The sequence below is a fragment of the Clupea harengus genome, chromosome 3 (genome assembly GCF_900700415.2).
Source record: "Clupea harengus chromosome 3, Ch_v2.0.2, whole genome shotgun sequence".
In the NCBI taxonomy this organism is placed as follows: Eukaryota; Metazoa; Chordata; class Actinopteri; order Clupeiformes; family Clupeidae; genus Clupea; species Clupea harengus.
The window spans coordinates 31,856,237-31,925,310 of record NC_045154.1 but is presented as its reverse complement, the minus strand read 5'-3'; the positions used below and the strand labels follow the sequence as shown (position 1 = coordinate 31,925,310).

Sequence of the window (69,074 nt, the reverse complement as noted above, 5' to 3'; positions counted from 1 at the left end):
GACAGCTTTCCTCCATGTGGTTTCCTCAGTCTCATAGGCTACTTCCGTCTAATTTGTCTAATCGCACGATGATCAGTGCTCAACAACTCCTGCATGGGCACTTAATACTAATGGCTGAGCCAGATCTTTGCGTTATGACCTCTCAAATGCGCTATGTTGGATGAGTACAGTTTGAAGGCTAAACTGCAGTTGAGGCGAGCGAAAAAACTTTAGAACTTTAGAATTGTTTTAATGCTATTTATAAGTTTTATAATCTATCAAATGTTATATAAGGTTCGGAAGACAGGCGAAATTATTCTTTGGAAATTCTATATCGTGTTATGAAGTATTTATCATCAACTCCAATTGTCAAATATTTGCAATCCCCTGTCGAAGATATTCTTCTATCTCCTGGAAAATCTCGCAGTGCATCCATTTTGTCTTCAGCCCACACAACTGCGTTAGACACCCTTAAAACAAGCACCCATGGACGTCTACATTTTTTCGTTGTCATTTAGTCACACTAACAATGACTAACAATGAAACGCCTCTTGGATAATCACCATTCGTTAATTGGGTGGTTATTAGTCACACCTGATCATCGTTAGGCAGGTTATGGCGGTTATATACTGTGCGACTTTGGGCTGTGCCAGACGAAAGATGACAAACGTGAAAGAATCGTGGCGATATATTTGGTCATGGCTACAAAAAACAATGTAAAAAAAAAAATACTAAAACCTGTACTCATATGTCCCAGTGCGAAAGAGGTTCAAAGATGGCCGTTGTCACGGTCTTGCGACCAAAGATAGCTTGGGACACAATTCGGACTGTGACAGCAAAATGGGCTCAACAACTGCACGCTTTGAGGGACAGACATCAATCCAAATAAAATGATTTTCACAATTACCAAAAGTGATATCACCTCTAAATATGGCCAGCACTTAAACAGCTGCTGGATGTCTCTTATGATATGCTTGTCTTCAGCAGGTCATTTATAACCTAACACTTCAACATGTGCTACCATACTTGCCATTTGAGATATCACTGAGTTGGTTCTCAAATGGAGCATGTTAAAAATAAAAACATACAATGGTTAATCTATAAATACAGTGTACGTGTACTTATCAAGTTTAACATTAAGGAACCAAACAAAAAAGTATAAATTATTTTCAGAACTTGGGTTGAATTTTTATTCCACTTTTTCAAATAATGAGGTGGTAAGGGTGATTGAAGGAAGTCATGAAAACAGGGCATACTGTACATAAAATAAAGATTGTCAAATACATAGCTTCCACCCCCACCCATTTCCTTACTGGCTGGTGTGGTCTGATATGGGGGCACGATGGTGCTACAATGATTTACCAGTATTTACCAGCAATAGACAACTTCAGGTCACATCCAGGAAACAAACATTTGTTGTTGGTGCAGTCAACATAAATCAATTCAAATCTACGTACACTGACACTGTCAAATTAAGAAGGATCCCTTTTCCAAATAAAGGGCGTGCAGACAGGTTACGTTTCAGAAGGGCACATCACCAGGTCATATATCAAGAGGCTACCAAGACCCCCCTAAGTATGCTAGACTTCATCCTACAGCAATCTTCACCTGACCTTGCAAAGATTTGCATTATATTACAAGTGTTTTTTTTTTTTTACTAGAAATTGAGTTCAGCTTCATAAGTTCAGTTACAATTCATAAATCACACATAATGTTTTGCAAAATGCTTAAACAGTTACCTTATATTGCTTTCTACAGCTAGTATTCTAAAATTCAACCTCACTTCATTTCACCCCAGTTCATACTAAGGCAGGGCTGTGTGGAGATTATTAGTTTTTACCAAATTTGCAAATGTTAAAGATGAACACTTGCCGTACTTGTGAGTAAAGAGCACAATTATGTACCTTCATTTCTGGCAGAAGGCTCTTGTTTAGACATAATAAAGTATTTCATTTTTAGTGTTACAAAGCTTACATACTTGTTGGGTATATATGTCACCAGTTGGAGCAGAGTTAAGGCTTCCAGTTGTGGCACAAAACCAACCCCAACCATCTGACAGACAGTTGTTTACACACTGAGTACCACTGAAGGACACGCTCTGGGTGTGATGTAGACTACGTCTCTTCCTGTCAGGTTCCCCTGAGCATGATGAGGATAAACAACAAATACAATTTCCATTTTTGTGTTCATTCTGAAGACAGTGGGCACTGATCCACCTGGGCCCATGGAGATCCGAGCAGATTACGAGTAGAGTAGTAATTCCATACATGAAACGCATTGTGTATTTTTGAATGAAAAGGACTCCACCAACAGACAGTGTGTGAAGAACAAAATAAAAATCCCATAGTGTAATCCCATTGATTCCATTGAGTCATTGTGAAAGACCTGCCAGGAGACACAACTGGACTGCTCTCCCCTAATGGGAGGATCCGGCAAAGCAGTGGCACTCAGTTGAGATGGCCACAGACGTCTGAGACGCTACTTGGGTTTTTATGACATTGCATGATGGCTCAGCGAAGCTCTCCATTTCTCTTTATGGAGTTGGTCTCGTGCTCGGACCAATGGCGAGTTCCCGAAACTCGACCCACGAATACCCCTCCCTGCTCTCTCCTTGTAAATAACCCCACCCGTCAAGATTGTTAGTCTTGTTTTTATTGCATATTTATCTAGTGGTCTTCCTTGTGACGATATCAATTACAAACGAATGGTACGAAAACAGTTGAATGCAGTTGAATGTGAACTTTACTATGTTTGTTTAGAGTTGGCAGGGAAAGAGAGAACATTCAAGTCTGCGGAAGGCCATCGATAACTAAGGCACTCATCTACTGTATTCCATAAAAAAAAATTGCTGAGGTGTTTTTTTCCTGCTCCCACAGTGTACTCCTTTAGGAGCATAGTCTGGGGGTCGCCTTTTTTTCTCTCCTCCCTTTCCTCATGTTATGCTGCAATTCTTCCCTCAACCTTGTCTTCCCGTCCTGTCTACCCCCTTGTTAGATGTATATATGTATGGACGGGTGGATTGCCATTTTCGCTAGTTTACTATGCGACAGGCTATGTTGCTGGTACTTGTGTACTTGTGCTGTAACAATAAAGGACTACTACTACTACTACTACTATACAGTAAGGTATGTTTCAGTGACTTGAGGCGTAGTGAGTGGGTGGGGTACAGAAAGGCCATTACCTGTTGGGCACTGACATGGAGCATTTTCCAAAGATGGACAAAGAGGGCTCCAAAATCATAGTCTGTTAAAAAAAATTGGAAGAGAACGGCTTATTAAAAGGTGTGATTTGGCATTTAAATTGATGGGGTACTATCTACAGGAATTATTACGGAAAGAGGGTGGACTTACCAAGATGCTGTTGAAGAATGGCGATTCGGATTGATACAGCACAGCACACAAAAAAAGCTTTTCCTCAAATACTTTATTTTAGAAAAAAATGACAGACAAAAGTAAGCAAATTACAAACTATGGGTGAAAGCTTTTAGACCCACACCTAGAGTAGGGAAGACTGGGGACAGTTGTTACAAGAAGACCGTTGCAACTTGCTTAATTTCTCAGATCGTGTCTAATATAATGCCACGAAACTCACAGCCAACGTGTGATGGCATCTTCATGCTCTATTCAAAATTTCAGCGTGTGTCTCAATCTCGGTCAAAACCTATAGCCAAAAGTCATTTTGTGGGGCACATTTGTAACTTTTAAGGTATGTGCAAGGTTTTGACTGCAAAATGTGAAAATGTGACACACTTAGTTTGTTAGCGACTATCTCACTGGCATTTTGAAAACAAACGTTGTGAACACTGTAAAGTGTAAATTATGTAAACAACTTACAGAAAAAACCCTATCCACTGCCATGTTGGCTTGAATAATGCAGGGCTGGTGCCGTAAGTTTTATTTGACCCCTTTAAAATAGCATGTTACATTTGTCTTCAGACACTGTCACAACTGTCCCTGACACATTACCACTGGCACTCAATGAATTTAGATGAAAATGAAAGAAAAGGTAAGGCACGTGTGCTTGAATTAATGAAATAAATATAAAGACAAAAGATGTATGTTGCATATATGTTAAAATGAAAGATGTCACTTCTGCCGATTTTTTGCAACAAGACAAAAAAAAAAAAGAAAGAAAAAGCAAAATGTGTTACGACTGTGTCGAGTCTCCCCTACCTAAAGAGGGTAGCACAGGCCAACATACTACCAACCAACAATATAGGTTTGACAGACCCCAGAGGCAGGGCATTAAACAGTGTGTGAGATAAGCAAGTTGACATTTATCGGAGTAGAGATCTGCCACACCAGCAGCCCGATGGACACATTAAGCATCAGACTCAAACATCTTCTTTCTGCCACCCATGCCAGCCTTGTCCTCAACGTTCTTACGCCAGTCACCAACTTCAGCAGACTGGAAAGATTTGAGAGTTTATTATTTTATTGCCGAATGAGGCATACGGCTTTTATTTTGGGACAAAGACTGTAAAGTCCAAAGGCTTTGAAATACTCACCTCCTCCTTGACCTCCTTCTTCACCTGCTTCAGGTTGGCTCTCAGGTCCATGTTCACCTTGTGCTTGGAGCCCAGCAGAGCCTGCAGCATGGCATCAGCAGACATGCGCACTTTCTTCAGAGGGGGCTTCTTAAACTTTCCTTTTAGGTCCACAATTTTGATGTTTAAGTCCCAAACCTCAGGTTCAACAGGCAGATAAACAGAGGGAGAGATGGGCAAAAGGAAGTACACAAAGAAAGCCGTAGTAATGGTACCATTGCTGTACCGTAACTTAAGGGTGATGTTAAGACAGGGCTCACCTCGTGGACAACTCGGTTTGCTGTATGCTCTAATACATATCTCTCCTCGTCGATCACATCTATTTTATCGAACAGCTCTTGGCACAACTCCTGAGGGGGTGAAAGAAAGAAAATGAGAAAACAATCTCATTCACAATTTCTTATGTCAAAGCACATTATCTATACCTATTTAGAATGCAATAAAACTTGTTCTGGTCTTTGAGGGGAAATTTCTTTTTCCTGTAAAAAATATTGTTGGTACATTGAAGCACTTTACATACTGTAGCTCTCAACGCATCCTCCGGTTTACGGGACCAACAACAGAATACACAACTTGAGCATGAATGCATTCTGAATACTACAAGTGTCAGTACCTGCAACTCATCTTTGCTGTGTGGGAGGACGAGAGGAGGGCAGCTGTTCTCCATATACTCGTCCCTCTCCTTCACTTTCAGAACATCTTCAGCCTCAATGAGGTCTTTTGCAACCTGGAGCATCATGCCCTGGAAGATAATTGGTGGATTGTTAATACATAATGGCCTATGTTGCATGTCGAACCCTGCATCATAACCTGATCTTTTATTTTTATTTTTTTCATCTTTACCAGATTTAGGGCACAAGCAATGTCACCCTACCTTCAGGTTGTGTTTCCGGCTCATAGACATCCTTTTTCTGAAAAGAAGTAGAAAATCATAACACTCACAACTTCTTCAGAGACAAGCGAAAGATTGCTGTTTATAATGCACAAAAATTAATGACATAAATCTGCATATACAAAAAAAAAAAAAACCTAGTGCTACATCTTCGCTACCAATGCTAAAATCCCATTCCGTATTGACACTTTAACAATACAGCCGATGGAAGAACACATTACCACCTACAGGCAAATACACACAATGCTTCTCTATATAAATGTACTACTAGACTTTCCCAGCAAATTAGAGTTAGCTAAAGTTAGCAAGCTGGCTGGTTCAAACAATAGCAAATGAATGAAGACAAATGTGTTTTTGTGTTGATATGAAAGGAGAGGACCCCTGCCACCACGTATTTTAGGCTGGCACAGCACATTGAAGAGATGGGGTGTACTATTTTGGTGGCAGAAGATTAGCAACAATTAGTTTACATTGCTCACAAAAGCTTTAAAATAATCATAAACTGTACTCACTCAGTCATTTTGGCTGATTTAGTTCTTCACTTCCTGCAAATAAAAAATAGATGGTTAATTTCCCAAGACAAATGGACTTGCTCTCAGACACCATTCCTGTTGTTTCTATTGGGCACGAGCACAGGTGCAGATGGCTTGATTGGACAGCTCATAAGAATCGGCCTCAGCCTACTAAATGGTGGATGTGACATAATTATACAGAAATGCTCTATAATGTGGTGCCTATGCAAGAAAATATTGTCAAGAAATAGCGAAGGATCAAGTCAGTACATCAGGATATACAGTGCTTTGTAAAATGCTAACGTTGATGATCCCTTAAGGTCCTAAAATTGATATATTTTGCTCTCCAACCTTTGTTGAACCCAAAGTTAATTCAGATGTTCTCATATAACACATCCATTACCACCTGCACTTACACTTACTAATTTAGGGAGCTTTCTGAGTCATTTAGAGGTCTGTCATGTGACTAGCATATGTATTGTGCAAACATTTGGCCTTGTAACTCTAAACTAGGGGCTGTTGAGGAGGGCGAGGGCAAGACAGAGAGCGCTTTGAGCCCTTCCTGAGTGATACTCTTGTGACAGGCCTGTCTCAGAGGGGCTGCTGCAACTCGACACTACTGACGGGATCAACCCAGAGCCAGCGCTGCCTTCTTGAACATCCTTCAGATGACCAAGACATTGGCCAACGTCTCTGAAATAACCTGCCGCTCTTTTTTTCTTACTGTCTGCACTCATCGTCTTTTTTTAGATGGCATTAGAGAGTGATGCCGTTTCACATTTCTTCCTTGATGACAACAGCATACCCCTGACAATACTCTCAAAAAACTTTAGAAAAATCCAGGTTTTCAGGAAGTTTGGAAATAAAGTGGTCTTTTTTTGAACATATATTAAACTCACTGATGTAGATATGGAAAATGTAAGGAATGCATAAGATTGTATCTCGAGAAATACGAAGACTGATTACTCCATTGTGCTAACAAAGAGGAATGAGCCACTATATATTTGGAACAGGCTGTGTATGCCACGCTGTCAGCTGCTCAGATTAAAGTCCCAGCGGATCTGGCTAATCCCTCCAGGCCTTGTGTGATTTGCCCACGTCAGTCAACCCAAAGGCGTAGGGATTCCCAAGACACAGAGCAGTTTCCATCGAATCATGGTCACAGCAACAAACTGCCGCAAATTAGACTCCACTTCTGGTAAAAAAGCTCAGTGCTGACAGGAAGGCAAACATTTGAGGATCCGTTTCAGACATACTACTTGTCATGGTGTAGCCTTTCAGAGTGTCACATCACCAGTCCATAGATCACTCTCTTCTCTTGGTCGGGAGCGGTCCCCCTCCACCCACATGAATCGATAATATCCACCATGGTTTTTAGGAAAGAACTCTTGCTAATGGCTTATATGGCTTTCAAAAGGTGACACTGCAGTAAATCATCACAGTAGAACAACAAAATCTTTGACAGGATAGGCTCTTATTAAAGACCATATTTGTATATTTTGAATATTTATAATTAAGAGTCTAAGCTGACCGAGCTGACAAATTAGTAATTTATAAGGTTTCAAATATATACCAGGAGATACACTGTTTCAGGAACATTCAGGAATGTCAGGACATCCTGGTTGGAATACACAGCTCAGCAACAGTTCAAAAGCTACGACAAAACACACAATGTAATGTTTTAAAAGAGTCAGAAGACCTTTGCCATTCACAATGTAATGTTTTAAAAGAGTCAGAAGACCTTTGCCATTCACAATGAAAGCATGCCAAATTAAAGTTGTCACCACTATCACAACCTCTCCATTCTCAGGCTCTATTCCTATTTCCAATAATAATAACAATCAACAATTAACTGAAACATCAGCAACCCAACACTGAATCCCCCTGAAATGAGAAAGAAAAAGGACGACATGCAAGGCAGTGCCTGACAGAACGCTTCTTACCTCAGAGAAGAAACAGGGCTGCTCTGTGGGAAGATGAGACAAACGAATGAGCACAGGCGGGCAGATGAAGTGTTAGGAAGGTATATATTGCATTCCCTGATCACTCTGTAAATCCTGCCTTCCTCTGTATGGTCATGGATTACCCCCCAAACCAATGGGCTGACAAGGTCATGAAATACAGTCCTGTCTCTCCTTGCCCACTCCTTTATATAAATAACCACGTCCTTCAAGATTGTTATTCTTACTTTGTTATCTTTTTATTTAGCAGCAGCCGCCGCCACTGTCTACTTGACAAAGAGCACGAAAAGTCATCAGACATTTACAGGAAGATGAAAGGCTGACTCGCATAGCTAACACTTGCTCATCTTAAACGCAAAAGATTTCACAAAACTATTTTTGGAGTTTATTGGAGTTATGGAATTCACACAATAATTCTTCCCCAACAAGTCTTTTCATCAACACTGACAAAAAAAACAAAAAAAAAACAGAACCTTACTTCAGACAAAACCAAGTTAATTTGTGTGAGTGTCCCAAGCACGTGGCCATCATATATAAAGAGGAATATGCATCTGAAAAATAAGAACTATGAGGTGAGCCAACTTAAGAGAGCACAGACGTTAAATGGAAAAGACGTTTTCTCAGATGCCAATCTCTCACTTTGATTCAGTAACTGTTAGCAGATGATGAGCAAACTTGAAATGAGCAATATTTATTATTATTATTATTATTATTATTATTATTATTATTATTATTATTATTATTATTATTATTATATATTAATGCCAGGTTCATGTCTGTTCATGAAAACACAATGGCACATATATTCCAGGAAACTTCTCTCAAAGATCTCAACACACCAACACCTGTACTTACATAACACTCATGCAGTGTCCACCCAACTCTCAGACGTGAGGCCAAGGGAAAGGTCAAGGTTCCTTAAGCAGAGAGAGAGAGAGAGAGAGAGAGAGAGAGAGAGAGAGAGAGAGAGAGAAGAGAGAGAGAGAGAGAGAGCAGGAGGAAGACTAGGAACAGATCTGAACTCTCTCTCCTTTCACTCCAGAGGGGAAAGCGTCAGGCTGCAGACTAAATTTACAAGGCGAGGTTGAACAAAGGTCAGGGACTGTGACCCAGTCTTAAGTATGCCAATCATGCCAATTATGTTAACCATACCCGTTCTTTCTGGTTGAAGAAAAAAACATTTGAGTACCTTTTTTTGTAAAAACTAAACCCTTTGAGTACAATTAGTATTGGCAGCACATTCTTTGATGATGTACCCCCAATTTTAATAGTTTTATAATGCCTTTGTCGCTGCTCATTGTCTTTCTGTGTGTATGTGTGTGTGTGTGTGTGTGTGTGTGTGTGTGTGTGTGTGTGTGTGTGAGAGAGAGAGTTTTGTGTGGCTGTATGTCGGTACAGTGAACTAAATGTAAATTAATGTGATGTAATTTCAGCCAGATGTCTCACGAAAAAAAATTGGATCACAGGGAGTTCAACTTAATTATTTTAAAATTGTCACCTATTGTGTCTGTCTCTCCAGAGTGTGTCTAATTAATTATTTATCTATTGTCACCCTTTTTTTAACAGCAACCCAGACGATCAAGGGAAGTATGTTAAAAGGTCTGTAGACATAAAAATAGAGAAAGGATTTTTATTTCAAAGCTATTTATTCATGTCATTAAAATGTAAATGAAATGCCATTCATTCCTAATGTGTTACAAATAAAAGCAGAGTTATGGCTATTCTGGCCGTCATCACTAAAATGAATCCCATACCAGGAGGTTAGGACAAATAACACACTCAATCATTAAGACATTGATGGTGCTGTATGACTTTCAGGAAATTCTCCTGAAGAAATGATTTAGGTTTAATCCTAAAGGGAAAACATGTTCTTTCAGAGATGGCAGAATGGGGTTATTTAAAAAAAAAAAAAAAAAGCTACGGCCTTATAGAAAATCTCTTTGAAAACAATCTAGTTGCAGGGAGAAACTTATGCCTCGCCTCCCTCAAACATCTTCTTCCTGCCATCCATGCCAGACTTGTCGTCAATGTTCTTACGCCAGTCACCAACCTCACGCAACTCCTTCTCCTGCAAGGACATTTTAATTGATTTAATTGATTTAAAAGAGCGACACATGCCCCTGCAGCAAATGAAAGAGTACAGGCAGACCAGGCTACTCACCTCCTCCTTGACCTCCTTCTTCACCTGCTTCAGGTTGGCTCTCAGGTCCAAGTTCACCTTGTGCTTGGAGCCCAGCAGAGCCTGAAGCATCTGATCAGCAGACATGCGCACTTTTCTCAAGACTGGCTTCTTGAACTTGCCCTTCAAATCCTGCACCTTGATCTTGAGGTCTTCAACCTGGAGAGAGAATGCAAAAGACAGCAAAATGACATTGGTGTTCACATCCTCAATATGTATCACAGCGAAAAAGATACAGTGTTTAACTAAATGTCTGACATGATGTTTTATGTGAACAATTATAGAAACTTACATCTCGTACACCTTTGTTAACTTTAACTTCCATGTCATATCTTTCCTCATCAATGCGCTCAATTTTATGGTGGATCTCTTTGCAAAGCTCCTAGAGAAACAGTATTACACAAACATTCATAACTTTAAACAATTCATAGCATAATACGGCAACTATATTGGACTCTACAGCACAATTTGGGTGAAATAAATCATTCAAAAAGAGCTAAATCCTATATTATGTGGTTGGTGTATTAGCTCTTCTGCATATTTCAAGTAGGTATCTGTACACAGACAAACAGGTGCTCATAAGTATGATGGGTGGACTACTACTTCTAGATACCTACATGATTAGTGATATTTATTCTGGTGTTTGGTTACTCTGTTTGAACACATTTAGCCTGTAATGCTCGTATGTTTGTACTGGACACTGATGCCAATTATTCTCATACACAAATGGCTATTGATAGCTTTTTCCCTCGGGATTAATAAAGTATCCATCTATCTATCTATCTATCTTTAATGCTTTACACCACACGGTACTAGCCCCCGGTTCTTATTATACAACTCTGGGAATTGATAACTATACTTATTGGATACCACTGAGCATTGATACCCTAAAATGATTGTATAGCATTGCTGTCATTTTTAAATACCAGTGTGCATTGATACCAGTCATGTTTATTTACCAGTGGGCAATGCTACTTGACATTCTTATAAACCATTGGGCATCGGTACCCGTCACATCTGTGTAAAATTGGGTATTGATAGATTTGATACCCAATATACTTCTATCCCAATATACAACATCCCCATTGGCCATTGGTACCTGCAAGGCTTGTGTGCCACTGGGAAGAGAGAGAGGAGTGCAGTTTTCTGACATGTACGCCCTCTTTTCCTCTATTTTGTCTGTGACCTCAGTCTCCAGCAGCCCCTTGGCAATGGAGAGCATCAAGCTCTAGGGGGGTCACACAAGGCACAGGGATCAAAGGGGCACGTACAGTATCTCACAGACGCAGTCAGAGACACAATCAGTGTCAAGGCTAAAGAATCATTGTAGTCATCAATATGAATCATTGTAGGATTTAAGAGTGTATTCTGCATTTACATTATGTTGACAATACTAACAGAAAAGGTATGTTTGTACCTTAAGACCGTATTTGCGACTCGATGACATCTTTTTGCTGAAGGGAAAATAATTAGCATAATGAATGTCAACACTGAATTGAATATGGCACCAGTATCAGTGTGTGTCATACTGGTACACTAACAGTAATACTACCAAACAGGGGGAAAGTATAAACTAATCCACAGAAGTGACCCCTAAATCAAGTACAAACAAATAGAATGACTTCAATCAAAAAGAGTATCAGCAAAAACTTACTCCGACATCTTGGCAGGATATTGGTCACAACCTGTAAAAATGGAAAGTCAGCATCACTTCTTTAAGAATAGATTTTTCCTCACTTGAATTACTGCAATTTAGTCAAGACCAGGAAAGCTAAATATCATGTACACAATGCTTGGAGACTGTGGTGATTAGTTCCTACACGAGTCCACAGATTGCTGTACAGGACAGCAATAAGATGTGAAAAACAATATTGTGCTGAATGAAACTAAATCCACCTCACACCTTCAAAGCTGGTACAAATACGGAAACACTTTGCAAGGTGGCCCTACAGAATGTCCGTAATTTCAGGTCCAGGAGGAAATATTATCCAAACACAAGATTAGCCATTTGGGCTTAAGTGGATGGATTTCTATATTTGGAGGGCTCCATCTAGCCCAGCTGTTGTGCTAGGCGTGGCCCTGTTATGGTAAGCTTGTCACTGGGCGATTATCAAAACAACCTGATACCACCAGTGTTGGGGCCTATGCAGCCTTCTGGAGCAATCTCTGAGATGTCTGAGACATGAGACCATGCTGCTAAATAAATGTATGCTTTGGCATTCCTTCATAAATAAAAAAAATTAAAACACATTTCAATTTATACCACAGGTTTATCACAAGTTTCTAAGGTTAATATGTTCAGTAGTTCACATGGATAGTGTAGGAGAGCTTTTCACATTCATACACAATTGAAAAGATGATCATAAATAAGTGCAGTGCATTCCATTTCAGATTAGATTTTTGTTGCATTTGTAGTGTTATTGTACCATCTTGAATTGAAAATCCCATTATGATTATTTTTGCAACTAAGGACTAAAAAAAAATGTACTACACAGTCAGAACCAGAAGACCAACAAACTAACCAAAAATAAGTAAAAATATCCTAGCAAAAAGGTTAGCCACATCTAAGTCTGAAAGAACAGTAACAATACAAATCCCTCTGGCATGGCAAAAAGTGTTAGTCAATATCACTGATATGATAATGCAGCGTAATCTATAATTATCTCCTCCCCCCCCCAAGACAAATGCCTTAGCGTAGCTGGCCTCCATACATGTCTTCCAACAACCAATACAGATTCATATAGATTAAGAGGTCCCCAGTACGTCCCATGCCAGAGTAATATTTATAATCAAGTGCTGTGTTGACAGCTAGATAAACACAGGTGTATCACTTTTCAGAAGTCAACTGATCGAAAAAGATTATGTTTCACGTCACCAGGCTCCTGTTCAAACACCGGGCACTAACATGTATTCAAGAGTAAACTGTAGGCCCTCATCATTTTGTCACCATATCCTAATAAAACAGACAAGGCTCAGAAGGCTCCTGCATCTGCATCAAAAGTAACAAAAGTAACAAATCTACATGCACAAAACCTGTACCTGTTTAAAACACACTTTGATTTTTCAAAATCAAAATAGAAGTTAATACTTCAATGGACCCCATATCGACAAACTCACGACGAACAGGATGTCACTCATTTTCAAAGCATAATTTCATGTCCATATAACCAGCAACGACAGCTTTTCAATCAGCATTAGATCTTAACGCAGCACGCAGACACATGCATGGTACCCAAAGCCGATAAAGACCAAAGCATTTTGAACAGTCAAGGTGTTAATCCTACTAGCCAACAAAGGCTTTCACAAAGGTCACAACGGCACAGCTCTCACCTATGCGTGAAGAGGAGGAGGAGGAAGAGGACGGTGAACAGAAGGGTGGAGTAGAAGGAGTAGCGGTGGGCAGACCTGATTATCAGATGGTATATATTGCATATCCCAATGGCCAAGGAAATCCCATCTTTCTCTTTATGGTAGCAGCCTCATTCGCAGACCAATTGGCTAACAAGCACCTGAAACTCTATATCGAAACCCCCAACTCCTCCCTTCTTCTCTACAATATAAATAACTCTTCCTTCAGGAGGGTGATGCTCATTATCTTGCTACTTCAGACAACGTCCCCTTATTTAGCAGGAGCCGGGGGACCGGCCCTCAGAATGAATGGGGGGAAGACTGGCCCAAAGTCTTGGGGGGGCAGGTGGTTGAAATGGAAAAAATGGGGGTTGGGTTTAGTTGTGGTGAGTGCTATGTCAAGACAGGAGGGGAGGCCAAGGAGGCCAAGGAGGGGACACAGAGGGTTGACAAGTGTTTCTAGGGGAGGTGGAGACCTAGAGGGCAGTGAGGATCGGCTCAGACCTGGCCCAGGTCCGGCACAGAGCCGTTCTCGAGTCGGCTGCCCGTGTGATTGCGTGCTGGCACAGCGACAGACGTTTATCCAGGCAGAAGGAAAGAATCTGTCCACAGGAGGAACGAGAGATGACTGATGGAAAGGTGTGAAAGAACAGAAGAGGGGAAAAGAGAGAGAAAGACAGACAAAATAAAATCCCTTCCAGTAAAAGAGAGAGAAAATCAACCATTCCCATTCTGCCTGAATCCTTATGTTCACTTCCAGCTGATGTAGGGACCACAAAGACACTCGGGCGTCCTCCTCCCCCCTTTTCCCTTTTAGCCAGCTTGTACTTTGTCAGTCGTCAGAAACGGAGGGAAGATTGGGTTACGCCTTAGAGAGCCTTGAGGAAACCACATGCTCAGCAGGACCCACTGACTGCACGTCTGGAGTGCGATGGGGAGGCTCGACAGAGGAGTATGATTAGACCGCGCCGCTTCAAACCAGCTAGTTTCCGGGTGAAGGGAAAGGGGGAAAAATGTGCAGGGATCAAGGTGTTGACAGATAGAGCCCAACAGAGGTACTAGCGCAGCTACAGCCATTTGCACTGTGAGAGAGTGCTAAAAAGCTCCACACTTAACATGACGGGAGGCCACCAATTCAGTATTCTTGGGCTCCACTGAATATGAAAGACTACACATGTGATGGATGCATGAAAGAGAGAATCCCAAATACATGGCGTGTTAGTTTATCCACTGCCATATATACTGAAGTGGAACCCACGGAGTTTGACAGTGGCCTGCAAACAGCTATTTGTATGTATGTGGGGAGTGAATGAAGCCAGACATCACTACCTAGAGATTGTTAGAAAGTCAATGAGCACTTGAAAACATGGGTTTACTGCATCAAAAATATCAACTATATTGTACAATCCTGTCAAATTAAGTTGGTTGCAAACCACCACAGCACAGACATATATACATCACAAGTATCATTAGTAAAAAAAGGAAAAATCAGGTAAAGGATAGAAATGAAATATCTACTCAGGGACATACTGGCTTAAACTTGGTCTTTAATATCTACATAGAAATGCATATGACTAAAAACATGATACAGAAAATACATTATCACATATTCTGGTTTGAAATTCATTGAGAAAATTCTAGGCCAATAAAGTTCACCTGAGAGATCAAGTTGTTAGACCTAAAGGTTAGACAGCACATGACTCTTTCAAGGAAGGAGGAGAAAACAATATAAAAAAAAAACTAACCAGGCATATTGGCAGCCCAAGGTGACAGCTGTGGAATTTTGGTGGCAAATGTACCTGATTCAAAGTCTGACCTTTCTGTAATGCCCAGAACAAGAGATCACGGCGGTGCTCTCAATGGCACACATGTTTACAGAGAAATGTAGGTTATTAGCATAGATTGACACACACTTGTCACCACCACTTACAAAATATACTGCCACTGCTCACAGCATGATCACTGAAAACAAAACATTTACAATGACGAGCATGTACTAATATCAAACTGTATTTTGCCATATGCCACAAGATGTACATATGCCACACAGCACATCAATAGCACTTATAGATAATATTCTCGCATCAAATAACCTCATAGTTAATGCTTGACCACTGCATCCAGAGTGTGTCAGTGTGGTAACACTGACTCAAGATAAAGCAAGCAAAGGCACCCAACTTTGAGCCTCCATTCCTGTTACATTGGTCACTGAATAACTAAATTGAACACTACTGTTGACGAGCAAGAGCAATACCATTACTAATAAAGTGTCCAGTGAGTTACAAGATGACTGGGGAGAACAATATCGCAAATCACTAATGGTAATCAGTACAGCTATTACAGTAATATTAATCTACAGCACCGAAAACAAAACAAGGAGCCTGTGGTCTATCTTTGCTGTGTGACTAGTGACCAAAATCTGTCCTACCAAATGTAACAAAACATAGACTGTCTGTGCATAAGTACCTTATAAGTAGTGCAATGAATAACCGTGCCTAACAGTAGAACACTGCATCACAATCAGACTTAGTAAAACTAATACTGGCACTCAGTTAAAAAGATACCAATTGGCCACTTCCAGTTTCACCACATCCACAACAGCTGAAGCGTGAGATCACATTTTCAACAGGGCCAAAGCAAACAAAATCAGGTGGAAAAAAAAATCTTCAAATAGTCAAGGTACTGAGAAAGAGTTTTGATTATAGGACAAAATGTCCTCATAGAGGACAACTCTTCACCACACACGGTACTTTCCATTCGGTCCCAAAACCCTGTGGCTGTGACTGTCCGTGTTGCTGAGGAATGCTGCGTATCTGAAACTCCTGTGATCTGATCTGAGGTCAGAAAACTGCACGGTGCGTTCAGAAAGAAGTTCTTTAAAAGTTGACATCAGGCTGCCCTGCACATGGGCTATCAGTCAACTGGACGCTGGCATCTTATGGCAGCCACCGTGGTGACATCACTTGGTCTCCTGAGATCCCCCATTATTCCCCCTTACCCACCGCCCCCAACCACATCCCAAGTTTATGAAACACAAAGTCCAGACATTGACAACAGAGACTTGGACTTCATGTAAGATTTAGCAGCTGTACAGAGAACTTTCTTCCAACCTGAAAGAGAACCCAGGTCTGAATCCTGTTTTGAGAACGACGCCGGGCAAAATTTCACACAAGCTCTAAACCACTACCACTGAGAGAGGAAAATATTTAGCATCTGTTTAACTCATAACCAATAGACAACCGACAATAACCAGCCAACTAAATCGCAAAGAAAAGCTGCCTTTTCAGAACTTTTCACAGACCATTTCATCTGAATAGAGAGAAATATCTTTAGTGAAAAAAATGAAAATTAATAGATATCTAGCTAACCCAGGCCTGAGGGTAGAGTGGTCAGGTCCAGGCAACCTTCCGAGAGATGGCTTGTTTGAAGCACTCAGGCTCCATGTTTCCCCCGGGCCTGAGTGCTCTCTCCAGGCTCACCAGCACGTTCTGGTGGCACTCCCTTATGTTGAGCGGGTGCTTGGCCCTCAGTAGCTCATAGGCGGCGATCAGCCGCATATTCTGCCGCACCATCAGGTACTGGATGATACAGGTGGGCGCCAGGGAGAAGCCGTCGCGGCAGTGCACCAGCACGCGCTTGCGTTTTTCCGTGGAGGCGTCGATGCACTCGTTGATGTCCTCGAAGCAGCGCGCCTTCAGCGCGGGGCTCTCCGGCACCACCTCGGGCAACTCGCCGATGTCCACCTTGAGGCGGGACCAGCTGTGCTTGGTGCCCCGCGAGCAGGTGCAGGGGATGAGGCTCAGGCTGGCCTCCCCCGGCAGGTTGCTCATGTCGATGATGCTGTCGATGTTGTTGCGGCACAGCGTGCGCCCGCTGTAGGCTGCGTTCAGGTTGCCCACGTAGATGTGGTCTGTCACCTTGGAGATGACTGGCTCAGAATACTGGAAGTGCTCTGGGCCGCCCTGCCTGGCCTCGGGGGTGTCATGTGCCTTGCTGATGGAGACCCCCGCCTGCCGTCTGTAGTTGCGCAGCTTCTTGGAGCCCGAGCGTGACGGCGGGTTGGAGTCGGACTCGGAGCTGCTGTTCCAGGGCGGAGAGAAGAGCGAGAAGCGGCTGGAGGACTTGCTCTTGGTGAGGGTGTCCACGGGGCTGGACAGGCCCGAGCTGGAGGTAGTGGTGGAACCCGAGGCGCAGAACAGAGATGCCCGCTCCAAAGAACCCGTGCTGCTGGCTGCCCCTGCACTGTGGGCCTGCTCCATCTGCCAACACATGAGCGCAATAACAAGGATTTACAAGGCTGAAACCCTAAGAAACTGATCTGAAATGCACATAAAGCATTAGATACGAATGAAAACTCAGATACTAACTACATTAACTGAAATATGAACTATATTTATGTCAACATTTCATAATTAAAGCCATCTATTCATCCATTAAATCCATTAAACATCTAAAAAAAATCGAATCCACCCACCAATATTTTAGTGAACAGAAGAAACATCTTAATATAGAACATTGAATGTGTTTGTTTTGCCACTGAAACTGATTGAGCATGAGTGAGAGCTACCTGAGCTTTGAGGTTGTTCTTCCACTCCTGGGTCTCCAGGGCTTTGAAGCGGCCATTGCTGTCGGAGGAGACGGACAGACAGAGGGGTCTGTGGGCCCGCGGGGGCAGCTGAGGGGTTAGGGCCACTGGGTGGGGCCTGGGGTCGTGGTGCTCGTTCCTACTCATGATCAGGTTAGGGCAGGAGCCTGGAATACACAGAAAGAGAGGAAATATCAACATCACAACTGTTTTGTTAAAGTGGGGTTTTTAGTTTTTACCAGGTGTGCACCATTGTTATGATTCCCGGTCAGTGACACCAGATGGACTACAGGGGATGTTTGGTGACAATAATGACTCATATTTTTCAATGTGAACTTCAAATCAACTTTAAAACAAACAAAAATAAAACAATCCAGAACATCTGCACACCAGCCAAAAGGGAGTGAGATGGTTATGAGAAATTCATAGCAGAAATGAGAACTGGTACACCCTCCCATCCACTAAAGCCACGTGACACAGCCCCCGCCCTCATCCCAGCGCCCCGGCCAGCTCACAGCACCAGCGGAAACCCCTGCGGCTGCCGATTCCACGAGGACACTCGCTAATGGTCCTGGAGTGTCTTTAGCGGCGGCACGACTCAAGCATTAGCGCACCCACTTCCATCACTCCACTCTCTCCTGTGCAGCAGTCATATCCACTGGCAGATGAACGGCTCAGCAGCACTGCATGCTATGCCGCAGACACTGAAGCTTACCTATTCACAGTGAAGCAGCCGGAGCTTTTAAGTGACGAGGGAAGTCTTGAGGGAAAAGTCGTGAGAGAACATGCCAATGTGATTGTCTCCCTTTAAAGGCAGTAATTCTTCAAGATCAGCTGCAAAGTTTACACCACGTCAAACTTTTGGAACTGTTTCTTGAAGGTCTGCTTTCTCCAAAGAAAAATGACCATTTCTTGAGTTTTAGGAGGAGTAGTGTGGGGATGGTTAAGAATATATCGATCCTTTGTTGATAAGTTATGGAAAATTAGGTATAGACTTGAAACATGGCTTTATTAAAAAAATACAGAAATAGACCCTGTCCTTGCTTTGTGGACAGAGAAAAGGTTGCTTGCAGTGTGGCTAAACATTAACACCACCCTTGAACCCTGGGAAAGAAAGGCTCAACACGATTAACAAAGGACAGCGGAAATGTCAATGTTTGCCCGTGTCACTAAATGTAATTAAGGAAGATAAGAGGCAACCTTCCTGGGTGCACAATAGACTGTGCAAAAAGCCCCAGAGGGTGGATCAGATGGCCATCAGACCATCATCATAGCCCAGTCACTACCTACAAAACGTAGGATTATACAGGGCTGTAATCAAGGAATCAGTGCCAGCTGCCGGTTATTATATGAGGAAATTATGCCTTAGCAAGGAGCATATACCCATCAACTCTGACGGGTAATGGGTAATTACTGTGGAGCAAGTCAGACTTTCTTACCTGTTATACATTCTGAACGGGTGATGGGCTGGGAATGTAAACGATTGTGGGCTTTGAAAGAGTTGAGACGTTTAACGATCATGCCTGGAGGAGCAAAAACACACATGGTATTAAATTCAAGTAAGAAACTGAACTGTAATAATGATCCTGTTTTTCTTTGTGCAATGAATGAAATATTTCTATTTCCACATAAGAACTCGACAGGTGAATTATGTTATGTTTACAGAACATCCAGGTTCTGAATAGCCACTTTTTCTTCATTTTGCATATTTTACAATTCAGTTGCCACTGATACCTGTGTTGCCATTTTGTCTGGAGTTTATTTTCTTATCCAACAGCCTTAGTGCTATGAAGTCTTTCTTCCATTTTTCAAGGGTTTCCATCTTCTGCCCCCTGTTGGGAGACAAATCCAAGATATAAATTACTTGAGTGAGACGCTTGAAACACCCTCAGCGTACCCATGAAACAACAATAATGTGATGTAGAAGCATAACTGAATGCCTCCTCAGACAAAGTAACTTAAATGCGGGTATCTAGCATCGGCTACACCCCCGCACTGTAGCCATATAAAGTAGCACGAACTGTGAGAACACAACATTCCTTAGATCGATTCAAGCAAACGAGACAACTGCTGCAGAACACGACCAAATTATCTCACCATGATTGACAGGATTCGATCTGGAGTGATCTTGGCACGATTGGCTAGACGAAAGATAAAAGGCGCAGTGGATGCAACGACACATCACTGCTGTTAAAGTGTTTTTATCGCTCCAAAACGCGAATCAGCACGGCGCAATATCTGCATCATTACATGAAGCTACTGGTTGCTGACAAACTGGTGCAGTATCCAGCCTAGGCATTTTCAGCGATGCAACCAAATAAAATCACGGAGGCATACTGAATGGAAAAGCAAACAAACCCCAAAATAGCGATTCTCTTTAACCCACTGCATATCGACAGAGACGAGCAGAAAAGAACTGACGGAATTCACCCAACACGAACCCCTCGCCATTCACTCCCTCTCTGCGGCTCACGGCTGAATGGGACTCACGTGGTCTCCAACCTCAGAGGAGCGACAAAGAAGTGACCTCTGGGAAATGCAGTCATGCAATCACCCCTGTAGTTCCATCAAAGTAACCCAGTAGTTGAATGGTTAAATTTCACCCGGCCAAAAATGTATTGTACTTTCATGACAATTAAGCAATTCAGATTTCAAAATTTGTAGTGTATTGGCTTCACGAATGCGAAAATATAACTATTTTAAAGCCCGTATGTGAACACATTTCGGTAACACTTTACTCTAACCCAGTCTCCATAAATCATCATAAACACATTCATTCATTCACAAAAGGTTTTAAAAATATTTATAATACTTTATGATGATTATTATACGTCTATATAATTATTAATACACAGTAGTGGCTGCACTCATAAAGTTGTATGATGTTATAAGCCCTTACAGCTTGAAATATCAGAATGGGTAATAAAGCTTATGTTACCTCTTGATAATGGCACTGATGACATCTTTGCCTTATGTCAAATATTGTTCATTCGCATATGTGACTCCAAACAGGTTATCATACTAATATTTGCTTAAGGCTTTAACTACAACACCATGACGCTTTAGGAGCACAGTCCGTATAAGTAGTCATATAGACTTGTCATAGTCACTATAGCGCATTATGAATACTTGTGGTTATAATGCTGTATGGATACTCGGTATAAGTTAAGTGTTTTCCAAATTGATTTAGGTTGTCTGAATATGAATAAACAAAGCAAAATGAGCAAGGCCAATTCAATGAAATAGGACAAAACACATTTATGATTATTAATCAACAGAGAAAAAAAACATAGGCTGGACATTCTTTACCATCTCACTCACCTTTGAAGATGTATTCCTGGTGTGTGAAATTTTACAGGGAATTTTGGAAGGGTAGCGTCCTTTTCTTTTGCTTCCTGCGGCAATTCAATTCAATTCAATTCAATGCAGTCTTCTGAATATGAATAAACAACGAACAAATGAGCAAGGGCATTTCAATAAAATAGGACGAAAAACATTTATGATTATTAATCAACAGAGAAAAAAACTTAGGCTGAACATGCTGAGCCACCTCACTCACCTTTGAAGATGTATTCCTGGTGTGTGTAATTTTTACAGGGAATTCTGGAAGGGTAGCGTCCTTTTTTTTGCTTTTTGGGCCAATTTGGAGGTTATGGAGGTATGAGTCTCCGACACCTTCAGCGCTGGCAGTATGCTTTCACTTGTGCAGCGTGATCATAACACTCCTTAACTGGAGAGCTTTAATGCTTGTCAGGTAACCTGGTAACCAGCGGCAGAGTGTGATGTCATATGGGTCTGTGAAGACGACAAATACATCTGGCTCAACTCAGGACAGTGCCTTTGTCTCTTACTTTCTACACCTTGTGTTTGGGCAGCGTTGTGCTGTTCAGACGCAGACCCATCGTTAAACCAAGGTGATGGCCATTTATTTTTATTTTTGGACAGCTTATTCACTAGATCAGGGCGCCATGTCTTCTTGTATCTCGTTTTCATGTCCACTGGTGTTCACAGTTGGCGAAAAACAGTCTACTCTTCTTGAGGGGGAAGAACTCATGGCTTAAAATGTATTTGGGAAAACGAAAACATGAGAGCCAATCAAATTCTGCACATTAAAACATTCCTCGGAACAGTTTGTTGGAACAATTTGTGGGAGTTGGAATAATTTTTGAAAAGTTTTTCAATCTTTGTTTTCGAACTCCACCATTCAGCATGATGTGCAATCCTGAGGCTGTATACGTCTTGTACTGTGTCATTCGCTTACTTAGCTGTGCATGTGTAGAATGATTTTCTGTATGTAGGTGTAACACAAGGTTAGGGTGGTCATGGCGTACCTATTAAACTAATAGTACCTGTCTGTTCCATACAGAGTTTATTTGTATACTAGGTGTCGTCTAGATTGGCTAGATAGCCTACTTGTATGACGATCTGTTGGTAATTTAACAACCACACACTTGAAACATTTGTTGTCAGTGTTATCATTTATTTCCTGGTCATTGCTGGTTTTTTTGTCTAGTAGCACTGCCATGAGTGATTGCAGATGGTATGGTGGAGCTTGGTCACTTCTTCCAGTGCATTTGCACTAGCCTTATATCCATGTAGCTACTCAGTCATTCCTATCAGTAAGATCACAACATACGTTGCTATCACAGAAAATGGGGGTGTCTGTTGCAAGTATGACACAAGATAACGTTGAATAGGAAAGGACACTTGAGCTGAGGAGATGAACGTGAAGACGCAAACCTCCAGGAGGAAGGGTGCTCGTAACACTCTCATTTGTATATCAAAGATTCGTGACGTGCTCCGCTGCCTCTCAGCAACACACAGACCCCCTTCCCACACCCGACTGCATATGTACCCAAGTCCATCCATCCAGGCCGTTGCCAAGACAATGTCTGTGTGGAACCTCTCCTTCTCTTCCCATTGTTTCACACCTGTCTAAGGCCCTCCACACCCAGCACTTTTGTGAATGAATCTACAATTATAATCACCTATGTGCTCAATTATGCATCAAGATGGACACAGCTCATGAATCAGGGTAAGTTGGGTTAAGGGCATCGATTGTGCCCATGTATGGGTGTGTTAATACCTGGTATCTGTGAGTGAAGGGGCAAAGTGTCTGTGTGTATCAGACAGAGAGAGGGAGAGAGAGAGAGAGGAAGAATATTAGTGTTGTATGTGTGTGAGTATCAGTGTAGGCATTACTGTATTCATAAATGCACTTGTACTGTAGACATGTATGCATGTTTGGTGTCATTTGTGTGTGTGTGTGTGTTTGAAGGAGAGACCAATAAGCAGTGTTCATATCTGTATGTTTATGAACGTCAGTGTTATAGTTATATAGTTCTTGTGTTTGTGAATGGAATGGAGGTGTGAGTCTACATGTATGTGATATTTGTGTGTCTGATTATATGTTATGTATGTGATATTTGCTTCTGTGTCTGCGCATATAAGTCTGTGTATGTGTTTGTGTGCTCCTTTATGTCCTCCGGGGAGGTCCCTGCAAGGAGGCAGTAATCATGGCCTCCTGGCTAGAGGATCAGAGGTCCCTGTGCTTTGACTGTGCTGAGTCACGACCCAGAGGCGGTCCATGCTGTCCATGCCACGTCACCATGGAGATGCAGATATGCACCGAAGGCACTCAACACATCATCCACTCGGCCATCGGCCATCTCGGGGAAGTCTAAGGTGTCTCTGTCACCAGTATGCACCATCAAGATGGACATTCCTTCACAAAACGGACAAAAGGTTTCTTCCCCAGTACTGTGTAGTCAAAAGTTAAACATAGTTAAACAGGTTTTTAGAAAGTGTTACTTAGATCACTTACTGTGAGTTAACTTATCCAGGTTTGTCACTAAACCACATACGAGGAATACCCCCCAGATTCAATGAAACTGTATTGTGTTCTTTTCTTGAACCCTGAGAGCAGTGTAATATTTTGTATCATAAAGGATCAATTCATAGAAGATATATACAGTATATATATATAATATTTTGTTTTGTTTTGTTTCATTTGAAGTCCCTGGTCCTTGGACCCAGTAATGAAAACACCAACAACAAACTCCCCAAACACTCCAAAATCACAATGTAAGCATGAATCTGCACAATGCGTACAATGCAATTGGCTCGTTAAAGTGAATTAATTGGCCTAACACACTTGTGTGCTGATGCAGAATGATCTCATCTAAATCTGACAGTTGTTGTTTTTCACCCTTAGGGGATTGGCACTGATTACGAGAGCGTATGAAATGCTCACACTCACGGTGAACGGCTCTCTGTATTCCCACGTCTTACTCAGCTAATCTAACAGATTTGAATTGGAAGGGGAAAACATAGATTTTACTCAGCAAATCAGCTCCATTTTGAGCCTCGTCTTAAAAAATAATAAATCATCTGGCATGATCGATGAAATGTATTCATTTATTGGATACGTTTCCATGCAGATATATGCTATTCGTATTCAAATATTATTACCAACATCTGATTTGATTATTTTCCTTTTCAGATTATTTTCAATTCAGAGTAAACTACCTAGTCATTGTAGAAAATGTGTTCATGACTCATCCATATACGAGGGGTGATTAATACGTTCCTGATCTAAGGTAGAAGGAGATGACTTATAGAGATGTTGTTAAATGCTCATGCAGTTCACTTTGAGTGATTATGCAGAAGGTTGTAGTTAATCACTTTTGTGGTATTACTGTTTAAAACATCTCCTTTCACTTTAGGGCAAAAACCTATCAATCCCTCCATGTCCAAATCTACAGTCAGATTTATATAAAAGCACAAAAGGGCATTTCCTGAGTCTGTATGTCTGTTTGATTTCTTCCTGAATGTTTGTATGTCTGTTAGCCCTTAGTGTGATGGTCCATTGATCACTATGAGGTATATTTTGAGTCTCTGTTTGATCACTGTTAGGTATCTTTGGGTTCCGACTGGTTCCCGTCAGAAGGTTTTGCCGGTGAAAGGAATCTTGATGGTGTGCTTCAGTGCCAGGGTGCCATCCACCTGTTCGGCGGGCAGGAGAGTGTGCCACTGGGCCATGGGCCTGCGCGGGTTGGACAGCATGTCTGCCCAGTGCCGCAGCTGGTTGCCCGTGGCATCACAGCCCAGGAAGATCTTCCCGATGGCATCATTCCTGCTGACGTTGTCATGGTCCCACACGGAAATCACCAACCGGACCCTCTGCAAGGTGAGAGGGAACACAGCGGAGGAGGAGATGGAAATGTTTTTTTTTTAACATTCTTCTTCTAACTGATGATTTTTAGGATTTCTGATGAAAATGAAAACCAAGCCCAACTGACCTGAATCTGGTCAAATGAAACGTCGAATGTAAAAGACTCATTGAAATAAGGATTAAGTGTTTTCTTTTTCACAGATGTTTTCTTTTTCTTCCATTTTTTCCTGTCCAATATCAACTGAATTTTCACATACGGATCTGGAAGAACAAAAACAAGAACAGTGAAACATCGAGATGTTGGGAAAGTCGGTTCAGAACATATGAGTTTGACCTTAATCTTTATGCTATATCTATATTTATCTTATATATATCTTTATATTTAACATACACACACGGAACATCACATACCAGAAGATCCTCCTTGATCCATTTTTTTCAAATTCTTTGCTTCAAGAATGTCAACAGTGAGCTTACTGGCCGTTGGCACATAACGCAGCGACAGACAGATGTCTCCTAGATTCTCTTGCTATAACAGAGAGATGAGGAACCAAGAAAATTGATGCTAAAATTAAAACATTCGATTATTAATTAATGGTTTTTCAAACACAAACTCAGTTTGATCCTTAGCAATGGAATTGCTTGTCTTGAAATGGCGCAAAACATGATCATGAAAATATTCTGCGGGGAGGCGAAGGTATGTCCATAATGATCACGCAATACAAGCTATGAGGCAAACCAAACCACACAAATCTCTGGCGTCCCACCTCAAACTTGGAGGCCTCAGTCAGATCACGCCACTCCTCGATGACATGGTTCCAGTCCACTGAAGACAGCTGTAATCTGAGTTCACCAATGACATCATGTTTGGAGAATCGATTGAAATCATACACTTGCATCACCAGCGTAGACTCGCTCAATTCAGCTTGGCTTATCTAGAGAATAAAGCAGAACACATTAAGGACTAAATAAAGTAGTATATAAAAGTATAATAAAGTGCTCTAATACAGAAACACAACATTAAGAGGTGCAGTGTGTGGTTGTTGGTAAATTACATTTTTTTAAAGTTGTGATTATAATTGCACTGTATCTTCCAAAAGCACAAATACTAGACTATGTTACTTAGTATGCGTATGAATAGTAAGCTCTTATGCATTTCTAATGACACCTTTTGCATTTGGTGCCTTTTAAGGACCAGGAAAGAGAAACCAAAAACGGGAAAGAACACCTATAGTATAGTTTTGAGGTATAATCTTTTCACTTTTTTTACTTCTGCATTTCAAGAACAAAAAGAGTACTACATACGTATTTCAAAAATACAATAATGCTGATACTGCATGGTGCACATCATGTTTGTTTCATTGAAAAAGTTATTTTCTTTACAGGCTTATATGTATATATGTATATATATATATATATATATATATATACACATGCATATATGCATATAATTTGATGAGGAGTTTTACCTGAAACTTGAATTGCTCGTTAAACACAGGTTGCAGGGTTTTTCGAAAGACCTTGGTCTCATACGTCTTGGACTTGCTGGGCAGAAGATACATTTTCACGTAAGGGTCAGAGGTTCCCCCAAGGTCCATGGCCTTCAGAGCAGCAGCCTGTTTTACACCTACTGTCAACTATGGGAAGAGGGGAAAGGGGAGTTGGTTTGGCTCTTTTAACAAAGATACAATGATGATTTCTGGAAAGTAAATATCGGATTACAAAACTGCATCTTAGCAACGGCCTCTTCAATTCAAAATGATGTTTACTGGCATCTACAAGTCCAAAGTACGTATAGCCAGCCACTATAGTCATTCTTTGTGGATAATGCAGGGGTAACTCCTGCGCCAAACATAGGTATGTAAGCGCTGGATGTGACGGAGATGCAAACATGTGTGATCCCAAGCCTGACCTCAGATGTGGGTGCACTGTACTCCAGTGAGTACAAGAGCCTTCCCCTGGGTTTGTCTCCTGAGCCATAGTCCGCGTCATCCGTGTCAGGCTGGACCTGAGGGCCAGAGGACATAGTGTGAACCAAACAAATCAACCAATCATGTAGAGCTCAGACATACACCCTCAAGGAGGTGTGTGCATGGTTGTTTCCCAGCTTAAACCTGAAAGATGCTGGCTTTTGATTCTCTCACAGGAATAGTTAGAAGAGCAGTCTTGCATAGCCAGATGTATATTATTAAATATATCTAGAGACATATACTGTATATAGTGTATATTAACATATGTGTCTGGACTGGAGACAACCATGGTGAAATGTGGGTGAAAGCCAAAAAGCATTTGCATACATATGCCTTCTATAAGTACTGGCGGGGTTGAGGAGTAACAAGTTATATGTAACAGAGTTACATAATTAAATTAAATGTAATTGTAATCCATTACAGTTACTGAGAAAAAAGATGTAATGAGATTACAGCTACTATTCAAAATGTTGGTGATTACAAAGGGGTTACATCTGAATCTATTCTTTTCAGTGAAAAGCTTTAAAGCTCATATGTACAAATATTCTTTTCAGTAAAAAGCTTTAAAGCTCATATGTACAAATATTCTTTTCAGTAAAAAGCTTTAAAGCTCATATGTACAAATATTCTTTCTGTTTGTCTTTGCATCTTTTCGCCATCTAGACAGGCTCCATTCATTTGGCAGTATGCACTCAAATTTGGAGCGTTGTTTTTGATTGGTTCTCTTGAATTTGCCCTGCCTCTTGTCTGCCAATCAAAACGTAATCAAATGTAATGAAATGCAATGTTACATTACATGACTTACAGTAATTGAAATAGTTGTATTACTTTTAAACAAGGTAACTAGTGATCTGTAACCTATTCAATTTCAAAAAGTAACCTTCCCAGCTTGAGTACTAAAAATGTAGGAGTGGGTCTTAAAGGAATAAAAACTGTTTCCGTAGTCTTGTTAGCGTTTGTTTTCAAGGCACTTCGAGCCAAATGAGTTGTCTCCATATTGTGAACTCGCGTCGCATAGAGCTGAGATCTTGTCTGGCCCTGTGAGACTAATGAGTTGTCTCCATCTTGTGAACTCGCGTCGCATAGAGCTGAGATCTTGTCTGGCCCTGTGAGACTACTCACGAGAGCCGTGGTGGTGGAGCCGTTCAGGCCCTTTAGGTGGATCTGCTGGTCTGGATTCTTCTTCTTCTTTTTCTTCCTGCAGCAGCACTTCACACATATACACAGCAAACAGATCAGCACCACCAGGAGAATGAGAGCCAAAATGGCGTAGATGGCCCATCTTGGCACTATGGGGGAAAGAACAAAATGAACGGAGGAAGAATGAACGGGGGAAAGACATATTGAGATTGAACCGTCCTGAGCCGCAGGCTGAGCTGGATAGTCTTGGCCCAGCACTGTGATACTCATCTCAAGCATGAAGCACGAGCACAGCCAAGAGGATTAAGGGGATATAAACTTGTAACAAGTGAAAATTGAGAGGTAAGGAATGTGCACTTGGAGTGGAATTAGATATGGCCCCATGGAACAGGTGCTTCGGCAGCACTCGGCCTGGCACAGAAGGGGGTTGGGATACTGAAAGAGAGGAGGAGGGGGAGGAGAAGGCAAGCATGTCGGTTTGAGCCTAGGGCTGAAGGAGGAGCAGTATGGGGTCCGTGACGGAGGAAGAGGGTGACCTTGTGGAGGGGGGGGGGGGGGGAAGACCTACTCACAGGGGATTTTGTCCAGCAGCCCGTTGATAAAGCCAGGGCCAGTGGTGGCAGTGACAGTGCTGTTGGTGACAGGGACGGGTGTCACAGGGCTGTTATTGACATGGGCGGGTGTCACAGTGCTGTTAGTGACATGGATGGGGTTCACAGGGCTGTTAGTGTTTGCCTGGGAGCGTGCTACTGGTGGTTTGTTAGACATGATCAGATGACAGATGGGTCGGAATGACCAGACCTGGAGGTTAGAGATCAAAGCAAAGACATTACACATGCACGCAAACACACACACGCAAACTGAAGGATAGGCAATGATGGTGATTTGAGAACTCCCATGCACCAAGAGATAGAGTAACAGCGCTCTCTGTTGGTCAGAGTAAGTATTGCGCCTATTGCTCTCTCCATGGCATCCTGAAACACCAGTGGACTAAGAGAAATAATATAGATGTACGGCTTAATAGAACAGTTTGGGCCTTTTGAAACTTAGGCCTTCGCCTTTGTTAGGTGGATCAAGACGGAGAAAAAATTCATTATTAATGATTCATAAATAAAATTAACTTGCCCAGCTTTTAGCTGAATAATTAAACTGAACATTTTCTTCAGAATTATTCTCATACAGTTAAAAAAAAACATCAAACACTGCACACACACATGTCCTATAAGCATCGTTCCAGAGTTGCCATGGCAAAGAGCTGATATTTAGCCACCACCTAAGTTAAACAACTGCAGGCGGTGTTGACAGCTATGGTAGCTGCCCATTAAACAAAGCTATGCGTCATTCAGGAGAGATAACATTCTTCTCCAGTGAAATACAGAAGCATACATGGAAACATATATGGACCTATGGATTCATCAATATCCTGACATGACTACATTTTGACAGTAACTGTTACACATAAAGTCAGAGTGAAAACTGTGAATGAATTCTAAAAAACACCATGTTCAAATCCAAATGCTAGCACAACAAGGCATCAGTATTATACACAGGGGGAGGGTAATGTGAGGATAAACACACATCAGGCTCCCTTTTTAGAACAAATATTTTAGACTAAGATTTAATCAAATTCTTTCCAGCTGTGGTACACATGCCAATTATGTGATACGGCACGTGAAGCATATTAACGGAGAGGAACAACAATAGATAAATTAAAATGAAAATGAAATATTTAAGCTTAAGTTATCTACACAACAGAAAGATTGTGAATAAAGCTTTAAGACTCACTTCTTCAGTTCCAGCTATGGTCTGATCTTGTGATTCAGATTTGCTTCAGACTGGAAATATGTTTTGCTCTTGTATCCGTACTACATGGAGGTACACAGAGGAACTGCTAATGAAGGAAGGAAGTTCCTGCCCACGGAGAGTGGCTGGAATAGCCAGTGAAGGAATCTATAAAAGTACTATTTGTTCTGTGGAGCGAGACTGAGAAATGTAGATCAGTGAGGTCAAACGGATATTTCTTGTCATTTAAATTTCCAGGTAGGAAAGGACATTTTAATGGCATTAATGGCTTTAATGGCAACTGACTTTGTCAAGCCAATTCCATTCAATTTTTTCTCAGAGTTAACATTTAACAGCAAAAAGATGTAAGTAAATGATGTGATGAACTTCAGATGAAAGTCATTGTTATGAAAAACAGTCAATACTTTACAAAGACTTGAAATGTTCTATAGCAGGAATTTAATCTGTAGAATTTGCAACCAAATTTAAAATGGCTCAACTCAAACTTTGATTTTTTTTTTTAGCAAAGGGGTGCCCTAATGTAAACACACGGGAGTGACAGCCTCTTGTCTATTCTGGTAATGTAGTGGTCCTGTGCCTAAATGAACTGACAAATACCAAAGCTCGTCATCCTGTCGGTGACTGTGGTAGCTACCATATCAACCAACAGGAAGACAGCCTCTGATATTTACCCATGACAAATATATTTAGTCATTAATAAACAGAAAACACTGATAAACCTGTTACCCTACTGCCACTGTTTCTCTTCTGTTACATGGTTTTGTAGACCATTAATATCATAATAATATTTAGTTCTGACAGCACTGAGATATAACCAAAGTCTGCCTGTATCTGTCTTCATTGCTGTTTAAACACAAAAAACAAGAACACATGGTTTATAAATAGGAAGCAACACTGAAAACGTACCTTACTGTTTGGCGGCCAGGTTTAGCTTGCCTTCCTTGTTGGTTGAAGTGTATTAGAGGAACAGAGGCGGCTGTTGAGACAACTCATTGGGACCCTCCACCGGCAGGACATTCCACACGTGGAGGAGCAGTGGACAGTAACATCCACACTATCTGAGACAGCCACCTTACTGGAGCAGTCTGAAACACTGAACCACTCGCTACCGCTGCCACACCTCTTTAATACACAGTTTCACCTGTTTGTGTGTGTGTGTGTGTGTGTGTGTGTGTGTGTGTGTGTGTGTGTGTGTGTGTGTGTGTGTGTGTCATTATAACAGGAACCAAAGGAACGATTTAACATAAAATCTGAATATGGACAGTACACGCAACAAAAAAGCACATTTGTACAGTTATACAATACAGACACAGAATGGGGCCAAATATTAACAGTATGACAGGGCAGGCAGAAAGGGACACTAGACACTAGGCTCCACATCATTTAAAAATAATATATATACATATTTACCGTAATATACATAATGCCTAATTAAATCAAAGTGAGACAAAGACAAGAGACATTACTGACAGTTCCAGTGGGCCTCAATCCCTCTCAGTTTGACATTACTGTCCTGATCACAAACGGCTCCTTATCTCCTGTTTTTCATTTATGTGAGCGAGGGTGTGTCAACAGTGAGTTTCCAAATAGCTACAAAAAGAAATGTAAGCATCTACTGGTAGGAGAGAAAACATTTATTTGATGTCACAACCTGCTTGTTTTACTACTCCGATGCAGAGGGTGGCAGCTACTGTTAAACTAACACAGAGTTGGCAAGTCTGAAGAGAGAAAGAAGCAACGTCCAGACAAGGAGAGATTGAGGGGTAGGCAAAACGCGAACTTCACAGCATCATTTGTATTTGCAAGTCAGACCATATGTGCATACTACGTTTCATTGAGGGGGTGATAGCTGTTATTCGGCCAGTGGTGTGGTATAGGCAACTGCCTCTTGGAAAAAATCATTAACTTTTCTTCAAGTTGACGAATCCTGATAGTATCAATGGAAAACAATATGCTATGCTTACGTTAGTAGCTGTACCAAATGTGATATAGCTACATCTAGGATAGCCTAATCGAAAACATGATATTTCACCTGACGAAGTTGACAGTGTATGCTGTAACCCTGGCCCATCCTCTCCGACACACAACAAACCTCAGTGGAAAGTTTTTGTCCACATAATTTGCCTAACGCGTATAGTCTGCTCTAACGAAGATTTACTTATGCTTTTGCACACATTACTGTAAAACATTTGTTCATTTAAGTTATTGCGAGTTAAGATTAACTGAATATTTTTTTCGTTTAACAGATTTTATTATTTTTTCCGCCAGCCATAATTGTTCACAACTTCCGCGTTTAAGTACGCAGTATGGAATCAAACATTATAATCAACACTGACGTGGTACAGGTGGGAGTCTGCATCGCTGACATTCCGTCAATTTTCTCTTAAAAACTATTTACAGAACTTGACCAACCACAAATTGCTAATGGTTCTATTGTCGTGTTTTGCTCTTACAGATGTCGGCTAGTGCTATTGTAATTGCAGTTTCGTGCCATGGAATTTTTGATCTGAATTCGGACACACCCACCGAGTCGGATACGTTACCGAAGGGTGTCGCTTTCTCTTTTATTAAGGTAAAACACTCCTCAGCACCTTTTAATTCCATTTCCCAAAGCGACTGCTAATGTTGATTATCTCTCATCGTCCGTAGGCTATTCAGGCCATCAATGAAAAACTGGCGGCCAAGAATTCCCATGATCCTTTATTTGATTTGATTTTGGTGGCCAATGATTTACAAGGGAATCAGTCTAAGGTAGTCAGTAGCACAAAGCATTACGGTAATAAACATTATTGATCAAGTCACACACCCATATTTATCTGAACCTACAAGAATCAGTTGATTTTTTTAAACACACGTTGTAAATGCAATGCTATGCTATTCCACAGGTCTTCAGATAAGTAGATTTTGCTTCTGCACCAGTGAAGATTTCACACAAAGCCTTCAGGCCACTAATGTAAACCTTTACCTGTCCATGGAAACCAGTGATGTCGGCAAGGCCTTGCAAGAAGGTAGCTGTCACATCCATTCATTACCATATGACTATCGATATATTCAGTGAATGGCTTTGGGCACTGCCCTCCACTTTATAATACTTAAAGGCCAACAGAAAACAAAACGTCTATGTGGCCCTTTCAGAACACCCAAATATAGTGGTCTTATCGTGCGTTTGAATGGTGTGCTTTCTGTTTCCAATGTGGTCGGGCTGGTGAGCAGGAGTCCCAGCCGCGCTGCTGTGCCCCCAGACCCGGCCCCAGTTGGAGGGGGATGAGGAGCAGGTGGCGAGCCCACTTACAGTCCTCCTGTCTGGGGACGTGATGGGTCTGCCTGAGGAGAAACTGCTCGAGGCAGGCTTCAGCCAGCCCCAGCTTCAGATCTTCAGAGCTGCTAAGGTATGGAGGACTAGTCAGTGGAGGAGAAAGGTCTTTCCAAACATGTAAGAACTATAGGCATTATCACCAACACAAGAGTTCCTGTTTAATCATTTTTTTTTCTGAGAAGGTGTGTTGATAACCAACTCCCCCATCTCATCCCTTGTGCTTGTTTTTCTTTTTGCTGTTCTATTATTTTTGCCTGCATGCAAAGGCCTCCATGGCAGATTTTGCTGCAGTGATTGGGGAGATGAGGAGACATTTTGGCAGGGAAGACAGCCCTCTTCGCGTGACGCTGATGAGTGTTCTGGGCTCCAGGGATGAATGGGCCAGCGCCCTGCTGACAGCACGGGGCTGGGGTCTGGAGGTGGATGAGGCCTACTGTTTGGCTGGTGCCTCCCGTGAGCCAGTCCTGAAGTGCATTCAACCTCACATCCTGTGCTATGATGGACTGTACAATGTGACAGAGGTACCAGCATTGTCCTGAAGATGGAAAATGACTTGCTGGGAGGCTGTGAATCTTTTGTTATTCATTGAGTAGAGATTGTGCAAGCAATTTATTTCAAACTATTAAAATGGTGCCAAATTAAAGCATTATGATCATAAGCATTATGATTATAATTTCCAATTCTGACTTCCTAAAGATTAGGGGAATGGTTTAATGTTACTGTACATTTTCTTTTCTTTGCAAAAAAAGCCATTATTCTCAAACATTTACAGGTGTGCTGTGGTTGAGAAGTGAACCAATGTCTTTATTTTAAAATAACTGAGCAACTACATAAATAAAAAGAAACAACAGAATAATCAAACGATAAAATCTTTGGCTGTCACACTTGAGTATTTGAGTATCCCCAAACAACACAGTGAAATAGAAGAGTCTTTTTAAGCTTAGTTTTAAATGTATGTTTAGCTTAAGAAATAAAGTAGAAAAGAAAAAAAAAAATCACCTCCATTCCTTGTACATATACTGCACATATTTTATGAGGAAGCCAACATGAAAGAGCGCTAGACAAATGGCATAGCAAATACACAAAAGTGGTTTAACCATGCAGTAACAGAATACTCGCCAATGCCAAATAAGACATACTGATAATACATAAAAATGCATTGGTGACGCAACACACACCCACTCAATGAAGCGATGGTAGACACACAACAAGTGCAATACTCAAAACAATTGTTGCACTGGTTTTTACATTCTGCCATGATTTACAATATGCAGAGCAGTGGCTGATCTTAGATTCACGACATGTAAGTCACGACTCACAGCTTAGATTCATGACATGTAAGACAGAGTACTAAATTCTGGAATAAAATGTGTATCAGGCTAATTATTCTTTAACAGAAGTAATACGGAAGAGGTTCGGAATCTTGCTTTGTTTTCCCAAATCAATGGTAGACACTCTTCAATAATCTCAAAATGACATCTGTGTAACACTGGTTGGATTTCCATTAACATATAAGGCACTGAATGTGTGTTGTTTGTCTGATTAACAGAACCTAAAATATTTCTAATTCCACTGCAAAACACACGAAAACAGCAAACCAATCACACATTGTTTATTGCTGTTAATATGCAACTATGCAGTTAGATATGGCTTACGAGATATACACATTAACACTTGTTTTCTTGTTCTTTGGCCTGATTTCATTAAGGAAACATATATACTGTATATATATAAGAAGTAGAACATCTACACAGTCATATCCTTTTTGAAGGTAAATTGGAAAATAATCTCTTCTAGGAACTGCTTATTCTGTTCACTCAGCTGCATTATTATTAGTCTACATTGATGCAGTATCAGAACTCAGAACTGTTTAGATGTTTTGAAATACCTATTAACAATTCAGTTCTTCCCGATTGTAAAATAGGTTTATCACAGGTACTACAAAAACTCCACAGTTCCATACTGGTATTCCAAGTGAGCTTCTCCATGCTTTGAAGGTCTCGGTAAGAAATATAGTTGAGAAAAGTGGATAGGCAAGAAAAACATAGAAAGACCCCTTTGCAATAACGTGACCTCAGGGAAATGTGCTCCTCTCCATCTCTACCTATCCAGCTGTGGTAATGCCACACAATGTGCTGAATGTGCATAAATGAATGTAAACAGCCCAGAGAACAACTTTCAGTTAAAGAACGATGAGATGCCCTCATCAACATCACTCTCCAAACTGAGCATGTGCTAAACACAGAACCCTACAAACTACAAAAGGCTGGACTGTGATAATCGTAGCATTCCTATGAACCCCATTACCTCCGCCTAATGAAAGGCCACTGAGAGGATTGAGTCTTTTGTGGTATTGGGATGCTGGCTTGCATCTTTGAGGGGACTGTAGGGGGTGGCTGCTTCCTTTAGCCCTCACACATAGATGCCCTCTGGGTTTAACGCTGACCTCAGACCACTCTGCAGCACCCGCAAGTGCCCTGGAATGGGGTGGGCTACACCGGGACGTTTCAGGGAACCAGACAAGGCAGCAAAATCTGAGGGTAGAGAGAGAGAGAGACAGACCAGTGAAGATATCAGTCATGAATTCAAATCTGTTCTAATACTTTCTGTGATAAAAAAATAAATAAAAAATGACTCAGTACATACAACTCCATGACCAACCACTGGGTGTCAGTCTGGAGCAAAGAGGGGATGCAACTGCTGTTGGGAAGTTGCTTAAACAACAATGACATCATCTGATATAAAACATATTTCCTGCCAGACCATTAGAAGTCAACGATCAAAAGCACCAGAGAACCTTCCCGACGTGATGACTATGTTTGGGTTTACACTGGGGGCAGTTATGACTACCATATTTCAGGAAACAGACCTAACACTGCCTATAGTATCTGAACAGTTAAAAGCTTCATTCGGTATGGAATGAAGCCTATTGCTGTTTATCCCATGGGGACATGCAGAGGGTCAACAATTCAATATCTCAATCAGTCGAGCCAGATCTCTTCCTGCTTTGAACAGGACACTTTTCCTTCTTCCCTTCCTCTCTTTCTTTCTATCTCGCTAAGTTGCCCTTATCCCCCTTTCATGTCTCCTAAAGTCAATCAGAGTAAGTGCTCTGTGTCTCTGATGAGGACCAGTGAGGTGAATGACCGTTTCCTGGCAGCCGTTGCCAGAGAGACCAGAAGTGACACGGGAGGAGGCATAACACATGTTGCGCTTTGGCGGACAAGCTAACTCACGCTCAGCGGTGAGCCAGTGGGAGGGTTGGCAGGAAAGAACAGCTCTCTTGATCCAAACCGACGGATTGAGCAGACTTCCTGTAGGTGTGTGTGAGTCAGTGTGTATGTGGGCTGCGCTTAGCTTAACATAGCATCACATCCATTTAGAATTATATCATTTGTCATTTGTGTTCTTATTGTCCCAAAAACGACAATGGCAGGAACTTTTTCATGAGAAGCAAGGCGGCTGTAGTCAATAACGTTTTTGAAGAACCAGAGCCACGAAGCCGTTTTAGTAAGACAATTGGTGTAAAAACACCGTCCTGTCCCACGGGTGTTCTGACATGACTCTAGGACTGTCCTAGGCTCTGACCTTCTGTTTCAAAACAGGCCAGCTATAATAACAGATCAGGAACCCTCCAAAGACACAGCCAAGTGACTGCAGGAGGTGGACTCCCATGATGGTCATGCCTCGTGTATGTTAGCAGGTATGCATAATGAGAGAGTGTCTAGCCTTTACGTACCTACTCATGTGCATGCATACGGCATGTAATTATGCATAGTAAGCAAGCGGCGTGGTGTTCGTTATACCTGTGCTCTCTGTAGCCTGGCCGCCCTCCTCCTCCTCCTCCTCCTCACCGGGCTCGACGGGCAGCACCGTGACCTTGGTGCCGGTTTGCTGGATGAACTGCTGTAGGTTGACCTGCCTGAGCTCCTTGGTCAGCTGCTCCAACTCGTGCTGTTTCTCCTGTGCAGGCAGGAGACAGGAGACGGAGTGATGAGTGTGAGCTCAAGAAGGTGAGAGGAGGCTTTGGGAGGGGTGGTAGGTCACATGAATGTTGGAGTTTAAAATGATTCATTTCCCATCTCCTTGATGAGACACCGTGCTTCAGAATTTCCCTTTTACTGGTGAGGTGTTTATATTTTTGCTGTCTGGTGTGTGTGTTTGTTGGGACATGTATGTTTAGATCTATGTGTAAGCACACATAATCTGTGTGTATGTGCAAGTGTGTAAGTATAATGTTTTGTGAGTATGTACGCATATGTTTTGCTGTGTGTGTGTGTGTGTGTGTGTGTGTGTGTGTGTGTGTGTGTGTGTGTGTGTGTGTGTGTGTGTGTGTGTGTGTGTGTGTGTGTGTGTGTGTTTGTGCGAGAGAGCGGGTGCGTTCCTCACCTGCAGCCTTTTCCCACACTGGCCCAGTGAGCGCTCCAGAGCTCTGCAGCTGCTCTCCATCTGGACGGTGTGCTGGGTCTGGACCTTCAGCTCGAGAGCCACGCGCTGCAGACGCGCCAGCAGCTCCTCCTCACTCACCTGCTCGGGTGGGGCACAAACAATAACGTTATTTTCTTTTTTTTTCTCTGTTTGTGCAGAATCATTCCACAGCTCCCAAACTTCGATCGATTTTAGGTGTTAAGAGTCAACTGGAGTTGTTTTTAGACTGAACACAAACAGAAAGTGACAGGTTGAAAAAGGGTTCTCACATGCCATAGCTTTTCACTTCTAACCAAGCAAAAGCCATTTCCATTTGAGGATTTTAAAGCACTTAATCTATCAACTTTAGCAATGAAAGGAGAACGGCATGCAGGGGCAACTACAACCCAAATACGATCTTCTTTAATGAGATACTGACTGCTAAATGTTAGCAATTAAATGTGCCTGTGACCTTGAACAACATTTGGCTATTCAAAGAGTCAGTATATTCAGGCCCTACCATTGTTTATAGACTGACAATGATAGTTCGAAGACAAGGTTCTTAAGAAGGACGATCTGTTGAGTACCTTGAGTAAGAATGTAGAACATTTGGGCAATGCCAATGCTTAGAATTGCCAATGTTAGAATTCCAAAGCCATTCTGATACATTCAAAGAGGGAGATAAGCTCTCGGTGCTTGGCCTGTGCGCCTGTGCTCTCACAAATATCCCTGTCTCCCCTTATCTTACCAATTTTGTGATTTTATGTTGTTTGTTTAGACTTTTGAATACGAATAGGTATGGCAGTCACCTAGTCTTCATTCTGAGGGTAACTAGTAAGTAATCATCGTTTGGAAATTCTACACAATGGTTTCTTGATAAAGGCTGATAAAACCTTTGGAAGATACACAGGAATATGAACAGAAAAATTGATGGATTGTTTGATTGATTTATGTATTCTCATACAATTGATTCATTTATAAAAAATTGAACACTACATTTTATTTCTCATTTTCATCTGTCTCGGTGAGTTAGCTCTACGATGGCAGCGGATATCAGAAGTCTTCTATCATATCATTCTACATTAGTTAAAAGTTCAAGGTACTAAGCAGTCACTAAACATTGGCACTGAGCATTAGTAATTGCAGTGTTTATTGTGAGTCTCCCACACCTGCTGGATCTCTTTCTGCTCCATCTGAACCCTCTCAGCCTCCAGCCCTGCCTCCATGCCCTGCTGCCGTGTCAGCCGCTGCTTCAGCTTGTCCTCGCAGTCCCGCACACGTCCCCGCATCTCCTGCAGCCTCTCGTCCAGCTGCCGCTCGCTCTCCCGCTCGATATCCAGCTCGCTCATCCAGAACTCCTCCTCCGCCATCTCCACCTCGTTCCTGCGCAGACGCTTGTCCAGGCATGTGATCTCCTCCGCCACCGCTGCCATAACTGCAGCATCGCAACCACCACCGCACTCTCCTCTCTCCTTGAAAGTCCTAAGCTCCACGTTGTAGGCCTCTACCCTGTGACTGAGGACCCCCAACTTCTCCCCCTGCAGACGGATCAGTCGGGTCAGGTCCTCCTCACGGGTCCCTGAAAGATGCATCAAGGTGGGCATGTGTCCATTGCTCAACGTGACAGCCTGGCATTTTGGCTCAACCTCGCCGCCGCCCAGCCGCCCCCCGCTCAGGATGTCTCGGAGGCTCCGTGGGGCCCCTCCGAAGGTGAGCGACTTGCGTCTGGGTTCCCGGCGCCGCAGCGAGAGGCTGCCCTGCGGCCGGAACTTGGCCATGGGTGGGAGGCTCTGTCTGTGGGGGCCACGCTCAGGCAGCCTGGAGCACGGGCCTTCTGACGGGGGCCTCTCGGTCAGAGTGGGCCCCGTGCGGTGCAGGATGAGCTGCACGTCGCCTGCATACTGGCCCCAGGTGTTCAGCGAGGCCACGGGGCTCTCGTGTGGGGCCAGGAAGCGCTCCGAGTCCCGCCATTTCTCAATCAGAGTGTACCTCCCAGTGCGCCCTACGAAGAGGATGCACAAGTTAAGGTTATGCTCTTTGGGGGAAGCTTTCTTCCTTTACATAAAACTGATTCATGCTATAGATCATTCCGAATGAAAGGAAATTAGCTCCATAGTCTATATGCCTCTAGCCTCTAATATCTCATCTGTGGCCTGGTTTTGTGGTTAAGATGTATTTTTAAGTGTAATTAAGATAGATCAGGACATCTAAGGAACAGGAAGCCATTTTGTAGGCCAAGGAGGCCATATAGTTGAAACACTGCAGGCTATAGAGTTTTGGAGGATTTAAAGCCTAAAGGACTGATGTTTTAAAGCCCTATTATGCTCCATTCTTCCTTCTTCTTCTCTTCTCAATGCTGAAAGGTTTGAAAGATAACATTCCCATAAAGATCGGTAAGTAAGTGTCGGCTTTTGAAATAGCAACAGGGTGTCTCAGCGTGACTGCCTTCCTGAGTTAGAGGATGAGTCAGATTTTCCATCTCAGCTTGAGCTCGCGGCTCCGCTGTTTCTCTCCCTTTGAGCAGCGGAGGGGTACATAATCGTATTTGGACCAGAACCACCATTTCAGTGCAGCTAAACTTTCTCCCTGATCTTATAGCCGACCGCAGACTCTGTGCATGATGACGGCTTTCCACTACTATTACGGTCTCACATTTGGAATTTGGCTTGACAGAGAACCTTGCTTGGCCAAAACACATCATCTGCACAGTAACTGAATCAAGTACCAGAGTTAATATTATTTATGTTGTAAGAAAATTCAACTTGTTTTTAAAGACGAATAGTACCTTCCAATATGCAAACACCAGAAACTAGCCTCAAACAATGCACTTGAATTGTGATCAAAGGTATGGTTAATGTTCTAAGGCTCTACCACTAACAAAAGCCTTGAGCGATTTAATAAAAAAAGAAAACAGTGAGATAACCCAACAACAACAGCAACAATAACAACCACAGCAGTAGTAATTCATGTCATCCATACAGTACCTATAGCTTGGGCCAGGGCAATAACCACCTCCTGGCAGGTAGTTGCCTCGGTGACACCACAGACAACACGCTGGACGCCATCCACCCAGACTTTGAGCTCCATCCTGGGTCAGCGCCTGTGGGTCTTCCCCCCTCATTCCCCCATGATTTCAGTCAAGGCCTCAGGGCTGTGCCAACAGCCCTCCACCTTTCTCCTTCCTCAGCCTTCCTCTGGTCAGCAATGGGAACAAGACCAGGGACGTGCCCGCAGCAGCAGCAACTGTTAGTGAAGAGGAGTCATAGACGGTCATGAGCAAACACATTACTCATACATCACATCCTGCAGCGGTGTCTGTGGCTTGATCCTATCTATCAAACACATAACATCTCATATACTACTACAAGTTCTGGGCAATGAACAATGCGGAGGGATCTTTTTTCACAATCCCCTTTATATGTCTGATTGTGTTTTGAAGTTTGCTTCAGTTGCTACAAATGGTTGCTATGGCACTCATGTTCGACGGAGCTTGAACTAGAGAGAAAAACAACCCTGTGCAAAACAATAGTGAAGACCTCATCTGTCCTCCTGCAACACAAGGGCTTTATTGTGCATTACCCACCTTCCCAATCAGGAAGTCTTTTTAAAAAAGGAAACAACCTCAGCAGTCTTAACAACAGACCTCTGTATGCTTTCAGCTCTACAGACTTCCTTCCTCACATTTCCTCCAGGATTTAATCACAACAATGTAGAGACCTTCTTGAAAGAGAGCATACACTTCCCTGCTTTCATCAGTTTCACTCTGCCGAGGTGAAAAGAAAAACTAAAATACAAAAGCTACAGTGGCTTTCAAACACGCACAGCTCTAAAAACCTGTCTCTATTTAAAGGGGAAGTAAAGGGAGAGGAGAATAGGTGCAAACAGTTGGCTGAGGTGGGCAAGGCCTGCTGGAAGACCTGGGACCAGCTGGACCCGGCCATATTGTCCCTCCCACCTCTGCGAATAGGAACATTTTTAGGGGGCAGCCTGACTGCCAGCGGGGGTGCGTGAGCCAAGTTTCCTCCTCTGTGCCGAGCGTGGACAGGCCCTCGGGCACAGGGGGAGGATGCAGGTGAAGGAAGAGCTGTTGACAGAGGATCTGGGATGTCTAAAAGTGGCCTTGCTCTCGGGGAAAGGACAGTGTCAGGATTGGTTAATTCAAGGAAAGTTTAACGAGTTCGTTGTTTTTCAACAATATGCACTTCACAGAAGAGAGAGCGAGAGAGGGTTTTTTCTCGAAAAGTGTTTACCTAAGAGAGTTAATTACAGCAAGTGTGATTAAAACTGCACAGCACAGTGGGGTTAACGTGTATATAAAGACCTCATAAAACAGCCAGTGTTGGCAGTCTTGGATTCATTAAGAAATACAAGGTTGTAAGGAATGATTTAATATTTCAAAAACATCTGATTTGTTTAACTTTTAATGGACAAGCCAAGAATACTTGAAATCAAAATGGCAATCTATATCTATGTAATTCACTAACTCTCTATTGCTATTGAAGTTGTAGTTTGTTTCTGACATCAATAAAACTCTGCAAAAGCAAGCATGCACAACTGAAAGTGAGATCAGTTAGGTATGCATAAACCTCTGGAACACCAACAACAGCACTGCAGGCACTGACAAAACCTTGCTAGCTTGCTAAATAGCACATATACCTCTGTGCAGGTCTGTTTATATGTCCTTCACATGGCCATAGACCTTCAACAAAACTAGTTGTAAAGGTAAATTCCTGCAAAGTATTGCTTTAAGGTAAACCTTGACTGCAAACAAAATGATAACACCGCTCATTATAGTCACAGTGAATGAAAAACAACGTTGGAAACATATGGTGGTTTTTTTAAGTTCTGAGGCCTTTTGGCATTCAGAGGCAAAAATGTTTGGTTGGTTTAGTAGAACTGACGGCTATGAAGCAAATCTAGTGTTCTGACTCCTTCAGAAAGCAGAAGGCAGCAAAGCAGGACCTCCTCCTCACTTTGTTTATGCTTTCCATCTCTGTTCCTGGATTTCATGGTGGAGAGAGCTGCTGTCCTGTGCTGTCCCTCATTAAAACACACTGCCCTTAAATGGAACTGGCCAGAAGCAGAACGGAGGATGGCTGAGAGTCACACCAACAGGATTATGGGAATTACTTTGCACAGAGCGACCATTTCAGTCGACCTTTTTCCACGGTTAAAACAAAGATCCCAGTGGCCCAATGAATTCTGACATGTATGTACAAAGAGGAGTGGTGTGTGTGTGTGTGTGTGTGAGTGAGAGAGAGAAAGTGTGTGTGTGAGTGAGAGAGAGTAAGAAAGTGTGTGTGTGTGTGTGTGTGTGTGTGTGTGTGTGTGTGTGTGTGTGTGTCTGTCTGTGGTTACTGAGGCCCACTGCAATGCTTGTACTATAAATCACACTTAGGAACGGAGAGTTTAGGGGCGCTCAGTCCACTCAATCCAAGTAAGCCACGGTCATTGCAGTCCGTCTCTTAAACAGAGCTGTGAGTGCGAGGCTGAAAACACATCTGAATGACATGCCATCTCATCTAATCTTTCTCCGACAGTCCACACATCAAAACATTTCATATGATATGACATGGCATAAGAGCACACATTTTGGTTCAAGTGCAGCGTCTCGTGCCAGACATCACTAGATGACCTTGAGCTAGTATAAACAGCCTTTCCTTCCAAGCTCTCTTTCATGCATGTTAACCATGTATGAACACTGATTACACAACCACAAGGTCATTTACAGCCTGCAAATATGATCTACCTGACAGTCATACTGGTCTGTTTTACTTACTTATGTAGTATGTGATGTTTTACGCGGAGACAATAACCAAAAATGTAAAGACCGGATGTAATTAAATGATAATAGCAACAACAAAAAAAGACTTTACAGCAGGATGTTTGAAAATTCAGTCCAATACTACAATACAGTTACTACTTGGGATATGATCAGAATTCATAATTATTCGTCACCATGTTGTCTTTCCATAATGGGCCTTTTAAGTGAATGTAGCCTAGTTTCTCGAAGCCAGACAAATATTACAATTTACATCTTAAACACAATTTACATCTAATCAACATATAGGTGGATCTGACTAGTGTTTCTTCCAAACCAACCAGACTCACTGCAGACAAAGTGGACACAGGCATCCTCCGGAGTTCATCCATTCCTGCACATGGGTGGTCTTGTCCTGATGACAATATGGTCCACGGTGAAACAGGAACGGTCGTAGCCTTTAGTGTTTCTTCACACCTTAGCATTGCACTGGCTGATGAACAGATGTCTCTGACTTGGGTGTCCTCCACTAGCAGCTATTACAAAACCTATTTATAAACACTCTGCTGTGTTTCCCTGCACAAAATGGCTCCTCTTCCAGAATTAAAAAATGTCCACCCTATAAAATCTTGCTTTTAATCTGAAAAGGGCCATTTCCAGCCAACAGCCAAATGTGTGGTAATCAAAGTCTTTGTACTTGCACATGCATTTGTAATATGCTTTACAGCTGGATTCACTCTCTGCGTAGAAGAGTAGTGATGGTTTGATTTATCCTGACACATACATCACTAACCCTCTGGCTCCAATACACGTCTCAGTCAGAGAACGCACACCCCACACCCCAAATCTAAAAGAGTCCCTCACTACCTGTCAGAGGTGTGAGAAATCTGCTCATAGGGGGTGCGGAGAGAGGATCTGCTCCCACAGCTAGCAGCCCGAGGCAGCCGGCAGCACCCCAGAGCTCTGGCATGCATCGCACAGCCTCTGATCACTGCAGCAAAACAACTAACCATATGCTCCTTCAGGCTGCCCTCGGCCGCTCAATGTGTTGGCACACAGTCAGCGTAAGGATATCCCGGCCTCTAGTTTATCACTCCGTGCATAGAACAGAAACAGAATTATTCACTTAAATACTTATTCTATATCTTTATGGTACAGGGGCCTTTAAGCGGCAAAGTAAGAGACAGGGCATCTTGCGAGCACATTCTTAAGTGGCACTGCTGCAATAAAGAAGCAGAGGCCAAAAAACAAGCAACCAGGCCAACACACCATTTGGGCTCTGAGATGGGGGAAGCAGCATGGTAATATAGTCACAGAGACAAACACTGCATCAACACAGTCCTGAATTACTTTACCCATGAATAGCTTGCATTACCTCCCTTTCCTATCAGAATAAACACACCTTTGTTTTCTTTCAAACAGCAGGGCGCCATTCAAGGAAGGGGTTTAGGGCAGAGGGGAGGGTTGGGGTGCTGTTAAAAAAACAGGAATCCTATGGAGGAGAACCAATCAAAACCCAATCCCAGTGTAAACACTCCCCTCCAATGCAAACGGATGCCTATCCATCTCAAATATATATATATATATATATTTATATATGATATGCTATAATAGCTTTGTTTTTTGCAATGTTTCCAAATCTATTTTCAGACAGACATTAATTCCAATTGCCCTTTCCCGCTGGGCTACATACAATTACCAGCCTTTTATGCACTGCGCTGTAATTGGTTGCAGACATCTCACAAAATGGATCCATACACACAAAGAAAAAGGCTCTGATTTTAGGGTTGTGGTACCCCCTTCCCCCCCCCCCCCCAGAGCTGAGCTCCTCTGTAGTTTCATGAGGCTCCGTGATGAAGTGCAATCCAAATCCCGCCTTAAGCTCCATGCGTAGCGGCTCACATTTATTGACTTTTGGACACCTGGATTTTTTTAATGGCTCACAACATGTTGACTACTGGACTGTGCATTAACTGTTGGAGAGGCTATGGTGTACAGAGTAAAAGTGTGTTCATAATAAGCGAACGCTCGTGAACAAATCGAGGCTGAATGCCAACTTTTTCAATGGTTCATCCTGAATGTTGTGCCTGTTTGTTTGGCCCTGCATTCGGCATCATTACATTACCTTGTCACCAAAGATTTTCATTTCAGCCTAACACTTAAATATTACGGGAGAAATACTAACCAAGGCGTGAGGTGTGACAAAGGAGACATTATGTCCCCAGATTGCAGAGACAAAAAATGGACCCTACACTACTATCCTTAAGCTTTTTTAATGAACATCTGACCACTACACTGTAGCCCTGGTTCCTAACTTCAAGTTTTCACTGAAGAAAGGCTGTATGAGAAAGGAAAGTTCTAGAGTGATGTGGCATAAACATCACCCCTCTGACCCCTATGAGGTGACTACAGAAGTGCACGTGTGACTTAGCATAGCTAGACACAGTCAGTGCATTTTGCTCAGCTTACATTTATTTTGAGCTGGCAGTGCTTCATTGGGAAGAGTTTCCATCCATGTCTTTGGTAATGGGGGCTGACCTGTACAAAATTGAAAGTGACTGAAAGAGCCTTTAACTAATTACCAAAGTCAAGTGCCACAATGTTAGCCCTGAACTTCTAGGCTGCATTTTTGGATTATATGAGCTACTCACCACTGATCGATGATTGGTGAACCCCAATCAGTGCCCTTTAGGAACAGTCCAGCCATATGCTAAGCCTTTTAGCCTTTATGAAAGTATTGCACACACCATATTTTCCTTTAAGAAGCCATGGATGAACAAATATTCTATGTACATTATTACCCAGTAATATGACATTTTAAATGGCAGATTTTCCAAAAATGTGACCTCCAGATCAGTGGTGTAAGAGAAATGAGGAGGGATTGATTTCTGGGATCGAGGCAGCTAACCTGCTGGACAGGCTGTTTTGACCATCTTTGCATATTTATATTCTTGTGCGATGTTGAGTTGATGGAAGTTCTCTACCAACTGTAAGCCCCAATTTCGCTTCAGGAACAGCGTCATCTTATCAAATCAAAGGCAGAGAAGAAAAGGAGAAGGACCTGGAGAGATAAGTCCCTACAACTTGACAGAGCAGATCATATCTGGATATAGAAGGGGTGGGTTTCATTGTCAGTCAAGGATGTTAACAAACATGCAGAAACTAGCCTATCTATCAGCATGTGCCTTGATCCTGCACCAAATAAACTGACAACAGTAAAGGACCGCATTCCTGCCCTGTGTGAAAGCCATGAGCCAGAACAGAGATAAGGGAATTCACAGTCATTGGACTAATCTTTGGTGCCTGACTTCATGGGAAATATGAAGAGATGTAGATCATGGCCAGTCTTAAAGCCCAACACGCAGCAATTACATCAACTTTGTAAGAAGTTCAAAAGTGTGCTGTATGATTACAGTATATTTACCATATGGAGTAAAGGGCAGAGAGATGGGGAACAAGATAGTAAATATAATTATGTAATAAATATCTATAGATATAACTGCCAAATGTATTACTGGCCTTTATTGGTAGTATTGATATCAAGGTGTTGCAAATAAGTGAATCCTTCAGCCAACTGTGAATGTTTCAGGCAAAATAGGCAGCTTTGCTTTAGTACCAGAAAACATGACCCTGGTAGTCAGGTGAGGGAAAACTCACATCTGCTTCATGTTCCAATCGGGCAGAGGCTGTAGCCGAGGGCCCAAGGCAGAATACAAGACCTCCCTCATACAGCTACAACACCTAGGATGCTGTACTGGAGGGAGAGGGAGAAGTGCTCTGCATAGCTGAAGCTCTGCGGTGAATCCTTGTCCTTTATCTCCAAAAGCATCCCTCTATTCATGTTGAGGTTTTGAAATATGTTTCTAACACCCAGCAGGGATCGAGGTTGTTTCTCTTTCACGAAGCTGAAACTGTTCCATGTATTCACTTGTGTGTGTTTAATATAAAGTTAAAGGCTGTGATTGATGGGGGATACGTTCCTCAGGGAGCAGGCAGTAACCCAGAAGAGAAATGCAACTGTGCACAGAATAGTGCATCTCAATATCACAAAGAACTTTCTTCACCTTCCTAAGAGGTTCTTTCGGTGTACCTATTTAGATCACATGCAGACTGGGGGAGACGACAGAGCTGCCTTGGCCCCCGTTGACCTCTTCTCTCTCCTTATGGATTCCCTCATTGGCAGAGATGTTTTAATAAACTCTGGAGTCCCCTCCCAGAGTCAGGAGGTCAGTAATGGCAGAATGGCTAACATCTGGACAGTACATTTGACAAGGAATAATACCGCCTTTGTTCTCTTGCCATGGCTGGGAGATGCAGACTGACTTTGAAGTGCCAGCCTCCAGCAGGGCAAGAGTAGTATCCTACAACACACTGATATGCCCAAGTGACATCGAAATTCACCATAAATAGTGAGTATTAGGTTACTGTTCATGAACTGTCCTGCCTATCAAAACCATATAAACAATTCGGCAGTGGAATATGAGAGACTGGGTCCAATGGGTTCTTATTTTCTTTTTCATTCAGTCAGTTAACAGTTTTTCTGCAGACATAGGGCAAAGCGTTTTCTAGATGAAAAAAAAAATAGTAACACTGCAATGACCTTTAGAAACACAACCAGTTCTTTGTAAAAAAAAAAGAAATGTTTTTAATATTTGCACTATTTCTCTGATCCTTCTATTCAGTCGTGAAATCATCACGAGACGTGATCATCATACATCATGAAAGTTGATTAGTTAGAGCGATTGTTTCGTAAACTTGTAAGCTTATTTCATCATCAAACTCAACAGCGCTTAGTGTTATTATGAAGAAAATGTTTATATTGGCTAAAGCGCACACAGTCTCCATCACTGAACAGACTAACTTCTTTCCTAAGATGGCAAAGTTTTCAGCGAAAATTTCTTTACACTAGTCACCACATAGCTGCCTCCGGAGTTCTTTGGAAACACTTCTACATTTCACTAATGGGCAAAACACATGCTTTAATGTAGCCTGTGTTATTTCAGCCACTAAAATAAGAGATATGATCTTACCTTTGTTTCTCCTCAGAAGACGAAAACAACCAGTCCCGTTTAACGTTGATCTCGATTTAGCCCAAATCAGATCGTGTAGTCGACTATTAGGCTGTATGCAAATTCCCTCATGACGACTGGCAATATGAACCAGAGGACATTCCAGCGTCTGTCCGGAGCATATGACAGACGACTTTTACGCGAGTGAAGTTTTTGCCCGTCGCAACTCAAAGGGATGCAGTTCCACAATCAGCCAAGCAGCGGAAAAAGCTGTCCTCTCATTTCGACGGTCTTAACAGGGACACCGCAAGGCATTATGGACTATTTTAAAGCTGTAATGTACCCCTCAAGGCGTCTGCCCAGTGCCCACAGAATGTATTTTACATCTGAAACATCAAAGACGGAGGGTGCGTGTTTGTGGGCCTGAGGTCAGAAAGAGATATAAGGCAGCAACAGTGTGCCAGTTATTCAGAAAATATTCATCACCTATCAGAAGTTTTTTGATCCATTCCAACTGCAACTTTCTGTTTAATTGTGTAGTTGGAAGACCATATGCTCAGTTTTCTGAAACATAACTTAGAAAGGAACATAAAAAGCTTCAGGCCCAAAATATGAAAACCTTTCTAGCTCGTTTTGCTTCTTTTTTTTTTTTGTCCATGTATCTGGCTTCACCTCGTTGTAACAGACATTCGAGGTATATTATCAATCATTCTGGTTTTCTGATGACAGATGGATCTTGAAGAATTCACTTTTCATCGTGTGGTTCTTTCACCTTAGACAGGCTTACTGATACTGGACATTCAAATGAGTGGAAAGTGCCTTGCAATTACTAGTGCGTTGAGTGCTGCCTTGGCAACAACTACTTTCTTTCCTGCAGCAGAATCCTCTCCAGATCAAGTCTGATGTTTTCCCCTTGTAAGCAACTGTTGAGGCCTAAAGTGTACGAAGAGCCTGTTACTAAAAAGCACTGAACAAAACAACTATATGCCTACAAGAACTAAGGCTAGGTGAAACATTCGGGTACAATATTAATGTATGAAGCCTAACTGCAAACAGATGTTTAACTATTTGCCAATCTGTTGAATATGTGGGATTTCCTACAACAAAATCCACATCTCTCCACAGGGAAAATGTCCATTTCCAAAGAAAATCACACCATTATACACACCAAATGCAAAGGACAAGACCTTTGTGAAGTTGCAGTTTTTGAAGGTTTTTGTGGATTGAACTGTGTGCCTATACTGACCCCTTGTGACACAACTTTGACACACAACTCGTTTTAATTGTCAGGCTGATATATCAGAAAATAAGAAACAGTTGTGGTCATTCCGAAGCAGTGGTGTCAGTCAACACTGCCACCAACAAAAAGGGTCAGAATACTTTTTTGTTTAATGTTCTAAGCTTTATTTAAAAATGCTTTACACCAATATTCTTTTCAGTCTAGACTTGAGACGGCGAGGAAGGTTACTGTTTCCAATGTGTAAACTATTCTATAAAAAGGGACGACTGTTCATTATTTAATTTGAGACTGTTTATGTTTATCGTAGGCTGTAACACTAGACAGACGAGGATAATGGGCTGCATCATTGTACTGTCATATACCATAAATAACCTTTTGACTAACCTAAGATAAAACAAATTAATTTGATAGACCGATGTTCTGAGTCTGACGCATATTGTATATCCTACTCTAATGTACACAACGCGCGATGACTTTGAATTATTAAGTATAGGCTACGCCTATCTTTACCCTGACAAATATTGCAATCTACTGTGATACACTTGACATAAGCCCACATAGTCTGCCTTTTCGTAGCATGTGCCTACAAATAATGCGTATGTTATTGATAGGTTATTGACTGCCTGGGAGTTGGCCAATCATTTACTCGCTTAGCTGTGACGTCTCTTCACCGCTTTCCAGTTATATTTAGAGCCTATTTAAACCCAGCGAGTCGGTCAATGGCCGACTGTGTGTGCTTGAGTAGGAAGGGGGTTACCTCCTGTCAGAGTTGTAGACATAATTAGTTCAGCAGTCACTCTACCAACTACCGACTGGTTAGCGATACAGTTCTCAATCTCTTTGACTTGTCAGTGATTTAGTAGAAACTCCTCAGTGCACCGGCACTTTTAATTAATTAATTTTAACACCCGCTTGTCAGGACTTCCCAGTGAAAGAATATCGACTTATGGTGTGAATATCCACAGGCTGCCAATAGAGGCACTCATCACAATGAAAGACCGAGCTCTTTTCATCTTTAGAAGAAGCAGGACGATGTAGGCTAATATCCCTTGGTGAAGGCTATGATAAGCGTATTGACTCAGCACACTGTCCTATCGAAAGCAGCTGGAATTAGGAAGCTCGGCTCTCTGGGTAAGTGTTCTTTGCTCTACGCTACGGTGTATCCGCCCATATTTATGTACAGGCCAACCTCCTCCGTCCGTCGTGCTGAAAGAGAGAAAGCAGGCCAAATGGGGGAGTACTAGCGAGGGGAAAAATCAACTATCTATGTGATTGTAGGCACATAGGCCTATGTGTGTTCTGTGGATCTTCAAATGTGCAATACGCGTTTAAGGAAATACTGTTGTAATAGTTTACATTTACATTCAAAGATGGCGAGATCGTGTCAAAGAAGACGACTGAGGGCTTGAGTTATTGGTTCTTCGGACACGGAACTTGGAACACCAAAGGTAAAGGAAAGAGGACAGTGCATTTGTATGCCTGATCTTTCGATTGTTGCATAGTAGTCGGTGACAGTGCGGTTGTTTTACATTTGGATCTGATTCGTTTTTGTTTCGAACTATCATGTGCAGCTTTGAAACAATATAGTTCTGATGTTACGCCCTGATGTTAAAAGTCCGGCCCTGCAATGCAGTTCAATGCGGTGCTCATGGCGGTGGCTCACCATATGATTTATACAGCTATGAGGTCTCCAACATAAACTGACCATGTCGAGCTGCTTGTGTTTCACTCTTTTATTGGCTTAATGGCACAACATAGGCAATTTCACTTTTGAGTAAACGAATCGATGATGCATAGGCCATGGATCTAATTTTACTATAGAAGAAGTCAGGTTCTCCTTTAATGTCGCACTTTTTGTTTTATTTTTCTATGTCTTCTTTAAAAGAAAATGGTCACGAGGAATGGAGTCCAAAGTATCCTTGCCTGCTAGGTGCAAGTACAAGCTATAGTAGAGTATTGTGAAAATATCCCAAGGTAGTCACGATAATAAAATGAAATAATGGGACTAAAGGGGCATAACCCTGCTGGCGAATAACTAGTTGGTTCAGAAGAGTGTCATTCGGCCAATCATTGGTGAGCTTTCGATTTCTCCACGGTTAGAAGTTTGAGGTGCATGAAGGCCACATCTGAAGAAGCAGAAACATTGCATTTGGTGCAGGTAACACAGTTGCTTGTAATTGCTACTTAAACCAGTTACACATTCCCTGAAACTCATTTGGTTAGCCAGGAATCCCCGAACACGTTCTTTACAATAGGTGTATTGTATAGGAATAGCCTACCTTGTGTAACTTAGACACCCTGGGCAGTATTGCTACTATTGATCACGTAGGGTTTTGCAGGATTCGAAGAATATAGCTTGACACATTATAATTACATAAGTTGGAGTACATTGAATTTAGAAGACCGTTCAAACAATATTGGATCTTAAATGCCGTTTTAATGTTTTGTTGTAAAACCCCCCTGTAGTTTCAGCCACTTTTGGAGTTAACAAAGAGGTGGCTAGATGATGCATGCTACATGTGGTTTTCATACATCAGCTGATTGTCCTCAGTCATCTGTAAGGTGTGTTTGACTCAGTCTGGTTGGTCACATACATACACAGAGCTCCTTGAAGACTGCAGGCCTTCAGCAGAACCATGAGCAGACCATGTTTATGTTTATATTTAGGCTACGTAGCTCAAATATAAAGTCACATTTCTATGCACTGTGATGGTGCACACGCCTTTCAGCTGAATGAATTTGTTGGATAATGAGATAATGATGATGCACGTGCAGTTGTAAACTACAGCGCACCATGTCATTGTATTAGACTAAAGGCAAACTGTATGTCAATGTCTTTCCCCTCAGGTGAAAAATGACAGAGTACAAGCTGGTGGTAGTGGGAGCTGGTGGCGTGGGCAAGAGCGCACTCACCATCCAGCTTATCCAGAACCATTTTGTGGACGAGTATGACCCCACCATAGAGGTAACGTGTGTGTTAGTGTGTGTGTGTGTGTGTGTGTGTGTGTGTGTGTGTGTGTGTGTGTGTGTGTGTGTGTGTGTGTGTGTGTGTGTGTGTGTGTGTGTGTGTGTGTGTGTGTGTGTGTGTGTGTTTTGGTCTGTCAGTGAGTGACTCAGTCTGCTTCACACAAGCCCGGGAATCTCATCCTCCTGAAGCTATTCAAAAAATGTCTTGTAAAAACACCGGTATGCGGTGGCCGGTTTTTCTGGTTGAAAACAGGGCAGGTGCCAAGCCAGCCACAATTTCAGCAAACTAGCCATTCTCTCTTTCACAGGGACACCCAGACCTTCAAAACCCCACCCCCTATTGTTCAAGGATGTGTAGTCTCTAAAGCATGCATTGCAAATAGATAGATTTCCTCAAAGGTAATGGTAGGGGATGAGATCCATACATGAGGCACGTTTTACTCTGGAACTAGTTTTACCCTTAAGCTGACTAACACCATCTCTCCACCTCATTATCTTGTATATTGTCTCTATAGTATGGATGGATTTCTCAAAATAGTTTTGATTGCTGACACCAAGGCTACAAACTAGATTGCTAAAAATGCTTGCTTGCAAAGATTTCTTTAGGTTCTAATCTCAAAGGTTTTGTCTTGATGGTCCACATTCATGTTTGACAGACCCATATGCCTCATTATTGGGAAGGGAACCTGATTTATATGACAACCCAAAACAACTACAACACAGTGCTGTGTAGTATGGGGGAAAGGAACACCAGTTCCAATCTGCCTGTTCTCATCAAGACTGCATGGCCATAGATCGTTTAAAAAAAAAAAAAAATGAATTGGATATACAGCCACTTGAGAAAGTGGCAACAATTTGAATTGAGAGAACTATGTTATAAAGTAAATAAGTGTGTGCATACTTTCCAGAAAAAAAAATGTGATTGATTGAAAATCAGACTTGAGCCACATTCCTCCTGCAGTTTGTTCATAGCCTAAGATGCAAGATTATATAATACACTGAAGTCATCAAGTAAAGCATTAACTCAATTCTGCTGTCCCCTTCTGCGGCTCCTCCCTCCGCAGGACTCTTACAGGAAGCAGGTGGTGATTGACGGCGAGACGTGTCTGCTGGACATCTTGGACACTGCAGGTCAGGAGGAGTACAGCGCCATGAGGGACCAGTACATGCGGACGGGGGAGGGCTTCCTCTGCGTCTTTGCCATCAACAACACAAAGTCCTTCGAAGACATTCATCACTATAGGTGAGGTGCTACACTCATATATACTCACAGAAGTGGGAAGTGGTACCAAGAATGCAGTTATGGTGACAGTGAATGTGAAAACATTCCGTTATAACATGTGCATGTGCAAACTTACATCAATTAGGTAGCACATTGTCATCCATGATTCAGTGCAGAATTCTGAATTCTTTCATTCTGAATCCAAATTCAGCCAGTGGCTGAACGTGAAAAATTCATGTGCACTCTAGAAGCACAACCCCCAATCTCAGCTTGAAAGCTTTTTTTTTTATGACCCAATTATTTAAACATTCATCTAACAAACACAGCCAAAAGCCCTCATGACTTCACTCAGTTGGCGCTCAAAATAATGGAAGGTTGACACATGATTAGAGAACACAGTACATTAAAATAATATAAGAACAAGTTGATTAGAAAAGGCTATTATATATCTAAAAAAAAATTGCAAACATAACGTAAGCTAATTCGCACAATCCCCAATCACTATCAACCACTTCACCACTTACCGCATCAACCATATCGAAGGTAGACATTGAGAGAAATATTTACGATACAAAACAACTCTTTATTTAAACCCCTTTTAAGTTCATCAGTCGGAAAGGCAGAAGGCAATTTCATGGCAGAATCTGTATAGCAGAAGGCAACTCTTATTGCCAACCGTTGTAGGAAACTGTATTAAATCCCTTCATTCCCTTATGTTTGACAGTGCAGATAATATAACCAATGCAATGGTAGCGGTAATGTTTAGTAATGACATTATTATGACCGTAGTTTCCCAAATATTAACCGCACAGTATATATATCGCATTGCAGTATTTGATGTGCTTTTAGAAAACAAGCCGTATTATTAACTGTATTACCACAGTTAATTCAACGTTACCTTGTGCCATGTAATTGTGGTGTGAGTGCTTCTAGCCATTTATAAGTTGGATGAAGTAGGGATGAGCATTCAAGCAAAAATACTACACGTACACCCCCTCCCCGCACGCACGCACGCACACACACACACACACAAATACCACCTTCCTCCTTCCCCCTCATAGTGAAAACCATTTCCTGAGCATTTATTTAGTGTTATGGTGTGTGAAAATGGACGCTAAACATTTAAGTCCAATCTTGAATTAATCCCCTGGCACCCTAGTACCATGAACGATAATCTTCTGACACGCTTGTAGTAGGAATCACAACCATTGAATTCATGTGGTTGAGAAGGGCAAGGGGGAGGTGGGACTCCTCCTTCCTCATTCACCAACGTTACTTTGATATCAGAATAAGCCCTGGCTCCATTGATGTGCCATTATTATTCTCAGGATTGTGTTATGTCTATGTGAAGCCATTTAAACAACACCTGGTAGTGGTTGTGATCACTTCAGCAGGATCTGACAGGAATGTCTGTTGGATTAAGGTGTGGATAAATAAGCTTTAACCAGTTTGAGTTTCAGGTTACCAGATCCTTCAAAGCAGGCCGACAGTCTGTTGGCAGTCTACTTTTTTCTCAGTTGACAAATAGGGAATGCAATGCGTTACATACTAATAGAGTGAATGAATCAGACCTTCTAAAGTGAGCTTACATAGCTGAACATAAAGGTCAGTGAAGGTCAAGACCTGGCCCGTGGAGACGTGGTCCAGTGATGACTGACTAATGTGGAGACATCAGTTTAATCACCAGAACTATTGGTGGATATGTAGTTTTTGTTGACAAAAACAAAAGTGCTTGTTTAAACAATAATGCAAATGGTTGCAAATCAGTGTTTTCTATACATTTTGGTTTTCTATACATTTCTGGCATTTACCTACATTTTTTTTAAACTGAATAAAAACAAAAGTACCCAGATAAATGAAATTCTTAGGAATAATCTAAAAAGGTATAGAAATATAATTGACCACAAAAACTCCATATTGCTGCTCTGGAACTCCCCTCGTGTTAGACTGTGGTTATGCTGTCATTTAAAGGTGCAGTATGTCATTTTTGGAGTCAAAAGGCCAGATGCTTCCATACATGAAGCATGTCTCATCCTGACCTAATTCTGAGAAAAAATACGGTTTCCCCAAAAAATGACAGCGGTAAAAAGTTGTTTTAAACCTTAAATATTGTTTGCTATTGTCAAGTCAGTGATTCAAGAAGTGTGTGTGTGTGTGTGTGTGTGTTGTCAGGGAGCAGATAAAGAGAGTGAAGGACTCTGAGGATGTCCCCATGGTCCTGGTGGGGAACAAGTGTGACCTCCCATCCCGCACTGTGGACACCAAGCAGGCCCAGGACCTTGCCCGCAGCTACGGAATCCCATTCATTGAGACATCAGCCAAGACGAGACAGGTATGGGCAAACCGGTAGTGACTTGCTGTACTTGAATGGAACAAAAAAAGACACAAGTTTCATTTATTGTAGGTGTAGTGTGCCATTTCCCCCCCCCATGTGCTGATATAGGGGGTTGGAATGTTTTTTTGAAGTGGATAGCTGTCTTTAAAGGCTAGTGCTTACATCCAGTTCAATTGCTTACTCTGTAAACCAAATATTAAATGGAATTTTTAAATAGAAAAAAATGGCTTTATTGGCTAAGGTGTGATTCTCATATGGCTGGTAAGTGCAAAAAGAAGGCCACAGCTACACAGGTATCAGCCTACACGTGTTCTCCCCTTGACTTAAGTCTATGATCTGCGTGACAGGAAGGCCGTTACGTGCTGTGGGCAAGCTAATCCAACATCTGGGTGTTTCTGATGTAAACACAATTTACGCATATTCTGCCCTTGAAGCCACACGCATCTGAGGGCTGAAGTGAGTCGAACACCACTACAAGGTGAAACACCAAGATACAAAAGCACAATATTTGAGTGTCAAATTTAGGTTTTCATCTAATGAAATAACTGAACATTGTTTCGGTTAACAGTGTAATATATTTACGGTAAAATATTAGGCCTACGTTAGGTCGTGTTACATTGTTAAACAGAAAAATACAGGTTGATCACAAAAATCACATGATCTTGTGGACAAGCCTGGTAAAAAAAAATGTGTTCAATTAGAACAAAACCCACCAATATCAATTAAAGATGGAAAAGAACACATCCGTGAGTGTTACAACCTTGTTTGGAAATGCTGGCGCTGACAGACGCACACTGAATTCAGCGATTTCGAATTGACTGTGAAGCCATCATCCATTACACGTGTGCAGACGCCTGGACAAACAACTTTCAAGTCACAGTAATCATCCACATTCTTTGCTGGTCCTAATCAAAATAATCAGTGTTTTGTCTGAACTTGCATCTGGTTCATTTCATTGGATGGTTGGTATAATTTACATATCTTAAATCATTTTCGGTCATCTGTTTGATAATGTGATTACTTTTGAGTGTTTAACAATAGGCTATGCAACATGATCTTAAGCTGGGACATTGAAACGTGCATTTTTATGTACCTTTTTACACCTCAAATACATCTTTCTAAAGGGCCCCTTCGCAAATGTGTGGTTTGTCTAATTTACTTCTTTGTTTATGTGATGCATAGAAACAAATGTTTTCATTTGAGGTTATTCGTAATACAGTTCTCCCCTTGCTCGGAATCAAAGTCTGAATAATGTTTTCCATGGATTTTAATGACCTTCATGAGGTTAATGAGAGTCCATTTTCCACGTTTTCGCAACAGCCAAAATAAACGTGGTTGTGACTCCGTCTACTTGTATTGCAAATAAGTCACAACTCTTTCATGAGTCCTCCTGAAGTTCTGAAGTTCAGGTGCTATTAGCATGATCGAAACACACAGTGGAGAATACGCGTAACTGACATGCGTCTGGAATGGGAGAATATGGCCCTAAGCGGGGGGAGGACTGGCAGAGAATGCGGATGATTACTGTGGCTTGAAAGTGTAATGGATGCTGGCTTCACGCTTAAGTCGACATTGCTAGATGCATCTGTAAGCTCCAGTATATTCAGACAAGGTCGTAACACTCGTGGCCATCTTTTCTGTTTTTGATATCCCCTTCACACACACATTCTGAGTTGTATTGTAATTTAACTAGACTAATAATTGACCAGGCTTGTTCACACGAGATTAAAAGGTCTTTTCATTGTCTGTGATTATACCCTTACATAATATATTGTTAATAGAAAAAAATTGTAATGTTACTTCAATTGATGAAAACCTAAATTGGATACACAAATGCTGTTCGTTTATCACTTCTGTACTGGCACATGCGGTATAATGTTAAAAAATATGCTTACTGCCGACATGAAAAGCAATATGGCGTTTCGCTTTGTACACTTGACTTACTACCGCCCTCAGAAGCAAATAGCTGAAAAGCACGCAAGTCAAGGGCAGAATGCGCGTAGATGGTGTTTACATCTGAAACACACAGATTTTGAATACGCATAGGCTGGAGAGTGCGGAGCTACATGCTTGTGCGCATGGGAGATTCATGTCCTGTGTGTGCACATTTGTTGCTGTGGTTTTTAGGTATAGAGTGTTAATTTATTCCTGCAGCCATAAACCGTTTCTGCTCATTATACTCCCCCAGTCCTCATTACCAAGGCATCATATTGTCTATTTGTTCCCCCCCCCATACAACACACAAGCCTTGAGAGACAACATTAATAAGCACACAAATGAAATATTTCTAAATGCTCGTGGCATTCAAGAGATGTCGTGATAATTGATTCAGCAATAATGGATTTGAATGAACTATTTGACTGCCTTGCACCTTTTAGAGCATAAAACCTACAAACAAGCTTTAAGTGGACGAGGAAGAGGTAGACTTGAGGGGGTGGTTGGTGGTTGCACAGCGATGGACCGCTGGCCTCCCAGATTTGTGCTGGCATTTGCGCTCGGTGGTTGTCGGGGTGGTACTACTGGTAATTGATGGGCACATAGTTATCGCTAATGAGGTGTTTTTATTCATGGCCTGTCGTTATGGTGGTGCATGCTCTTTCCTCGCACAGTCATTTTCATACACCGGCATGACCATTAGGGTTATGTAATGACCGAGGGTGTTGAGAAATGACCATTAGGGTTATGTAATGACCGAGGGTGTTGATAAATCAAGCAAAACTAAAATCACATTCATAGCCATCGTTTCTCGGGGTGATCGTTGTGTTCGTGCAATAAATAATCTGGGGAAAAGTGTGTGTGTGTGAGTGTGAGTGTGTGTGTGCAGAGATGTCACTCAGTTTGGGGTTATAATAGTGGTGCTCATGCTTCTGTAGTCAGATCTCTCTCCCTCTCTCTCTCTCTCTCGCGCTCTCTCTCTCTCTCTCTCTCTCTCTCTCTCTCTCTCTCTCTCTCTCTCTCTCTCTCTTTCTTTCTTTCTTTCTTTCTTTCTTTCTTTCTTTCTTTCTTTCTTTCTTTCTTTCTTTCTTTCTTTCTTTCTCTCTCTCTCTCTCTCTCTCTCTCTCTCTGCTTCTCTGCAGTGCTCAAATCTCATCTTTGTGAGGGGTGGGGGATGTAGTGATCCATCTCACTACATTTCTCTTCTCAAGACTGCAGACACCGAGGTGTCATTTGCAGCTGGCGCTATACTTGGCATCACAATAATCTCCCTTGCCCTTTAAATGCCAGTTCCTCTGTCCTCCGCTCCGAGCCTGGGCATTTTAATTGATAATCAGTGTGTTTCTGTCGCGGATACAGACAAACCCAGAGCTCCAGAGGTTCCCTTTCCACTTTTACTTCACCCTTTACTAGCACTGTCTGAATCCTCTGGAAATCTTCTGCAATCACTTTGTGTGCGTGTTACAAAATTGTACAGAAGTTGTATAGTCAGACCATGGTGATGTGAATACAGTATGAAGTTACTTAATATGCTTTAATAAAAGACTTTGCAAGTGGCGGGCCCTTTTATTTGAAAATCCCTCCTCTCTTGCCCGGAGGCCATATTGTGTGGCCATGGGTGGTGTTCCCTAACATTGAAGGGAGTTATGTTTCACACTGCAGAGAGTGGAGGATGCCTTTTACACTTTGGTACGGGAGATCAGACAGTACCGGCTGAAAAAGGTCAGCAAGGAAGAAAAGACTCCACGCTGCATCAAGCTAAAAAAATGTGTTGTGATGTGACAGGGGGTAAGTGTACGCAACCGCCCCCCCACCCATCAGGTGACGGGGCAGGGCCCGACTTCAATTGGGGGCAATTCTGGGGCAAAAGGTCGTGGGGCTGTCTCCTTACTCAAGCAATCTCCTGGGATCTGATGGGCGGTGATAAGGTGGAATGGAGCTTAATGATTCGGGTTTTTAATTTGGTTTCTCCTCTACAGTTTGTATTCTCTTGGGGTGGAGGGTTACTGATTCTCACAGTGTCTCATTGTTTGATCTCCATGGTTTTTTTGTTTGTTCCCAGGGTGTTGACGATGCGTTTTACACATTAGTTCGGGAAATCCGGAAACACAAAGAGAAGATGAGCAAGGAGGGCAAGAAGAAGAAGAAGAAGACCAAGACCAAGTGTATACTTATGTGAAGAATGTTTCCCTTAACAGTATGGCATCAGATGGAATATGTTCAAGAAATGCATTTTGTACACTACACTAAATTATTAGCTTCTTCTGAATACAGCGAGGAATCTCCCCCCAACCCCAACCCCCCCCCCCTCCAATTGTTTTCTGGAAATAAATAAGCTTTATTTCCTGTTCGGTGCCAGTTGCCCTAAAGTGTTGGTCCTCCATCACTATTTTAGCATAACGGGTAGTATTTTAGATTGGGGTGGAAAGAGGGTATAGTTTTTTTTTTTAAGTGAAATCTGTTTTTTTTGTTTATAATAATAATAATAATAATAATACATTGTTTTTGTTTTAAACGAAATAATGGCTTTAATCCAGTCTCACCCCTTGATTCAAAATGAGTAGAAAGGGGTGTTTTTGTTATTTAATCTGAACACATCCGTATTTCTACTGCTAGTTATTTTAATCAGCTTAAAGGTGTAAGGATAAATCTTGAGGAGGGCCAACACTTTCATGGGTACATCCTCATATCCCTAGCACTGTGTACTGGCTACGCCCTTTTCAGGAATGTCAAGGACTCATTATGGCTTGCTGTTTTCAATATCTAACTTTCGAGGCTTTGATCATTTGTGGGTGGTGATTTTTTTTAAATTTTATTTTATTATTATTATTAATATTATTATTTGCTGAAACCCTTAAAATGCATGTTCTCTTGGTAGACATGTTCTAATTCTATATTGTGCAGCCTTTACAATGTCCGGTGATGAAAGTGATACGACTCAAGTCGGCTATGCCTCAGCAAGTATTTGATGATAAGGAATATGATGAAGATTATGGTAATAGTAAGATGATGATGATGGCAACGGTTTGGAAGATGAGATGCTTGAGAGGGATGAGGTGTTCTTGCAGGTCCTATACCCTCTGCTGGGACGGGGCTTCCACTCACCTGCATTAAAAGCTCATGATCAAATCTGAAGGGATTGTCCACACAAGCAGCAGAGAGTGAAAGCATCAGGTCTTCCACCGGTCTGACTGGACTGCGGAGAGGTTCTCGGGGGTCGTGTAGAAAAGACCCCCTCCTGGGTTTAAGCCAGTATGTGTCCTCTGGAACACACCAAAATGGCCTGAAGATGGTGCATGAGATTTCATTTGGGGTCTTTTTTTTTTGTAGCAACAAGGAAATGTGAGCAACTCACTCCATAACAGTTTCAGATAGTTATGAAATGTAATTCTGCTTTTTTTTTGTTTGTTTTTAAAGTTATTTCCGCTGCCATAGAACAGTTATTTACTGTGTTTTTAAAACCCAGAACAAACACACTCATTTATATCAGCGTATATATTGCTGATTGTCTAAAAGCAATATATTTTCACCAAATTCTCTTTGTGGATCTTCCTGGGCTGCCTTCTGTGAGATATAGGGTTTAATAATGTATTATATTTGTTTTACCCCAAAGGATTGATGTTTAGGATCGTCTCACTTTAAATCTAATTTTCCATGTTCTGAGGCCCTTTACCATTGCCTTATTTGATACTTTGCGAACCACACAAAACATAACGGCCAATTTAACTGTAACAGTGAAACTGGATGATCATTTTGTAAACAAAAGTGCTGTACACATACTATTGAATCAAGGACAGTTGTTACCAAAAAAACGATTCATTTTATCAACTTGATTTTGTAACCTACTTTCCCATTTTAAGGTGAGATTAATTTACAGCATGAAATTTCCTTTTGACATGTTTTAAAGTGCTCATTTGTTTCTTTCTTTGTCTTTCTGTGTGCCAATGCCAGATCTCTCAAATCAGTTAGTTACATCTGCAGTGAATTCAAACAAACCTTTGTACAGTTGTGATACTGAAAGATGCATATTTTGTAAATTGTGCTTCGTTTTGTTGTGTGTCGAAATGAATGTCACTATTAGAGTTGAGAATCCACTTTATCGTGTTTTGTGAGGGGAGTGAGTGGTTTGGGTCTGGGAGGCACGAATGACCGCTGTTCGACATGTCTTTGAGCAATGCTCCGTGTGGTGAAAAATCAGACTATTTTTTTGCCACGAATCTCACCACTCCTACGTAATGTGTAATAAAGCTGAAGAAATAAAAATAACGGAGGCTAAATTAAAATGTCTCGCACTTGTGTTTTTGCACTGAGTAGTCTTATATGTAAATGAATGCTTCTTCATACAGTTTCCAAAGATATTGTGGGTTTTAGATTTTTTTTCTATGAACATCATTTGAACAATTTTGACTGCTTGCCTTTATCTATATGTTCGAACATGGTTATGTAAACCCATTGTCTTTTGCACTCAGATACTGAGAGAATGAAGTCCTTACGACAATTCATTCCCTGTTTTCTTTGTAAAATTATCATTTTTAGAATTATGTCTCCCAAACACATTGACAAAGAAATCCATTCATATGCCATTCTTGTCCAATAATTAAAATACTTGATAGCTGCAGCTGTACATCTGAGATAAGAACTTTACTCTCCTTAGGCCCATTGTAACCCTAAGAGCGATTTGTGCCATCTCTGAATTAACACAGTTGTCCACATGGGGGCACTGTTTCATCTCTTAATGGTAGACTTCCAATGACTGTTGAGATAACAGGTATGTGTATCAAATGTCAAATTGAAAATACTCTGCATCTACAGGGATCCTTATTTTAAATCAATTGATATGTGCTCTATGCGGTCCTTGGCAGTACAGCTTGAGTTGCCTTATTGTCTGTATGCATAGTATTAATCATATTGACATTAACTGCCTCAAATTATGGGTAATTTCACATAATAACACATTGGTCCAAATTTAAGACTGATAATAGCTAACAGTTGGATTTACTAACTAAAGATGGGCGTGTTACTGTGTGTGTGTGTGTGGAGGGGGGGTTTATACTGTTTCACTGTCTGCTTCAACATCAAGGTATTGTTATTTATTCTGACCCAAGAGATGGACTTTTCTTGGTCTGTAAATACAAAAATGGCCAAGACTACAAACTCGTCAATTTGACACACCATTGGCTGACCTTTGTCACAAGAGCACGAGAGCGCCATCGAACAGACGTGGCCATGTCTAATCACTATACTTTCGCGCCGCCTCAAGCTATCAGCTCAGAGGTGTGTGAACACCTACAGTCACACAGCCACACTCCTGCAGTAACGCTGCTAATTACCATACAAACAAGGTGTTGCACGGGATTAACTTCCTGTTCAAACTGCCCATTAACCTTCGCTTAGAACAATGAGGGCAGGGGTGAAGAGGGGGAAATGGGTGTCTGTTAGCGACAAAGGAGGAAAGAAAAGTGGAGTGATCCATTCAATTATACAGAGGAGGGTTTTTCACCAAGACACCACCGGGGAATCCAGACGGGGAGCGAGTAGTAAAGGAAACACAAGTCTGAGCAGTCTTCACAAATCCCCACGTCCCCTGGGGCCCGGTTTAGGGCCGGGTGTGTCAGTCAAACCCGCCGCGACGCTGTAATCTGGCCCTGACACAGGCCAGTCTGCTGGTCTGATAAAGTGCTGAAAAAACGCATCCTAGCCAGAAACCAATCCCTCTCCTCGCGGAGCCTCTGGTGGGAAGAGACGAAATAGAATAGAAATGGAAAATGTTCAAGACTTGATAACGGCCTCAGCCTTACGCAACCCAAACCTCTCAACTAGAACTGTAAAATCCTTCCCTCCGTCAACAATTCTTCCTCTCTCTCTCTCTCTCTCTCTCTCTCACTCTCGCGAGTGTGTGTGTTTTCTTTTTCCGTGTGTCTCTTAGGCTCTGTATATATCATTTCCCATTTTACCCTCCATCTGTGGCGAATATAGTCACTTAGGCCAGTAACGTGTAGAGGTGAGACTGTTTGGATTGCCTGTCGTCTGATTTGGGTCTTGGCCTCGTTGGTGGCAAGGGGATTAAAATGTTCCTGTTTTAATGAACCCTGGCTGCCTTCGCCTGAGGCAGCGGAATGTAGGGCAAGAAGCGGTTTGCGGGCCGGTAATGAGTGGCTAGCAGAGCCGGGTGGCATCAAACAGCGCAACCGAGGAGAGTCTGATAAAGCGTCATTTTTAGAAACATTAAATAGTCTGTGTAAATATTCATGGAGGTGTAATGAATTGCCTCAGCACGAACACTTCATCTTGCCCTGAAACCCTGCGTGTTGCCCAGCTTTTGCAGCGAACCATCAATCAAAGTGGATGCACACCTGCACCTCCAGGTGAGATTCGATTGGTTATGAATAAAACACGGACGCTAGCGATTCTACCCCCTCTCCACGTAACAGCGGATGTATTAGAGTAGGTTCGGATATTCCATTGTCTCTATGACCTTACACCAGGAGCCTGACAGGGTGATTTTCACTGAGTGACATGCTAAATGACTGCGCATTTACGTGAGGATCGTTGCGCAAGTGGTAAAGCACAGCCTACATGCACTGTAAATCACATAGGCCTACCATTCTATCTACGAAAACAGTCATTTGCAATGCATACGTTGCTGAGATGGAAGATGACCTCGGAGAACCTTGCGCTTCAAACCGTGTAAACAGACTATTCAAAGCATTCTGTCATAAATGTCAAAGGATGATCAAAAACAAAACAACAAAGGCATAACTTTATCTGAGGCGCTAGCCTTCTCACACCCAGCGGTGAAAAACTGACGGCTGTATTCGGTCTGTGTTTCGCCTTTGAGTCGTGTTGCTCTGAATGTGGGATTTAACTTGGATGCTTAGGGTAAGTCACGATCTGAGCGGATAAAGAGAGTGGAAGGGTGAGGGAGAGGGGGGCCAAGTAGAGGTCCGCCTCAGAAGGGTGATTCATACCAGATTCATCACAGCAACAGGCGGGACATCCAAGGGGTTTATTACCACCATCCATCACTCACTTCATCTATCTGTGCCCCAGCGCGTGGACGCTTCAGCAGATCCCTGAACGTCCTCCCCGCTGATGTCCGCCTGGAAATTGACACCCTCTCGTGCACACAAACATGGTGCCCAGGGCCGCGAGCCACGGCTAGACGCGAGAAGGATCGACTTGGGACCCCAGAGCCCTGTGCCACCAGGCGGGCGGCTCATCCTGCATGCTAAGAGCGAGTTCTCTTCAGCGACCCCCTGCCCACTGCCTCCGCCGTCTCCCGGCAATTTGTTGCGGTGAGGGAGCTCGATCAGAGTGAAACGGTGGAGCGATCCCTCCCGCTGGTGCTTGAGCAGTAGTCTACCGCAGGGGACCGCATTCACTGGCATATTTCAAATTAAACTGTTGGGTTTGGGGTTGTGTGGGTTCCAATGCAAATTATAATGCTTCAAGACAACCTATTGTCTCCAAAAAAAACAGGTAACTGTCAGTGTTGTCCATAAAATCAATTTGGAATTGATTAACCGAATTTTGGTTGCCAACACATCCTGGCTCGTTTGAACAGGTGCTGATGGTGTTACGTCTGGAACATGAACTTTAAACCATGATATATGGTCTCTATTATATCTCAAAGAAAATGATATCTCATCCATGCAAATTCACTCCTGACGAGAAGCATATGTAATAATACCACACTCTTTGACAACACAGCTTAATAACATTTCAACGTCACGTTTTATCAGCGTTAATGTTTAAACTTAGCTCCAAACACAGGCAAAGTAAATGAATCTATGATTCTCTCGGCCCATGCCTATTTTGTGTGTTCTTTGGAGTTTAGAGTGAATGACGCTAGCTGCAGCCAGGAGAGTGCCAGCGGAAGTAAAAGTGCACGCGGACTGAATATATAAATTAGCGGCTGGAAAATGTTTACCCAAACGAATGGCTGAAGGGCGCGTCACCGGTGGCGGCGAGAGATGCCGTTTTCTAATGTGACTGCCTGTCAGCTCCGAGATGTTTGGATAATGGTGGTTTCCCTGGCGACAAAGAGAACAGCAAATACATGGAGGTCGAGGGGGGAGAAAGAATCATTTGGTCCCTTGTTTGTCGCTAAAAATGGTGTGTTGCACTGAAATTCCTTGTGTTAGCACCACGATTTCCTTATTATTTTGACGCCTGGTAGTTTTGGTTATTTGCTTTATTTCACTCCCTTTTTCAGGTCAGACAGACAACATCCCCAGAATATTCTGACCTTTATCAGATGTGACTAAATATATAAATAAATAAATCAATAAGAAAAAAGACAGCGGTGGCACATTTACTCTCAGAAAACAATAGCTCCCACAATTTGTTTCCCTCGATGAATGTGATGTTTTTGTAAATAGCTTCACAGACCACCCCCTGAGTGATAATTTACATAACCACAGTGTAGGAAACCCTGGCACTGCTTGCTATTGCATACCAACAAAACACACACACACAGAGAGAGGGTTATGATTTTTATTCTTAATCCTGCAGCATGACATTGTCATTTATTAATTCCAGTATAGTAAACAGAATGTGATAAATTGCATATGCATGTGTACACATTACCCTGCTAGGTACAGTCATCATCCTATGCTTACTACTCTACACTACACTGTACAACAGATGTTGAGTATAGTGATGTATAAGATATATCAGATGAATTCCGTGTGCATGTGTGTGTCTGTGTGTCTGTGTGTGTGTGTGTGTGTGTGTGTGTGTGTTTGTACGTGTGTCCATGCGTGCATGTGTGTGTGTGTTCGTGCGTGCTTGTGTGTGTGTGTGTGTGTGTTTAATCTCTTCCACATTCAAGTCATGTCACAGGCCAGACACTCCATTGTCAAGAGACGCTTTCATCTGCTGGCTTCAAATGTGGCTGTCATCCAGTCCAATTATACAGAGAGAGATAGGTATTGTTACACTCGAAGGATTGATTGAAGACAAAATAGAAAAGTGAAGAAAGGAATACTGACTTGAGATTCAAGGACTCTCACACATACACACACCCTCTAGCACACATACATGTACGCACGCACACACACACACACACACACACACACACACACACACACACACACACACACACACACACACACACACACACAAAGGCACACCACAAATGAACAAGACATATGACACATAATGTGAACACGCAACAGTATGCAAGCTTCACACAAATATTTTGCAGGGATGCTGTCTGACATGTGGGCTAAATATTGTGGCTAGCACTCCACACAAGAACTCCCGTTATACTCGAGTTTTGGGAGATGCCTTTCAAATCAGCTTTTGTGATGTTTTATTTATGAAGAGCGTTCATTCTAGCTCAGACCACATTCAGGCACTGGAGAAGGGGGGGTGAATGAAGACTAATATCAATATAATGTGACAACCCAACAGGGGATGAGATCTCAGTCTAAAGAATCTCATTATTGTTTTTTTCCAGCGCTTTCTTTCAGTGGCCTGCACACACGAGCCACATCATTTCCATCAATTCTGGTCTCCAGTGATTGCAAGGGCACCTGTTGTGTTTGGATTGGTAAGGGCCTGTGGGCCGATGGGAGAAGACCATTTTCTCCTACTTAAGCCAGCAGATCATCACATCTATCGAGACCCTGAGCAGAAATAAATACCATGGTGTCCACCGTTTTACATCAAGTTATAGACACACACACACACACACACACACACACACACACACACACACACACACACACACACACACACACACACACGTAGACATACAAGCACACTCACACAGACATACAAGCACACACACATTCAGACATACAAGCACACTCAAACACAAACATCCATGCCCAGACATACAGACACACTCACAAAGAAGCACAGACACATTCATACACAGACATACACAAGCACGTGAGCACACATGTACACACACACACACACACACACACACACACACACGAACAAGCACGAGCATAAGGACAGACACTCACAGCGCCTCTCCAGCCAAATGCATGTCCTTAGCCATCATCAGACCTTCAGGTGGACCCGCCTGAGATTAAATTCCTTCATCTAAAGTCCGCTCCCATCCAGGCATTGATTTACTCCACAGCGTCATTTTTTTGTCACCATGATGCATTTCTGCTCCAGGTAATTACTCCCGCGCTCACACCAGGCTTCTGAGAATGGATAAATTGAAGCTTGGCAAGCCCTGCTGCATTAAGGTAATGTTCATTAGGATTTAAATGCCATGGTTTGCATATACTTTAGCCAAAGGGTGAGAGAAGGACAGAGACTGCCCCGTTAATGCCTTGTTTTTGTTCTAGGATTCAAAACTGGTAATTATGTTTTTTTCATGTGCTGGAGGTACCTATTAAATTATAATGAAGACTATAGAAAAGACACTCTCACAACCTGTTAATGGACACACAGTCAAAACATATGCTTTGACTCCTGCTCAAATACACATGCATAAACAGACATACACACACAGGCATGAAAAACACATGCACACACACACACACACACACACACTTATTCAAAGGCGGAAAAGTGTCACTATGGAAACAAGAGGAAAGATTCTAAACGGTAGCTCCTGAGGAGACAGGGTAAAGACAACAAGAAGGAATCTCCAGTACTGCATGTGGCTTAGGCACATCAATTTATATCACTATTTCTCTCTCTCTCTCTCGCTGTCTCTCTCCCTGTCTCTTGGTCTCTTTCTCTCTTTGTCAGTTGGATGATACAGACTTATCTGACTGTCACATCAGAGAATCCCCCTCTTCTTATTGCTCTTGTTGCTGTGT

At 42.1% G+C, this 69,074-nt stretch overlaps 7 protein-coding genes across 16 annotated transcripts; 2 read left to right on the top strand and 5 right to left on the bottom strand.

Annotated features, from left to right (window-relative positions):
* Positions 1–3,385: 3,385 nt before the first annotated feature.
* Positions 3,386–8,477, bottom strand: LOC105900433 (troponin I, fast skeletal muscle-like). 3 transcript variants are annotated; one of them, XM_031565422.2, is made up of 7 exons: positions 7,873–8,477; positions 5,930–5,962; positions 5,400–5,436; positions 5,139–5,267; positions 4,786–4,875; positions 4,487–4,663; positions 3,386–4,386 (listed from the first exon to the last, which is right to left on the bottom strand). In XM_031565422.2, exons 2-7 carry the CDS (start codon positions 5,935–5,937, stop codon positions 4,300–4,302), a joined length of 528 nt encoding a protein of 175 aa, XP_031421282.1. In that variant the 5' UTR covers positions 5,938–5,962; positions 7,873–8,477; the 3' UTR covers positions 3,386–4,299. The 3 variants fall into 3 exon arrangements, with proteins under 3 accessions (XP_031421282.1, XP_031421284.1, XP_031421281.1); XM_031565424.2 differs by lacking the exons at positions 5,930–5,962; positions 7,873–8,477 and having other exon boundaries at positions 5,400–5,890; XM_031565421.2 differs by lacking the exons at positions 5,930–5,962; positions 7,873–8,477 and having other exon boundaries at positions 5,139–5,888.
* Positions 8,478–9,734: 1,257 nt separating this feature from the next.
* On the bottom strand, positions 9,735–11,407 carry tnni2a.1 (troponin I type 2a (skeletal, fast), tandem duplicate 1). Its single transcript, XM_031565425.2, has 4 exons — positions 11,169–11,407; positions 10,362–10,451; positions 10,052–10,228; positions 9,735–9,958 (listed from the first exon to the last, which is right to left on the bottom strand). Exons 1-4 carry the CDS (start codon positions 11,289–11,291, stop codon positions 9,860–9,862), a joined length of 489 nt encoding a protein of 162 aa, XP_031421285.1. The 5' UTR covers positions 11,292–11,407; the 3' UTR covers positions 9,735–9,859.
* Positions 11,408–14,944: 3,537 nt separating this feature from the next.
* LOC105900425 lies at positions 14,945–20,508 on the bottom strand. 2 transcript variants are annotated; one of them, XM_042707398.1, is made up of 5 exons: positions 20,361–20,508; positions 19,737–19,834; positions 19,442–19,525; positions 17,985–18,169; positions 14,945–17,676 (listed from the first exon to the last, which is right to left on the bottom strand). In XM_042707398.1, exons 2-5 carry the CDS (start codon positions 19,822–19,824, stop codon positions 16,807–16,809), a joined length of 1,227 nt encoding a protein of 408 aa, XP_042563332.1. In that variant the 5' UTR covers positions 19,825–19,834; positions 20,361–20,508; the 3' UTR covers positions 14,945–16,806. The 2 variants fall into 2 exon arrangements, with proteins under 2 accessions (XP_042563332.1, XP_042563331.1); XM_042707397.1 differs by having other exon boundaries at positions 20,100–20,507.
* Positions 20,509–24,802: 4,294 nt separating this feature from the next.
* Positions 24,803–30,436, bottom strand: syt8 (synaptotagmin VIII). 3 transcript variants are annotated; one of them, XM_012827735.3, is made up of 9 exons: positions 30,072–30,436; positions 28,859–29,087; positions 28,269–28,435; positions 27,089–27,184; positions 26,646–26,813; positions 25,944–26,111; positions 25,588–25,705; positions 25,304–25,437; positions 24,803–25,184 (listed from the first exon to the last, which is right to left on the bottom strand). In XM_012827735.3, the coding sequence occupies exons 2-9, from the start codon at positions 29,052–29,054 to the stop codon at positions 24,945–24,947; spliced, it is 1,287 nt and encodes a 428-aa protein (XP_012683189.2). In that variant the 5' UTR covers positions 29,055–29,087; positions 30,072–30,436; the 3' UTR covers positions 24,803–24,944. The 3 variants fall into 3 exon arrangements, with proteins under 3 accessions (XP_012683189.2, XP_031421261.1, XP_042563330.1); XM_031565401.2 differs by lacking the exon at positions 28,859–29,087 and having other exon boundaries at positions 30,072–30,431; XM_042707396.1 differs by lacking the exon at positions 30,072–30,436 and having other exon boundaries at positions 28,859–29,561.
* A 1,311-nt stretch (positions 30,437–31,747) lies between these two features.
* On the top strand, positions 31,748–34,048 carry LOC105900438 (cytosolic 5'-nucleotidase 1A). 4 transcript variants are annotated; one of them, XM_031565404.1, is made up of 7 exons: positions 31,748–31,852; positions 32,336–32,434; positions 32,545–32,661; positions 32,739–32,865; positions 32,975–33,097; positions 33,303–33,478; positions 33,776–33,867. In XM_031565404.1, exons 2-7 carry the CDS (start codon positions 32,396–32,398, stop codon positions 33,779–33,781), a joined length of 588 nt encoding a protein of 195 aa, XP_031421264.1. In that variant the 5' UTR covers positions 31,748–31,852; positions 32,336–32,395; the 3' UTR covers positions 33,782–33,867. The 4 variants fall into 4 exon arrangements, with proteins under 4 accessions (XP_031421264.1, XP_031421262.1, XP_012683206.2 ...); XM_031565402.2 differs by having other exon boundaries at positions 31,749–31,852; positions 33,672–34,048; XM_012827752.3 differs by having other exon boundaries at positions 31,754–31,852; positions 32,358–32,434; positions 33,672–34,048.
* Positions 34,049–34,188: 140 nt separating this feature from the next.
* On the bottom strand, positions 34,189–48,864 carry LOC105900437 (ras association domain-containing protein 8). The gene is made up of 6 exons (XM_012827751.3): positions 48,604–48,864; positions 40,797–41,055; positions 38,982–39,814; positions 37,795–37,932; positions 37,212–37,368; positions 34,189–35,939 (listed from the first exon to the last, which is right to left on the bottom strand). The coding sequence occupies exons 2-6, from the start codon at positions 40,897–40,899 to the stop codon at positions 35,818–35,820; spliced, it is 1,353 nt and encodes a 450-aa protein (XP_012683205.2). The 5' UTR covers positions 40,900–41,055; positions 48,604–48,864; the 3' UTR covers positions 34,189–35,817.
* A 2,133-nt stretch (positions 48,865–50,997) lies between these two features.
* kras (v-Ki-ras2 Kirsten rat sarcoma viral oncogene homolog) lies at positions 50,998–62,564 on the top strand. Of its 2 annotated transcripts, XM_012827746.3 has the most exons (6): positions 50,998–51,270; positions 52,670–52,787; positions 53,854–54,032; positions 56,184–56,343; positions 59,944–60,069; positions 60,344–60,420. In XM_012827746.3, the coding sequence occupies exons 2-5, from the start codon at positions 52,677–52,679 to the stop codon at positions 60,061–60,063; spliced, it is 570 nt and encodes a 189-aa protein (XP_012683200.1). In that variant the 5' UTR covers positions 50,998–51,270; positions 52,670–52,676; the 3' UTR covers positions 60,064–60,069; positions 60,344–60,420. The 2 variants fall into 2 exon arrangements, with proteins under 2 accessions (XP_012683200.1, XP_012683204.1); XM_012827750.3 differs by lacking the exon at positions 59,944–60,069 and having other exon boundaries at positions 51,005–51,270; positions 60,344–62,564.
* The last annotated feature ends 6,510 nt before the right edge of the window (positions 62,565–69,074 follow it).

Bases quoted from the DNA above. Each gene is read 5' to 3' on its own strand.
- LOC105900433 (XM_031565421.2), bottom strand. From the start codon at position 5,315: ATGCAACATAGGCCATTATGTATTAACAATCCACCAATTATCTTCCAG. The intron at 4,876-5,138 runs GTACTGACACTT...TCACCCCCTCAG, and splicing joins ACAGCAAAGATGAGTTGCAG to GAGTTGTGCCAAGAGCTGTT. The intron at 4,387-4,486 runs GTGAGTATTTCA...AAATCTTTCCAG, and splicing joins AGAAGGAGGTCAAGGAGGAG to TCTGCTGAAGTTGGTGACTG.
- tnni2a.1 (XM_031565425.2), bottom strand. From the start codon at position 11,291: ATGCTCTCCATTGCCAAGGGGCTGCTGGAGACTGAGGTCACAGACAAA. The intron at 10,452-11,168 runs GTACCAATGGCC...CTGTTTCTCTAG, and splicing joins GTGGCACACAAGCCTTGCAG to GAGCTTTGCAAAGAGATCCA. The intron at 9,959-10,051 runs GTGAGTAGCCTG...ATGTCCTTGCAG, and splicing joins AGAAGGAGGTCAAGGAGGAG to GAGAAGGAGTTGCGTGAGGT.
- LOC105900425 (XM_042707398.1), bottom strand. From the start codon at position 19,824: ATGGAAACCCTTGAAAAATGGAAGAAAGACTTCATAGCACTAAGGCTG. The intron at 18,170-19,441 runs GTAAGAAAGTCT...TGTGTATTCCAG, and splicing joins CCGTTCAGAATGTATAACAG to GCTCCTGCCCTAACCTGATC. The intron at 17,677-17,984 runs GTAGCTCTCACT...ATGTGTTGGCAG, and splicing joins AGAACAACCTCAAAGCTCAG to ATGGAGCAGGCCCACAGTGC.
- syt8 (XM_042707396.1), bottom strand. From the start codon at position 29,123: ATGTGTAATGTCTTTGCTTTGATCTCTAACCTCCAGGTCTGGTCATTC. The intron at 28,436-28,858 runs GTGAGTAGGTCT...TTTCCCCCATAG, and splicing joins GCTGCTGGACAAAATCCCCT to TGCCAAGATGGGCCATCTAC. The intron at 27,185-28,268 runs GTGAGTAGTCTC...TCTGGCCCTCAG, and splicing joins GCTCCACCACCACGGCTCTC to GTCCAGCCTGACACGGATGA.
- LOC105900438 (XM_031565402.2), top strand. From the start codon at position 32,396: ATGGAATCAAACATTATAATCAACACTGACGTGGTACAG. The intron at 32,662-32,738 runs GTAAAACACTCC...CATCGTCCGTAG, and splicing joins TCGCTTTCTCTTTTATTAAG to GCTATTCAGGCCATCAATGA. The intron at 33,098-33,302 runs GTAGCTGTCACA...GCTGGTGAGCAG, and splicing joins CGGCAAGGCCTTGCAAGAAG to GAGTCCCAGCCGCGCTGCTG.
- LOC105900437 (XM_012827751.3), bottom strand. From the start codon at position 40,899: ATGGAGCTCAAAGTCTGGGTGGATGGCGTCCAGCGTGTTGTCTGTGGT. The intron at 39,815-40,796 runs GTACTGTATGGA...TCCTCTTCGTAG, and splicing joins TGCCCTGGCCCAAGCTATAG to GGCGCACTGGGAGGTACACT. The intron at 37,933-38,981 runs GTGTGGGAGACT...CCACCCGAGCAG, and splicing joins AGCAGAAAGAGATCCAGCAG to GTGAGTGAGGAGGAGCTGCT.
- kras (XM_012827746.3), top strand. From the start codon at position 52,677: ATGACAGAGTACAAGCTGGTGGTAGTGGGAGCTGGTGGCGTGGGCAAG. The intron at 54,033-56,183 runs GTGAGGTGCTAC...GTGTGTTGTCAG, and splicing joins GAAGACATTCATCACTATAG to GGAGCAGATAAAGAGAGTGA. The intron at 56,344-59,943 runs GTATGGGCAAAC...TTCACACTGCAG, and splicing joins CATCAGCCAAGACGAGACAG to AGAGTGGAGGATGCCTTTTA.